Genomic DNA, 63,282 nt, shown 5'->3' with positions numbered 1-63,282 from the left:
CTGGAGCCATGATGGAAAGGCGAGCTCCTTATACGTGGGAGCGGCCACGTATGAGGGATTTCTGGATCAGTGTTGCCAGAGTGGAAATGTTAAACTATCGCACCAGAGGCTCAAAATTATCTTATGCCAGCCACAATCACAAAACAAACAGGATACATTTATAACTTAACAAGTATTTAAATACATTTTTGACACATTTAAAAATTTACCCATACCCACCGCCGTAGAGAGAGGCTATTTCTATGTCTACACGACTCCGCCCACAGCTGTCAGTTGTTGTTTTTTTCCCAGCATGCTGAGGTAGTATTGGCTGTGAGGAGATCATGTGAGAAGTGATGGGTAAACACAGATGTAGGAGCCAGAAAATGAGTTAAAATGAGACGTGCAAACTAAACCAAGTGGTTATTGTAAGTGTCACATTGGTCTAATTATCGAACATTACGGCAATTTTGGAATCATTGATCTTGCATCGTGCAGAGGGAAAATTATCGTACAAATATGATAATTATCGTACATCTGGCAACACTGTTCTGGATCGTAATATCTGCCACGGTTTCAGGACGCCCCTCTCCGCCATGTCTGCTTTGAGGTCTTGATAAATACTGGCATTTCATTGTTACTCTAAAACCTAATATTAATGTCTTTGTCTCGTATAAGATTTGAGAAGATCTCGGTCTCTTCCTCCGTCCACACAAATCCTGTTGCATTTTTCAGCATGTCATGTGACTCTTTGTAGTACATCGTGTGACATCAAGCAAATAAAGTGTTTCCATTGCAATTTGGCAAAATCTGTTTTTTTCCAGTCGCCTGAAATACCTGAAATAAAGGGAATTTACTAAATGTAATAATTATCATGAACACATATTTAAACATAATTATTATTATTCCATATTTAAATTTATGTTAAAAGGTATAATTTTCTTGTTTATTTATTTAGACTAATTTCCAAGTTACTTCCTTGTACTTTTTTTTTTTTTACTAATTTCTTGGTAATTTTTGTGTCATTTCTTCCTTTGTGGCTCGTGATTTTTTGAAAGAAATCAAGTCAATTTGCTAAGGTTTTTAAGGGAAACAGTGTTTAATACATAAAAATAAATTAAATATAAGAAGAAAAATGAAGAGGGGGAATAAAAAAAACAATTATTTTATTTTTTTAAAATGAGTAACCACTATGTGAAAGGGGAAAAACAAATCATTATTTAAGAATACTGAATCCTTAAGTTAAGGTGCCACTCAACCCTGACAGGGAGAGACCTGAAGGCAAAGTCCACGAGAAAGTGTGTGGGTTTGTACGGGTGTGCACACACACATATCTAAATGACATTTAGAAAGGTCCCATGATACCAGAGTGATGAAAAACAAGAAGTGAAAACCAGCGACATCACGCTATGACTGTGTGGAAGCCCCACAGGCCACGAGCCAAAAACCACAAAGTGCAAATCAGAAGTAAACGATCGTATTTGAACTGAGTTGGTGTGAAACGGGAACTTAAAAGTGCTCAGTCAGACAGGGATTTTACTCTCTAGACATTACATGAAAGTAAAATGACCCATGTGTAACAGGAAATGAATAAAAAGGGTTGGGATTAATCAGAATAAATGTTTATGAGTCAATGACAGATGAACGACAGCAGTTTCACCGACTGTGCTTCATTTGCGAGGCTCTCCAAAAGAGCAGCCGTCATTGTTGTGGAGATTTATGGCGCCTGTACCACTAATTCATCGCATTTCTTGATCATTACTGTTAAACACCAGAAAGATCAATGATTTATTCAGAGTGCTCAGGTTCAAACTGACATTACAAAATGCTCCACATGATAATATTTAATGATTGCTAACAAGGAGATCAATGTAAATTAAAATAATGATGAAATGTATCACTCTTTAATAATATAAAATTAACTCTATGAATGCACTTTTGATTGGTATTTTACAGAACCAAGGGTAAGCTACCAAACCCAAAAAACAAATCAGTGAAGGTGGCAGACAATCTTAATATGTGAAAAAGTCTTTAAAAAAAGGCGGGGCTGGGAGGAGGATAAGACACGCCCAGCCAGTTAGCGAGAGGGTGGTGAGAGGGCGGTCATTATAGATACTCATACACAATATGTACAATTTTAATACTTTGAGCTCAAACGTGAAGAGTTGGACCTAAATCAATCAACACTACTCGAGTTAAACAATTTTACTACTTACTACTTTAAAAACTACTTTTCCTCTCAAAAATGCTTGCAGTTTGGCATGCCCCAGGGAAACTGTCTTGGACCAGTACTTTTTTCGATATTTACCACTGTCACGCCTTCTGTCCTAAATAAGTGCAGCGCTACTTTATTTGAAGATGATACAACTAAATATTTTGGATCGACTAATATGACTGAATTAAGACACACTCTTTAGTCTGAACTGCAACTGTTATTTGACCGTGAATGTGAGAGTAGACTTGTTTTGAATGTGACAAAAAAACCAAAAGTACTGTGTACTGAGTCAGAATGCCACTTCTAATGATAATCAATTGTGCCTATCACTGAAGTATTCAGATACTGAACAGGCTCAAGAGGTGGATCTGCTTGTTGTCACACTGCTTTGCTTGGCTGTTAAAGGTCGAGGTCACTATGACCTTGCATCTGTCTAATTCTCACAAACACAACAGCTCAAAAAGGTCTCATGGAGATTTCTTCAAATTTGGCTCAAATAACCACTTTGAATTCAAAGCGAACTGTCAAAGGTCACGGTCACTGTGGCCTTATGTCCTTTTCTTTTTTATGAGAGCAATATCTCAAGGAGGTCTTGAGGGAATTTCTTTAAATTTCCCTCAAACATCCACTTGGACTTAACATCAAGCCGATTAGAATTTTGTTGTCAAAGGTCAAGGTCCCAATGACCCTATGTCCTTTTGTTTCTCAAAACACTATGTAAGGAAGGCCTTAAGGGATTTTCTACATATTTGGCACAAACGTACATTTGGACTTAAGAATGAACTTATTAGAATTTGGTGGTTAAAGGTCATGGTTACTGTGTCCCCATGTCTGTCTCTTTCTCATGAAAGCATTATCTCAAGAAGGACTGGAGACAGTTTCTTCTAATTTGACACAAACCTCCATTTTGACTGAAGAATGAACTGATTAGAATTTGGTGGCTGCAGGACAAAGGGTTAATGTTATTTGACCTAAATAAACATGTTTTGATCATAACTCAAGAATTCAAGATGTCTAACAGGACAAAATTATGACATTTTATGTCAAAAAGTTCAACTGTGAGGTGGTAGTACTAGCTATCCTAAACAAACCCATCTTCAACATTCAAATTTCTCACCTAAACACAGTGAATATAAGACATAACAAGCATACTGAGTGTATTTCTTCATAATTTAGTACTTCTCCTTACTTATTTACAAAACCTTTAGATGTCTGCTGATTGTCAGACTGATGGGCAGACGTTTGTGCAATATTCAGGGACAACCATCACCTGCAACAATCAACGGTTCTTCTTACATTATTCTACATAAAGCATCCAATGACACCTCTTACTGTACATACAGCCCCTGCACATTATTATTCTCCAGTAAGTTATATTTTAACTCGGTCACTACGCTCAACCTTCATTCAGACCATTTCTGAGTATAAACATAACTGTTGCAACAGCCTGCTGAACACTATCACCTTACATATCCTGAAATAAACGAGTACTTTGGAAAGAAACACACTGCTGTGTTACATGTGACATAGCAGCACTTTACAGAGGAGGTCTGACTAAAGCTCCACCTCTCACCTGACTCACCTGAGACAAACCAGGAAGTACTTTATTCCTCCTGACTGAAGACAGACAAACGGACTAAAAAACAGACCATCAGATTCACCTTCAGATCAAACTAACAGCTTCCTCTACAGGAGAGAAAGGTGGAAACTCCAACACTGCTGCTTCAACCTGCTGACTCTCCACACACTGAATGTGAGTTTGACCAAAAACACGACTCAAAGTGAAAGTAAACTTCAGTGAAGTTAGTGGAGGGGGACAGGAGCCATGACTGACTGTACTTTCTGTCTGCTGTGTTTTCAGCTTCACTCAGAGACTAAATGGCTTCCAGATCAGAGGAGGATCTCTGCTGTCCGGTCTGTCAGGACGTCTTCAGAGATCCTGTCCTTCTGTCATGTAGCCACAGCTTCTGTAAAGACTGTCTGAAGAGCTGGTGGACACAGAAACCAGCACAGGAGTGTCCAGTTTGTAAGAGAAGATCTTTGTTTGAACCACCTTGTAACCTGGTGTTAAAGCAGCTGTGTGAGTCCTTCTTACAGGAGAGAGATCAGAGAGCTTCAGAGGCTCTCTGCAGTCTGCACTCTGAGAAACTCAAACTCTTCTGTCTGGACCATCAGCAGCCGGTGTGTCTCATCTGCAGAGATTCAGAAAAACACAGCGACCACAGATTCAGACCCGTCGATGAAGCTGCACGACAACACAAGAAGAAACTTCAGGAGACTCTGGAGCCCTTAAAGGAGAAGTTAAAGGTTTTTAAACGAGTTAAAGTGAAGTCTGAACAAACAGCAGCTCACATGAAGGTCCAGGCCCGACGCACAGAGACGCAGATTAAGGAGCAGTTTAAGAAGCTTCACCAGTTTCTGGAGGAGGAAGAGGAGGCCAGGATGGCTGCACTGAGGGAGGAAGAGGAGCAGAAGAGTCAGAGGATGAAGGAGGAGCTGGAGGCTCTGAGCAGAGAGATAGCAGCTCTTTCAGACACGGTCAGAGACGCAGAGGACGAGCTGAGAGCCGAAGACGTCTCCTTCCTGCAGAGATACAAGGCTGCGGTGGACAGAGTCCAGCAGCGCCCCCTGCTGGAGGATCCACAGCTGCTCTCAGGAGCTCTGATAGACGAGGCCAAACACCTGGGCAACCTCACCTTCAACATCTGGAACAAGATGAAGGACATGGTCTCCTACAGTCCTCTGATCCTGGACCCAAACACTGCTCATCCAAACTACATCCTGTCTGATAATCTGACCAGTGTGAGACGAGGGGAGGAGAAACAGCAGCTTCCTGATAATCCAGAGAGATTTGCTTATTTCTGCTCTGTCCTGGGCTCTGAGGGCTTTAACTCAGGGATTCACAGATGGGATTTCAATGTTGGAGACAAAAAAGCCTGGGGACTGGGTGTGTTAGCAGAGTCTGTCCAGAGGAAGGGAGACATACAGTCTGGATTATGGGGAATGGCGTTCTATGCGGGTAAATACTTTTTACAGTCACCATCAAATCCAGCCACTGCTCTCGTAGTGCAGAAGAAGCTCCAGAGGATCAGAGTGAATCTGGACTGGGACAGAGGAAAACTGTCCTTCTCTGATGCTGATACTAACACACACATACACACCTTCACACACACTTTCACTGAGAGGATGTTTCCTTACATTAGCTCTATGGATGAAGTGAAGATTTTACCACTGAAGGTCTGTGTGAGAGTGAAACAGAGCAGGTAGAGAATAAGAGGATCATTATATTCATGCTCAGGGACAAATCATTGTATTTGAAAACTTAGACTCCTCTTACATTTAGGAACAAAAAATAACATCACAGTCTAAAAGTGGCGTATTTGCTCGAGACAGTGGCTGAGACAGAGAGCCTGAAGACTTTTAAGATGAAAGAATATTTTTCATGAGAGTTATAATCCTTTAGTTTTTTCCTAAACAAGTAATTACAAACCATCAAACTGAAACTTATTGTGACTTTTTTTCATACTGTGTAACTGCTGTTAACAGAGACAAAGATATACTTACTATAATGAAATGAAGAAAAGTGATGGCATGACTTTAGATTAAAAATTTCAGCAGATGAACTGTATCTGGAGTCTTTTTTAAGTCGTGCTTTTAGGAAGTTAATGGACTTTTTAGCTGCTGCTTTGTCGCCCTCTGCTGTTTATTGTGTGTTCAACTGAACAGGATAAAAATAATTAGATAAGTATTTTTACCACATTAAGGTTTTCTTCAATATTATTATTATTATTATTATTATGACTATTAATATCACATTGTGCTTAATAAAATTTAATTTGCATATAGTAATTCAGAGGGTTCCCACACATTTTCATGGACAAAATTTCTAAACTTTTCCATGACTTTTCATGGACCCATTATAAAATATCCAGTGAATTTTCCTTTCATATCAAACAGCAAAAAAGTTGGTTGCACTGATTTGCCTTTCCTGACATGGCGTGTTTTTAGATGCTGGAATGCTTTATCGTGCAGTTGGAGGTCGACAAATACTTGACATACGTTATGTGTTACTCACTAACTTACAGAAAATAAATTCACTGGTATGTTACAGTACGTGGAAGGTTATCCCTGAAAGACTGTCTGAAGATCTGACCAGCGTGAGAGCAAGAGGAGAGAAACAGCAGCTTCCTGATAATCCAGAGAGATTTGATAAACACTACTCTGTTCTCGGCTTTGAGGGCTTTAACTCGGGGACTCACAGCTGGGACGTCGAGGTTGGAGACACTGCAGGCTGGGTACTGGGTGTGTTAGCAGAGTCTGTCCAGAGGAAGGGGTTCATACAGTCTGGATTATGGAGAGTGTGGTTCTATGAAGGTAAATACTTTGCAGGGTCACCACCAGATCCAGCCACTGCTCTCAAAGTCAAGAAGAAGCTCCAGAGGATCAGAGTGAATCTGAACTGGAAAGGCAGAAAGCTGTCATTTTCTGATGCTGATACTAACACACACATACACACCTTCAGACACACTTTCACTGAGAGGATGTTTCCTTACATTACCACTTGGGATGAACTCAAAATATTACCACTGAAGGTCTGTGTGACAGTAAAACAGAGCAGTTAGAGAGAAAGACGATCATTATGTTCATGATGTTGGTCTTACTTAAAGGAGCTGAGGATGTCTGTGGACGGACATGTTTTTGGGTTATCTGTCCATCTTCAAATTTAGCACAAACATCCATGTGGACTCAACGATGAACTGATTAGATTTTGGTGGTTATTGTTCAAAGTTCAAGGTCACTGTGACCCCGTCTGTCTCATTCTTGTGAATGTGATGTCTGAAAACACCTTGAGGGGATTTCTTCAAATATGGCACAAACGTCCACTTTGTCTTAACTATGAACTGATTAGAATTCAGTGGTCAAAGGTCATTATGACCTTTTGTCCATCTCATTCTGGTGTATGCAATATCTGAAGAAGGCCTTGAGGGAGTTTCCCCAAATTTGGCACAAACATGCTTTCGGCCATTACTCAAGAATTCATATGCTAAAAGAAATGACTAACAGGATAAAATGATTAAGTGATGGCATTTATATTCAAGAGTTAAAAGGTCAACTATGACATCATAATATTCTGCAAAAACACTTTTTAGGCACTTAATTGGTGACAGTTTTTAATTTTTTTTACTATCTTTTTGTTATTATTTAGACAATTTGCCTTTTGTTTATATTGTTGACTTTTTTAATTTGTAAAATTATTTCACTAAGTTTCTCATCTTTTGGCTCCTTCAACCTTGTTTTTAATCTGTACTGTGGTCATTTATCAATAAGTGCAAGTTTGATCGGCCAATCATTGTTCAGATCCAACAAACTTTATTTTAAATTCTAGTCCAGATTATAAAGTTTCCAAACATTTTAATGTATATTCATAGTGACACAGGAGGTGCCGGATCCAATTAAATAGGCTACGGTCCAAATGTGGGAGGTGCCAGATCCTGTTCTAGCAGGATCTAGAAAATCTTTAATAGAGCCTCATATAATTATATATTATATATAATAAATTATATATTGTATGTACATTGTATATAATTTCATAATCAGGATGACTCTGGTATTATTATCAAACACAAGCTATTTGAGTCTTATCTTAGGTGCAAAGACAAAAAGGGGTTCTGCTTTACATAATTGCATGTAACGTTAAAGTGCTATTGTTGGTGTTCCTAGCTGGTTAACTTTCAAGGTCAAATTACTTTGATGTTGCAGTGCATGTAGACGCAGCAGCCAGTAACACCTCAAATCCTTGCTACTTTTTTGGTTATGTTTTTCTATTTTTTTTCAACTCTATGGCTCCTTCTGCTGAAGCATGACTTTTTCTATGATAGAGAAGCACTTATCAGTATCGGGAAAAGTTGTGTGGACTGAATGCAGCAGACCGCAAGACGATCCCCACCAATGGCCTATGCTGAGCGCCATTCAGACCATGGGGGAGAAACGAAACGGAAAGGTGCAGAGAGGGAAGAGAGCCAGCATCAGGGCGAGGCAGACCGACTTGGACCGAGAGCTGTTCCTCTACCAAGCCTTCTTCTGGCTAATGTCCGCTCGCAGGAGAATAATGTGATGAGATGTGATTGAGGATCGCTCAGCAACGCATCAGAAACTGCTCTGCGCACATCTTCAAAGGGACATGGTTAACCCCTAACATCCCGGATCAAGCTGTTGCACTTAATGGGCGGACCTTGTTCAGAGCCGACAGGACACAAGACTCCGATGTAAATTTTAAAAATGCAATGCAGGAATATATAATGCCATCAGCAGCAATATGCCCAAACAGCCGCATGGAATTTTAATAGTAGCAACTTTGTTTGAACTTTGTTTAAAAAATGGCTTATAAATCTGCCTTTTACTGGTGTCTACACCGGTGGAGACACTGGCGGAGACACCGGTTGAGACACTGTCGGACAGTGACAGCGGAGCGGACATGGCTGGAATGCGTTCTATGGATATTCTATGTACTACATCTCATATTTCAATGGAGGAAAAGTTATATTGCGATTGATAACGTTACCGTTTAATCGCCCAGCCCTACTGTAAACACAGTGTGACAGCTGGATGACGGTCGGCAGCTCTCGTCTCAGGATGGGTCAGGACAACATGTGGAGCACGTGAACAATTAAGCCAGTTTTACACCAAATATGAAAATTTTAGTCTCTATAAGAATCATTGTCGAAAAAAAACCCATCACACACTGGGCTCTGAACAGTTAGCTAAAGTTGTTATGAATAAGTTAACCAGACAAAAATACAAAGTATTAACATTTAATTTCTTACAAAATCAGCAATTATCCGAGACCTGAACGCAGAGCAAACTACAACACTGCTGCTGTGCCAGCAGACGGCGCTGTTGCAACTCTTTGCTAAAATTTAACCAACTATTTACTGTCACACACACACACACACACACGCACACACACACACATACACACACACACACCTATCTATCTCTATGTACCTACAGGTGAATCTAAAAAAACAGAATATTGTAAAAAAAAAAAAGAAGTATTTTCCATCAGTTATTTAAGAAAGTGACAATTTAATATATGTTAGACTTATAACTAAAAGTTTTCAAGCATTTTCATATTTTAATTTTTATATTTATAACCTACATTGAGAAAAATGTTCAAAATATTGGAAACATACGACCCAAAACTACAACCCTCCGTGCCACACTGATGCAGTAATTCGTAGTAAAAAAGCTCTGCCCAAGTACTGAGTATAGAAATTAACATACTTATAATTTTTTGAATGATCTTAGGAAATATTCAGATTATTTAAGATACTGGATTTCTGGATTTTATTTGCATATAATGAATATACAATAAATAAAAGTTTACCTTTTTAAAACAAATTACTAAGAATAATTAACTTTTTCACAATATTCTGTTTTTTTTAGATGCACCTGTATATCTAGATAGATAGACAGATGGATAGAAATCTTTTTTTAGACATAATATCTAGGTAAAACTGCATTTGAAGTATTTTTTAGTACAACACACCTCATAATTGTTTTTTTTTTTTACTAAAGTAGAGGTTTATTATCATTATCGTTATTATTATTATTATTATTATTGTTACTGTTATTATTATCATTAATAAATAAATAAAATAAATAATAATATTGTAGCTGTTGTGGTTATTATAAATTTTACTAGAAATATTATTATTATTGTTGTAGTTGTAGTTGTTATTACTATTAATGTTATTATTGTCATTATCATTATTACTTACGGTATTTGATAGGTTTAAAAATATTTTTTAGCAACATATATAACTTCTGTAGCTTAAGTAGGAGAAATGTGCAAAAAGCATTTTATTATGAGGAAACACAAACAGTCTTTAGCAACATAGTATATTATACTGTACAATGAGGACAGTGTGCATGTGTGTATGTGTTTGTGTGTGTGTGTGTGTGTGTGTGTGTGTGTGTGTGTGTGTGTGTGTGTGTGTCATTTCAGGAAAAGTAATTGAATTTCAGGTGTAAAAAAGATCATTTTGTTGGGTTCTCTCGGCTGTTAAACATAATAACAGGTCATTTTTGACCCCTAAAACAACAGGAAATTTGGGTTGCACATTCAGCTGGAAATACAAAGAAACAGCACGTCAACTGGGCAGTTTTTGGAACTGCCCAAATCCTCTTTCAAACTCAAAAAAAGCCAGAATCCAGCAACAAAAAGTGAACACTAAATCCTCCAAAACTTGGTAAAAAACATAAATTACCTTCTTCAGCTTGCTTCTTTTTCCCTTTGTCTCTTATTTTTCCCTCTTTCACAGCAGACAGCCTGACGCACAGGTGTGACTGATAACATAACCTGCACCCTAAAAACCCAACCAGCTAAATGGAATCCAGCCCTCATCAGTGTCAGTATTTACACCTGTGCCTCACCTGCTGTGACAAGTCAAAACATCCTGCGTGACAGAGGGCAGATCTCTCTCTCACCAGCAGGTGGCGCTGCAGTTCCACTGACTGACTGCTGCACTGTTTAACCCTTTGAAATCTGGATTATCATCAGTAGGTTTTTCTGTGTGTGTTTTGTTCAGATGCCTTGAACAAGCTGTCTGACCCCCTGAAACCTGAGAAAACAGATTTAATTCATTTCTAAAACACACAGACAAAGGCAATGGCCAGCGTGGCAACATTTTTTATTATTATATTATTATTATAATAAAAATAAATATATCAAATAATTAATTGATTTTTTTAAATTAAATGTTGCTGATTTTCATATAATTTTATTTTATAATGTTGCCATCTCTATGTTTTTGGAAAAAAATCTATAAATGACAATATGTAAATGTAAAATGTATATGTAAATGTGTAAATGACTATGACATGCTTTGGAACTTGAGCAAAGACATAGGCCAAAATTAAGCAAAACAAAAAATAAATAAAATAAAATAATAAAATAACAAATAATATTACTATTATTATTACCCTGCCCCCCATGTTAAGGGTTAACCCTAGGTTACTCATGAGAAAAATATGAACTCAAGTAGCAGATGAAAGCTGGTAGGAATTGTACTATGGCAGTAATAGTGGCCAATGTGACGGGCCAACATGTTCTCATCCCAAGTCGTCACATGTTGTCGCTTTGCAGGGGACTTCTGCGACTACATATTACGCTCTTGGTGTCCTTCTGCATCTGCTGTTTACGTTCCAGGATGCCGCTACCATGATGTCAACAAAAGCACATGGTGGGATCATGCTGCACATGGTTATGTTTAGATAATAAAAGCACATGGCAACCAACGCCAGGATGTCATCAAACACACATGCTGGCACCGATGGTTAAACATCACATTCAGACGGGAAGTGAAAACTGGACTCTGACATGCAAATCTGCGGTTTGTTGGATGCATCCACCGCCCCTCCTGCCTGCCCTTGCAGCATGATCCGCCGTCCTGTGGCGTATGATGCTGGCGTATCCGTCTGACCGTATAATGACACCAAGTATGTTTTTGTCGAATGACGTTCCCAGCTGATGCTGTCCAGCGGCGTGTTATGCAGACATGAAAGGTGGCTTTTGGCATCAGCATCTTGGTGGTTTATGTCTTTTTAAAAAAAAAAAATAATTTTTTTTTTTTACAAATTTTCAAGTAATTTTCTTGTAATTCCAACTCATTTCTTGACAATATTTTCAGTTAATCAATGCCTTCTTCTGATGTTTTTGAGAGGAATCAAACCACTTTTCTCCAGTTTCAGAGTACTCACGAGAAAAATATGAGCTCAGCAGCAGATAGAAGCTGGTAGAGATCGCACTATAGCGGCGGTAATGGCGACTGTGATAAGCTGTACATTAACGATGTAGTAAATGTACACGCAAAGGTTGAGCAACAGCACCGCATCTTTTTTTTTAAATTAAAAGTTCACTTAAGGTAGTAATAACGTGTTAATTAACAGTCCAACAGTTAACCTTGTGTAACTTTTAACCCCTGGAGAGTCGTTAAATATCTACGTGTGTAACAACAGAGCTGCAGTCTCGCCCTCAGACCCTGAATGTGAACACATGCAGCCAGATGTAAACCGCAGCCGGTCCTGCGTAACTCAACCCCGAAGTTTGCCAGAACAGATCCATCATCATTTACGCCCCGCTGAGCGCTGTTTGTCCCCGCCTGCTAAAGGTCACGGCATAAGAGACTGTTTAGTGGCTCTGAGGTGCGTATGAAAGGCCGGCCTTGACGGCCTCGGCGGCAGCAGGGAGGAAATGAGCGTGAAATGAATGTCACATTGAAATCAAAGGCGGGGAAGATAAATGAGAGAGGTGGTTGGAAATCACCTGGACCGGGGGCGAGGGAGACACAGAGAGAGCGATGGATGGAAGGATGGATGGAGGGAAGGATGGATGGAGGGAGGAGTAATTATTAGTGATTGAGCAGCTTCCCCCTCGTGTGTTTCATTAGGAGCGACCTGTTCACACACAATCTCTTCTCTGTTGGGCCGTGCCAGAGCCCGGCAACTCCCGTTTATTTGACCATCTGAAATCTTAACAGTTAATACCTGTATATTTCCAGCATAATATTGTCTCTGGCAGAGATTGCCAGAAAATGTATCCCCATGAAAATAAACGGTTGCATTCGCATGCCAGGTAACACAAGGGCCATGTGCTGAAAAAGGAGGGGGCAGATGGAGGAGGTGGAGGTCAGACAGGTGAGGAGCAGGAGCAGGAGCAGGAGCAGGAGCAGGAGCAGGAGTAGGAGTAGGAGCAGGAGCAGGAGCAGGAGCAGGAGCAGGAGCAGGAGCAGGAGCAGGAGTAGGAGCAGGAGCAGGAGCAGGAGCAGGGGTGTTTGTAGGTTTCAGGACATTAGGGGGTTAGCTCTGGCCTCTGTAGGGAAAAAACTGCCAACATTTTTTTAAAGAAAACATGCCTCATGAGTTTGGAAGGCATGTTTTCTTAAAATACATAAATAAATATATATATACTGTATATATATGGTGATTATATATATAAATAACTGAATTTTTCAAAAATGTTTTAAGCTTATTTTTTGGGCTTTTTTGCCTTTATTTATTTGATAGGACGGATGCCTGCTCAACCAGATGAGCTACTGAGTGCACCTTGGCATTTTTTTTTTTTAAATTTGTGGAGCTTTTTTTCTTTAAAAAATTGTATTTAATGTTTTTATTTCCTTTTTTTTGCATTTTTCTTTTTCTTCCTTTTTTTTGCATTTCTTTTCTAAAAAAATGCGTTGATTATTTAAAAAATTTTTTGGTGATTTTTAAAGTTTTCCTTTAACCCTTTGAAACCTGAAACCTGATGTTGAAATCAACATCAAATTTCTTGTACACATATATAAACCTTTATACTCAGAGCAAATTGGTTTGAATTCTTTGGAAAACATGGACAAAAAATGTTCTTCAATTTGCAAGAAATTCGTAGAAATAAGAAAATTACCTTTTAAGCTAGAGGAGAATTTCCAGAAAACAGCGTTAATAATAGTAATAACAATAAATTTTATTAATAAAGTGCTTTTAAAGGAACTCAAAGACACTGTACAAAGTAAAAAGCAGGACAGACATAATAACATAACTCACGAATTCACAGCAAACAAAACAACGACATACAAAAACCCCCCACTGAACAATCACACATTAAAAGCCTGTTTAAGAGTTTATTTTTTATTATTATAATTATTGTTATTCTATATGTGTTATATTATTAATATCTAATAGCTTTTTGTCTTGATTGTTTCTTGGTTGTTTTTTTGTGCAAATTTTCTTGTGCTTTTTAATAATATCTTGCTTTTTGTTTTATTTCTTCCTAAGTTGTTCATTGCCTTATCCCCAATTTATTTATTTATTTTTTAAAGAAATCAAGATAATTTGGTCAGGTTTCAAAGGGTTAAATGACAAGCTCAGCATTCATCACTAAGGCAAAAAGTAGCTGCGTGCTTCATTAGATCCGCCCTCACTTTTCCTCTGTGAAAACACAGAAACACCTGCACACACGCCGCCATTTCTCATCATCATGTTACCGAGCGCCGCCCGCCTGCAGCCGTTTCCACCTCCACACATTTCCACCGTGCGTCAAAGGAAAGGGGGGCTGTGGAAGGTGATAGGCTACAATCATCACCACCACCACCATCATCATAAAATACACACACACAGGGACATGTTTACACACACACACAGTTTATCAGGAGCCAGAGTGGGGTTTTTCTTTTCCCCCGGGCTGGAAGGCTCCGGGGAGGAGGAGGGCCAAAAGTCAACATTTCCAGGGTGAAGCTAAATGACGGAGCTGCAGCCGCTCAAACCACAGGCACGTTAAGCAAACACCTGTGGCTCAGGTGGAAAAGCAAGGCCTCTCCGGCCGAGAGAAGGAGCTCTTTCTCTCAGGATCAAGCCTCTCAGCGTATGGCCACTTGACACTACGGGAGCTTAAGAGTGAAAGCTGTAATTTTTATTGCAGAACGTGGGGACGGACTTTCAACCTTCTGCTGTCTAAACAAAAAATACATTAGGTGCAACAATCAACTGCAACACACTCTTTTATATTAAAAGGAGAGTTCAACCAAAAAATGAAAATTAAGTCATTATCAGACAAAGTTTCATACTTTACGTAGGCTACAAAACACTGCTGGAGGTTCACCGGAAAAAGGCATTCATCTCTGAAACAATTAAAACAAATGGTGACCAGGACTCAAATGTACATAATACAACTTCGAAATGTCTCCATACTGCTTATCTGTAGTAATCCAAGTGTCCTGAAGCCCTGATGAGCCAAGTTGTTTTGAAAAAAACATCACTGGCGTATTGTTTTAGCCTTTTTATCAAAGAAAATTAGTGTGGGGTTTGGACTGAATGCAGCAGACCGCAAGAGGATCCCAACCAACAGCATACGGCGAGCAGCCAGTCAGACCAGAGGGGAGAAACAAAACCAAAAGAGGACAAAGAGAGGGAGGAGAGCCGGCATCAGGGCGAGGCTGACCCGACTTGGACCAAGAGCTGTTCCTCTTCCAAGCCTTCATCTGGCCAATGTCCGCTCGCAGGAGAATAAAGTGGATGAGATGTGACTGAGACTCACTCAGCAACAGGACATCAGAGACTGCTCTGTGCACGTCTTCACAGAGACATGGTTAACCCATGGTTTTTAAATGTATTGTTTTCTTTTATGTATTTTTTTTTAAAAGCGTAATTTCTTTTTTACCTTTGGCGATTTTTTTCTCTAAAATTTTTGATGATTTTTTTAAAGTTTGGGCTTTTTTTTCCTTTTTGGTGATTTTTACATAACTATTCCTTTTTCTATTCCTTTAAAACCTGGATCATCAGAAGATTTCTTGTACATGTATTTAATTATTTTGACAGTGAAGCAATTCACTCAAGAAAGGCTTGTAGTTGTGATTTTATTCACACATTTCCTCAGAATTTTTCAGTCTTTTTATCTTTCTTTGCATCACATGTGCTTTTTGACTTTAGAACTTCCTAAAATATCTTAAAATAAACCTTGAAAATATCTTTGCGAATATGACCGCTGCTGTCAGTTGAAAGTTTTGGAAATGTCAGCGACCAAATAAACTCCCTCTGACACGCAACAACAACAACGTAGACATATTCCAGGAAACAAGTCAGTCACAATGTATATACAATAACCAACGTATTCCTTCATAACAACAACTAAATACTGTGACGTGAGTGCGGTCTGTCTGATTGTACGTTTGTTTCTCCCTCCGTGTTTTAGCTCGAACTCCCTTTTTCCAGCGCTGCCTGAGAAAAGTCACCATGTTCCACGCTCGCTGCAAAGGTCACCACGAAAGGTTTACAGTTCACCCAGCGTGTCCAAACTTGTCACAGTTTCCATGTTTGAGGCACCAGTTTGCTGCTCTCTCTCGCTCTGTGTCTCTCTGTCGTGTCAGAGGAGCTTTGGCCCTGAACTGGAGTTAACTCGTTCTCTACCTCCTCCTCGTCCACCCCGGGGAGCACTCTCTGTGAGCGATGAAGAAACTAATAAACAGACTCTCGCAGTGATCCGTGTCACATTGTTTGGCCCACCTGCAACCTGTAAACTCCTCACCGCGGACTGGATGTTCTCAATTTGTTCCACCAGGAGGCCCTGGCTTATATTAGCCTAAAGGGGGCACTGGAAGAGCATCTGGTCCGAGCAGCGCGCAGTAAATACAGCAGCACGCTCGCTGGCTCTGGGTTCAGTTTCAAGTCAATTACTGAGTTCCAGAAAACCACAAGACGGGGAGCAGAACTTCTGTCAGAGAACGGGGCAGATCGGGGCACAATGGAGGTTTTAAGAGCTCGAACGTTTCAAGTGCTCGAGTGAAAATCTAAAGGAGCCGTTTCCAAGAAGTGGGGGGCTCTGTTCATGTTAAATAACCGGTGAGAAACTGTGATAAGAACAGAAATAAACAGTAAAAACGTCATGTGTTGCTCGGAGAGCTCTCTGTATGTGTTCAAGTAAAACTACCAATACATGAACGTAAAAATACTCCATTACTAATTATCTGATTCTATATGACTTTATTAGATAGCTACTATTGATGCATCAAAATTAGAGCAGCATGCTACTGTTGTAGCTCCAGGTGTAGCTGATCTGAACCGTTCCGGTATGTAAGATTTAGAGGAATATATCAGCAGAGAAGGAATATAATTTGCAGTAAGTATAAAATCACCTGAAAATATGAATGGTTATTAAGAGTTTTTTGTCAGTTGGGTTGTTTTCTAAACATAAGTAATGTTGTTTAGATTAGCTGTTTACATCTACATAGGCACGGGGTCCTTGTATATGTTGATCATCATGTTGTCCCGCCATGTTTCTACAGTAGCCCAGAATGGACAAGCCAACATATTCTCATCCCAAGTCGTCACATGTTGCCGCCTTGTCAGACTTCCGCGTCTACATATTACGCTCCAGGAATTGCGGAACTGTGTCTGCTGCTGACATTGTGTTATGTTACACGGTTATGTTTAGACAACAAAAGCACATGGCAACCAACGCTGGGACGTCAGCGAAAGCACATTCTGAGGATTAGGCAGAGGAGGCACATGGTAAAGTGAAGAAAAAAACTTCACATTCAGCCAAGAAGTGAACGCCAACCTCCTGCATCAAAGTCACCGCTCCTGTCACCTGCCCGACGGGGACCATCATGCTCCTGATATCACGTCATTTCTGGCAGCGTGTGATAAAACTGCGAACATTTCTGTGCAGTCGCATTCTCAGTTAATGACATCCAGTGACGTATCATACAGACATGAAATGTTGCTTTTGGTGTCAGGATCTGACGTCGAAAGCACTGCAAAAGCAGCAGTATGTGACAACTTCAGAATGAGATGAGCTGGCTGGTGGTTTAAGATACGATGCGATACGATACGATACGATACGATACGATACGATACGATACGATACGATACGATACGATACGATAAGAATTAGCATGCAGTACCCTCCCGTGTCCGTACACCCCAAGAATATTTGGGGGGGCGGGGCATATATATGCACCCTCCCGAGGTATCCTCCAGTGACATGCATCGTGAATAGGCAAGTTTAATTATACAAAAACGCTCATGACGCAACTGGGATGCTGCCGGAGACACGTACATGAATGCAAGGTTTAACAGCAAGTATATCTTCAGTCTAACTTGTGCATTTGATACAGTGATGACCAGCAGGTAACAACCACCAATTTATCTTCTCAAACTCTCAATAATACAGCAAAACAGGGCACTAAAATATGTTTCTGCAAACGTTTCAGGAGAGAAATAAGCAGTGCAGGGGCATAACTTTGGTGTATTTTCAATGTACACTTCCTAGTTTTATCGTTTGATCAGAGTTTGGTCCACTCTTGTACTCTTTGTGTCCGTGATACAAAACTGGTTGAGAAATTGGCAAAGTATCCCTTTAAAAATCTAACAGTAAACTTCAATATAACTTGCAGATTTGTAAAACATTTTCCTGCAATTTCTTGTTTATGTGATGAATTTAACCACCTGGCAACGCACACGGTCACGCAATACTGTTCACACACAAACCAATCCCATCTCCTCCTGATTTGATCAAAGCAATGTTTAACGGTGTGACACCTGGTGAACGCACACAGGATTACACAAACACACACACATACATGCATGTACACAGTCTTAACTGAGAGCAGATGAGGCGGAGCTGAAGTCAGGAGGGGGGAGAGAAACAAGCAGGGACAATTATTCGGGTCCAAAAGGGACAATTCACCCAAACAAGCTGTAAACGAGCTGTAAACAAAGAAATCTGTTGGAAGTTTTCTTCTTTCAGCTGCTGATCCAAAACCTCCTGAAGGCGGATACAACCATGCCAGGACGGACAGACAGGAAACAAATGAAAAGCTTTATTTGACACACTATTTATTTTGTAAAAAACTGTCTGAGGTTTTTCTTTTATTTCACAATATCAAAGATTAGTAAAAGTCACAGTGTATCTGTTTGGGTCCGTGCGTCTTGGATAATGGAGGTTTTGAGAGCATTGGCAGTAAAGTTGAAGCGTACAGCCACACGTGTCTGAGGTTTTCACAAAGCTCGTCATTTATTACAAACGACACATTAGCCTCACGAAGCCCAGTGACATGCACACCAGTTTATCCTCTTTCTCCAAATATTAAAATATTAACAGCATATCCTATTTAAATCTGTAAAATCAGGCTGTTTTCTGACTTTTGCATTCCATGATTAAGTCATGTGGGATATGTCGGCATTATTTGGGCTTTAGGAGCATTATTTGGACATACGTACAGCCAATTTGGAATATGCATCTAAACGAATGGTTTTTACTGCAGTTTGCGACACATGGCCTCTCATCTGTTTACAGTCCACTCTGTGTGTTGTCATGGATACATTGTACACAAACCAACTCACCAACAGTTTGCAAAGTAGTTGGGTAGAGACGCATGCAAAAGAAAATCCCACATTTCAGGTCGGAAGGAGACACACACCTGCTTTTAAACTTTATGAAGGACTTGAATATAAGATAAGTTTAGATATGAGCTATTATCGCAGGAGAGACCTTTTCAAGAAGTCGAAGCGAGGAAAAAGAGTCCAGAACGGTGTTAAAAAAAGTCTGTCATGATGCAATGATATTTTGGTTATAATTATCCATCCATCCATCCATCCATTTTCTTCCGCTTATCCGGGGTCGGGTCGCGGGGGCAGGGCCTAAGCAGGGAAGCCCAGACTTCCCTCTCCCCGGCCACTTTGTCCATCTCTTTCCGGGGGATCCAGAGGCGTTCCCAGGCCAGCCGAGAGACATAGTCTCTCCAGCTGTCCTGGGTCTACCCCGGGGCCTCCTATCGGTGGGACGTGTCATGAACACCTCACCAGGGAGGCGTCCTGGAGGCATCCTAATTAGATGCCCGAGCCACCTCATCTGGCTCTTCTCAACGCGGAGGAGCAGCGGCTCTACTCCGAGCTCCTCCCGGATGACCGAGCTTCTCACAGCTCATTTCGGCCGCTTGTACCTGCGATGTTGTTCTTTCGGTCACTACCCAAAGCTCGTGACCATAGGTGAGGGTAGGAACGAAGATCGACCGGTAAATCGAGAGCTTTGCCTTTCGGCTCAGCTCCCTCTGCAGAGTCCACATTACTGCAGACGCTGCACCGATCCGCCTGCCGACCTCCCGCTCCATCCTTCCCTCACTCGTGAACAAGACCCCGAGGTACTTAAACTCCTCCACTTGGGGCAGGACCTTTTTCCGGCTGAGAACCATGGCTTCGGATTTTGAGGTGCTGATTTTCATACCGGCCGTTTCACACTCGGCTGCGAACACATCCAGTGAGAGCTGAAGGTCGCGGCTTGATGAAGCCAACAGGACCACATCATCTGCAAAAAGCAGAGACCCAATCCTGAGATCACAAAACCGGACCCCCTCAACACCCTGGCTGCGCCTAGAAATTCTGTCCATAAAAGTTATGAACAGAATCGGTGACAAACGGCAGCCCTGGCGGAGTCCAACCCTCACTGGAAACGAGTTCGACTTACTGCCGGCCATGCGGACTGAGCTCTGGCAGTGGTCATACAGGGAAAGGACGGCCCGTATCAGGGGGTCTGAAACCCCGTATTCCCGGAGAACCCCCCACAAGACTCCCCGAGGGACACGGTTGAATGCCTTCTCCAAGTCCACAAAGCACATGTGGACTGGTTGGGCAAACCGACATGCACTCTCAAGGATCCTGCCGAGGGTCCAGAGTTGGTCCACAGTTCCACGACCGGGGCAAAAACCGCATTGCTCCTCCTGAATCCGAGGTTCGACTGTCCGGCGGACCCTCCTCTCCAGTACCCCTGAATATACTTTACCAGGGAGGCTGAGGAGTGTGATCCCCCTATAGTTGGAACACACCCTCGGGTCCGGAGGGTTATGATTATTAATTCAATTATTGATCACAATTCCAAATTGATAGTTTCGTATTTTATGAGACTGATTTTTTGACGTGCTATTATTCATTCCTTAACAGGAACAGTGTATTTCACTGCATTTCCAGCTTTGTTTGTGGCGCTAAGTTTTCAGCGTTGTTGGTGCAACCACATGTAGGTAATTTTTAGTGACTTGTTTTTACATTTGTAGCTGCATTTGTACACCAAGCATGGTTTTATGAGCGAAAAAATCATAACCTAGTGGTTTTCTGCCCAAACTTAAGCACTTTAACTACAGCATTGTTAGAAACACAAAATGAGCATATCTGCTACACACAAATGTAGTGTATCCATGGTTTGCAGAAACGTACAATGCCAACATTTCTCCTGATGATTGGGCTGAAATTCAAACACATTAACGCCAGCTCAACACAGCTATTTTTGTAACTTTATAGTGGAACCATTTCAATTGTGGACAATATTGGCCCACCAACACGTCTGTCCAGCCAAACCATGAATATTCTATATTTCCTGCCATCTAAACAAACTTTTTTCCCCCTATGGTGTGATGTTTTATAAATACAGCAGCAGATTTCCACTGAGTCTCAGCGACAACAGGACGTGTCTCCAGGCATTGGCTCAGGGTGATGGAAGGAGGGCGGCTAGTAACAAATTGACTCTTTATTTTATTGGTCTAACCTCACGGCAGACGCTGTCTCGCTGTGCGGTTTTAGCAGCGTCACTCACCCCTGTCTGTCTAAATATCAGCAGTGCAGCCTACACACCCGTCTCCCTCACTAGGTTATTATTGTCGTTGCATGGCAAAGTGCGGGGGCGGACAGGAGAGCAGCACATTGACACAAAGGCTGCAGAAAACCTGGATGTTAACCATTTATCGCTCAGTAATGACACAGAATAAGGCAAAACTAATATTTATACAGAGTCAAAATTATGAGGAGGATGAGGATGTGTTTGTCACAGATTATAGTTTTAATTACACAAAGATTTCTTGGAAGACTAATTAAATGAATTTTTTGTTTTAGGGTAATTTTCTGCAACAATATTGGAATAAATAACAAAACAAGAAATTATGATGACTAAACTCAAACATTAATGCCAAATTGAAGCATTTATGTCAAAGTGTTCTTGAGATATCACGCTCATAGGAATGAGGCAGACGAGGTCGCACTGACCTTAAACTTTAACCTATGACCACCAAAATCTAACCAGTTCGTCCTTCAGTCCAACTGGACAGTCATGCTTTTCAAAATTAAACTGAAAAGCATCCTGAGCATTGAGTTTGCATTTTTCTTTCTTCAACCAAAAAATAATTGGCGAGCCAGCCAGGAGAAGACAGAAAAGACAAAGCAAGCTGTCCCTCTGGTGTGGGTTGACTGCGTCGTCTTTTTTATCTCTAACTGCTCTGTTCTGCCGTCACACAGACCTTCAGTGGTGATATCTTCAGTTCATCAGCAGAGCCAATTATTGGAATCATCTTCTCAGTGAAAGTGTGTGTGAAGGTGTGTATGTGTGTGTTAGTATCAGCATCAGAGAACGACAGTTTTCCTCTGTCCCAGTCCAGATTCACTCTGATCCTCTGAAACTTGTCCTGCACTACGAGATCAGTGAGTGGATCTGGTGGTGACTGTGTACAGTATTTACCTCCACAGAACCACACTCTCCATAATCCAGACTGTATGCGTCCCTTCCTCTGGACAGACTCTGCTAACACACCCAGAAACCAGCCTGCTCTGTCTCCAACCTGGACATCCCAGCTGTGAGTCCCTGAGTTAAAGCCCTCAGAGCCCAGGACAGACCAGTGGTCATCAAATCTCTCTGGATTATCAGGAAACTGCTGCTGTCTCCGTCCTCGTCTCACGCTGGTCAGATCTTCAGACAGGATGTAGTTTGGATGAACGGTGTTTGGGTCCAGAATCAGAGGACTGTAGGAGACCATGTCCTTCATCTTGTTCCAGATGTTGAAGGTGAGGTTGCCCAGGTGCCGAGGTGGCCTCGTCTATCAGAGCTCCTGAGAGCAGCTGTGGATCCTCCAGCAGGGGGCGCTGCTGGACTCTGTCCACCGCAGCCTTGTATCTCTGCAGGAAGGAGACGTCTTCGGCTCTCAGCTCGTCCTCTGCGTCTCTGACCGTGTCTGAAAGAGCTGCTATCTCTCTGCTCAGAGCCTCCAGCTCCTCCTTCATCCTCTGACTCTTCTGCTCCTCTTCCTCCCTCAGTGCAGCCATCCTGGCCTCCTCTTCCTCCTCCAGAAACTGGTGAAGCTTCTTAAACTGCTCCTTAATCTGCGTCTCTGTGCGTCGGGCCTGGACCTTCATGTGAGCTGCTGTTTGTTCAGACTTCACTTTAACTCGTTTAAAAACCTTTAACTTCTCCTTTAAGGGCTCCAGAGTCTCCTGAAGTTTCTTCTTGTGTTGTCGTGCAGCTTCATCGACGGGTCTGAATCTGTGGTCGCTGTGTTTTTCTGAATCTCTGCAGACGACACACACCGGCTGCTGATGGTCCAGACAGAAGAGTTTGAGTTTCTCAGAGTGCAGACTGCAGAGAGCCTCTGAAGCTCTCTGATCTCTCTCCTGTAAGAAGGACTCACACAGCTGCTTTAACACCAGGTTACAAGGTGGTTCAGACTTTGAAGATCTTCTCTTACAAACTGGACACTCCTGTGCTGGTTTCTGTGTCCACCAGCTCTTCAGACAGTCTTTACAGAAGCTGTGACTGCATCCACCACTGCAATTATCTGCATATTAAGTCTGTGCAGTATTTGGGCTCAGCCACAAATCAGAGGGCTGAGAGAAAAACACCAGTACGCGGTGTTAATGCAGCAGAGATGTGTTAGGCCGGTGGCGTATTTTACAATTAAAGCAAACATAAAGCTGTTACTGAGCCTGGTCTGCGCCGCAGCTACTTGGCCAGTCGCCGTTACTCACATCCTTTAGCTGTTTAGTTGAATTGACGGGATCAGGTTGATTTTATGTGTGATCCACGACAGCCTCGTATTATCCAATCACTTCAGTTCATCCATCAAGCCCCCATACTGAGCGCAGCGGTGAAAGACGCACATCGAGAGAGCGGGAAAGAAAGCTGAGAGAGACAGAGAGAGAAAGAGAAACACTGCACCAGAACACCGGCTCTCGTTACAAACCACCAGAGACCCTCCTCGACTGCCAAAAATCTCCAAATTTGAACCCAAGCTTTCTGGCTGCTAATTATTCCTCGAGCATGGTCTGAACTGAATTTATGACACTAAGCTGGCGCTCCTCATGGCATCATAAATTAAACTGGCAAAGAGTTTTAGAATCAAAACCAAGGCCCCCTGTCCTCCAACGAAAGGAAAATTAAAAAGTCATGAATGTAAATATGGATGTTCGCAGAGCAGACTCTGTGACCCGTCTCCCCATTTCTAAGCAGCCACTTTATTTTTTTTGTATGTTCTGAGTAATTTTGTTTTCTGAGGCTGAGCAGACGAAACCTTAAGTTTCGGAATATCTTCCCAAGAGAAATGTTGGCGTTGTATGTTTCTGCAAACCATGAATATAACCATTTGAGGGTTTCATCATAGCAGCAATTTTAATGCGATATACAATAGTATAAATGAGCTTACTTTGTCATCTGGAGGTGGAATAGAGTGTGTAATAGAAGTCGAAAGATTATCAGCCTGGCCGATTATTTGGGCTGATATTTGGCATTTTGCCAGTTATCTGTAGCTGCGTTTTATTTCAATGACTGCTGATAAAATTGATTTATTAAAAAGTGCACAGAAAGTGTCAGCATGGGAGGGATTTTTACTTTGTATAATCTTAGGGAGCAATTTTTATGTCTTCATTTTTCTGTTTAAATTTTCACCTGACTTTATAAAACAAAGTTGCTGGGAACTTGCTGTATATGATGTTGAAAGTTTCACTTTCAATGAAACATTTGTTGAAGACTTTTAAACAAAGTTTGGTGTTTGAGTTTGTTAAATTCCAAATTTTAAATATTGACGTAAAGATTTTCATTTTTAGGGTAAATGCATATCGGTTCCAGATATCAGTTATCCGTCTCATTAACTACTCATAGCCGCTATCGGCCCTGAAAAAGCGATATTGGCCGATCCCTCGTGTGTAACACCGTAATACAAATCTGCAGATTTTAATGTTATAATCCCACAATTGTAATAGCAACTGCCCACTACAAACATAATATGACATTTCCTGCAAATGTCCAGAAGAGAAATCTATGTGATGTCCAAAACAGACATCTATAGTACGTCCAGACTGGATGTAGTATAGATGTGCGTTTGCTGACATCACAGTAGTGCTTCCCGGGGTGTAAACAGCTGACGCAGACAGATACCTAAAAAGTCATAAGTAGACGCAGAAGTTCACCGACAGAGCGGCACCATGTGACCAGTTGGGATGAGAACTTGCTGGTATTTGGCAGCTTCAGAACGAACTGAATCAGCTTCAGGTTTTAACTCCAGAACATAAACTCCCCCTCGTTACTAAACCCCCCAAGTTTCCAAAAAGGACATAACATCAGTGGGCTAAATGGTCACTACAGCCCTGATAACCTGACAGGTTCTCATCCCAACTCGTCACATGTTGCCGCTCTGTCAGTGAACGTCTGCGTCTACTTATGACATCTGAGGTATCCTTCTGCGTTAACCGTTTACACTCCAGGATGCTGTTACCATGATGTCAACAAATGCACATGGTGGGATGATGTGCACGGTCCTTATGTTTACACAACAGCAGATGGCGACCAACGCTGACGGTCATGATGACTGGGATTAGGCAACAAAGTGACGGATGGTTAGGTTTAGGCAAAACAGACACATGAAAAATCCAGTCTCCTGCATGAAAGCCGTTTGGTTGTGGGACCTGTCCAAATGCGTCTTCATCTGATGCCGGATTCTGGTTGAACGTGGAAGGTACGTTTTGCCGTCAGGCTCGTACGCTGAAAGCGCTGACTGAGAGAACGTATTTGAAGAGTTTGGAGTGAGAACAGGCTGGATAACCATGGGTGATGATAATAACAATAAGAACAACTTACGTGTGTGTGTGTGTGTGTGTGAGACAGTGGGTTACCCTGACATCACCTGACAGCTCTCTCTCTCACCCCTTTGTTTGAACAAAGGGGAAGCCTAAAAAAAACTGCTCACTTAAAGTGACATAATGCAAAGTTTTTCTTTCTCCTTTTTCTTTTGGTGAGGGTGTGTGTATGCGTGTGTGTATGCGTGTATGAGCGTGTGTGTGTGTGTGTGTGTGTGTGTGTGTGTTGGGGGGGTCATTTTGTGTTACAGCTCGAGTGAGTCATTGGTGGAAAGAGGGGAGGAAGATTTGAGAAGAAATATTGCTGTTAAATGAGTTTGGACAGCATGACATCACGGGGTAATTAAAACAGCTTTCTGGAATTCCGTTTCCAATTCCTGCGCTCAGGTTTGTTGGAGGATTTTTTCGAGCACCTGCAGGTTGGTGTGTGAGTGAAATATTTTCACTGGACGGAGTTCAAACTTTGAAGGGAAAGAGAAAAAAATGGAGGCAGCGGCATTACGCCATTCTTGCCTCTCTTGGAAAAAAAAGTGGGATTTAAAGAAGTTTCTTACAAGATATCCAGCAGAATCGTGCCGTGGAGAGTTTAACGCAGGTTCCACCTCTGCTCAGCCTTTTTTTGGATTTCTGCACTTTTAACGGGATCTCTGCAGCACTATGGTTCTGACAGATGACGGATGGGAGAATAAGGGTTTGCAGGATGTTTTTCTCCAACTTATAAAACTCAGTTACAGTCCACATCTTTGCTTTTACGACTCTGCATATGTCTATAGGCTGTTTCAGAAGGGAGAAGCGCTTTTTATTCATTTCACCTCTGGCAGAGCGCAGAGAGGACTCAGAGGATGAAAGACTCGGACCAAACGGGACTGCTGCTTCTTTTTTTATTCAATTAATTCTGAACGCGCTGCGCTTTATTACGATGTCGGCCTGGCAAAAGGCTAAAGAGCTTTAGGATGAAAGTTTTGAAGCGTCTCTGTCTTCTGCTGAGCTGCTGGACTCTCATTCACCTGCATCCCGTCCTCGGTTCCCTCAGCCGGACCAGACCGACCGAGCACCACCAACACCGGCTTGGAGAGGCAGCGGATCGCGCGGCAGGCGGCGGCGGAGGAGAGCAAGCCCACGGGAGAACCGGCAGAGGAATCGGTGCGTCTTCACCAAGCGCGGGCAGGCAACCGGTGACGTGGAAACCCTCACCGGTGAGTCCGGCGAGGATTACGCGGATCCGCGCGGGCCCGCCGTTAATAAAAGGCGAAGCGACTGTTATTAAAAGCAAACTTGCGGCATCTGCGTCCTCGCCACAGCGCAGCGGGGCCGCGCCGGTGAACCGCGCACAGCCGCAGCAGCAACAACGCGACAGAGCGGTCAGCTTAGGGCGCAAAGAGGCCGTGCGCTCCTGGCCACCCGGCGGGAATGCTCACACTAAAGCTCCCGCGGCTCAAAGCGCGCATGCAGCAGGGAAAGGACTCGGGACTGCTGGAGGCGGCTCACCGGGGAAAAAAATAGCCAAAGTTGCCTCCAAGGCAACAGCTCCAGTACGCACCGGGCCCGCGCAAAGTGCCGCCGGCGCTCAAAAGCAGCAGAGCTCGACTCCGCAGGCGCAGCGGGGAGCCAGCGGCAAGGCGCAGAAACTGAGCGACCGGGAGGCGCATCACAAGCAGCCGCTGGTCACTCCTCACGACTACATGCTGTCGCTGTACTGGTCTCTTTCCACCGGGGACCTGAACAGCAGCGCGCTGCACGAGGCGGGGCTGGCCAACATCATCACCAGCTTCGTGGATAAAGGACAAGGTAAGGACAACCAGCTCTCCGCCAGCTTCTCTCGCTCTTCACGCTTCTGCTGACACATTTTCTTGTTGCTTGTTTCTGTGAGAAGTTTTCCTGAAGTTCTGCGAGTCTCTGAATCACACATTCTGTCACACAGACTTCCAGACAAGCAGCCTGTGGCTTTAAAATCACGTTTAATCCCCCAAACAGAGCAAACATTTATTTCGACTAAGCACAAAATGTGCCACAGTGTGTTTAGTCTTAAGTGAAAAAAAGTGATATTATATTATTATTATAATATTGTTTGCTGTAATATAGATACACAAACGCCAGGTATCAATATTTTTATTATTACATTTTTAAATACAAATTTAAGTTTTATTAGCCTCCTTTAATAATCAGATCAGTTGCTTGCATTATGTTTTTAGATGAAAAAAATTTAATATACTTCATGCTAAGTAGATTTATTTATTATTGATGATGACATCCTGGGATATGTCAGTGATCAGCAGCTACATTGACTGTGACAGGTCACCTAGTGGAAATAGCATGTATTTCCTCCATATGCCAAATATGGTCAAAATGACCTCATCAGGTGGAAAATAGTCAAAATGACAAATTCAGAGTCAAAAGTCCAGAATGACACCCAGAAATAATACAAGTCCTGTTTTTCTGCTTTGATGGCTGTGGGATCAAAAATGTCAGTTTGAATGGGTTTCAACTGAACAATTTTTACCTTAATTTTTTGACCTTAGTGTATTTTAGACTTATTGTAGGTGCTGAGCTGGAAATTCAAAGATTAAACGAAAATACACAATCTTGCCTAAATGTATGTCATATGCATGAACACAGCCAAAATTATCAAAAAAATGAAGAATGACAACTGTGTAGAATCTGCCAAACAGTCCCTAAGTGTTAAATATTTGGAATACTGCTGCATCCTTTCACACATAAACCTTGCATCACTTTTCCGCTGTCTCAGCATAAATGGAAGCCCATGTTACAGTCTTTGAGCTCATTTTGGCAGCATTACAGACTTGTGTGCAACTGTGAAGTAGTACATCACCTAATCTTTATTTCCCTCAGGTTTGAAATTAATTTTGGGAAGCGATGTAATCTGGAGTTTGACTCACTGTAGAGAAAAAGTGGTGCTGATTGCATTTATTACAAAAATTGGCAAAAGAAGTGACACAACAGGAGTTGGTGCAGGATGCAGGGTAAGAGGCGAGTTTTTCGGGACCAGGGGGGAGATGATGTGTGATTTCTGGGCTGGCAGATCAGAAGGAGCAGACTGGAGGTCAAACACCAGTTACTGCAGGTTACTAAAAGAGGGAGGTGCAGGAAACGGGACTGTGATTGTCTAAATGTGGACATGTCTGTGTTCGGGGTCCATGAGGTAAGAGAGCATCTGGAGGGGAGTCAGGAGGGTCAGCTGCTGAAATACACACACACAGAGGGGATGACGGGAACCGAGATGATGCTGTTATTCGTAACTGTGCTGCATCTGATTTCAAAGCTGCAGGAGGCGAATCGCACATCTACTTGTCACTCCAGTGTGCGAGAAGATTGATGCTAATCTGTGCGTTAAATATGTAGCTGTGCAGCCCGTTCTCACTCCAAAGTCGTCAAATACCGCCGCTTTTACAGTGATTTCGGCAAGTTCCTGACACCAAAAGCCACCGTTGAGTCTGCATGATAAACTAAAAGCAATGTCAGACAGAAAAGCATGTTCTGTTCCCAAGTCGTCACATGTTGCCGCTTTGTCAGTGGACTTCTGCGTCTACATATTACACTGTTGGTATCCTTCTGCGGCTGCTGTTGACGTTCTGGGATGCAGCTACCGTGATGTCAACACATAAACATGGTGGGACGGTGCTGCATGTGGTTTTGTTTAGGTAACAAAAGCACACGGCAACCAACACCAGGACGTCAACAAACACACATACTTAATTAGCCGATCAACATCGCTAATTGGTGAGTATCCAATGTTTAACCACAAGGTGGCTGTTCTGCATAGAGCTATTTATGATCTTTTGGTACTTAAACTTTGCAGATAGGGCAGTGAACGCAAACACAATTAATCAAACCAACGTCCACACGTCACTCCAGATTGATGCTGATCTGTACACTAAATATGTAGCTGGAGATATAGATGAAATGCTGTGGCTGTCAAACACTCAGCTGTTCGAGAGTCAAAGTCCTTCAATGCATTTGGTTCTCCGCGGGCTATTCTTACTATCATTGATTGTCCGTGTTGTCCGTCAAAACATGGTTGGAATGCATTCTATCGACATTCTATCAACATTCTATCGACGTGTCATATTTCAATCGAGGAAAAGTTATTTCACTACTGATATCGTTATTGTTTTATCGCCCAGCCCAGCATGTTGATAAAGACTGTTTCCAAAATCATAAAATGCATTCAAAATTACTTTTTAACTACTTTCTTATACTTTCTTAGTCTATATAAGTAATATATCTTGCTAAAAATATGTTTACACTTTTGCAGTACCTTTAGCAATAATAATAATAAACCCCTAAGTAAAGAAAACAATTACGACAAGTGTGTTGTAATTAAAATTACTGGATTTACACTAATTGAATGCAGTCTTTCTGCACTGTGAAGAAGGAAAACATCAATACTCACAAAGTTTGTGATGAATGGCAGGTTGTTTCTGAATACAAAATAGATTTAAAATTCAATCAAGCTGCTTTATTTTAGGGCTTTAGTGAAGGCGGGTCATTTTGATCCTTAGGACAAGTGGTGAATACAAAAAGTTAAGACAACACGAACATTAAAGCTGCCATATAAAAAAGATTATTATTATTATTATTGTTATTATTCTAATTAAAGTGACAGAGACCACTGCAGAGGGTATAAAGGGCATCATGTGGGTCTGAAGCCGCAGGTTGAACACCCCTGACTTTGCAAACACTCATCCAGGGCTTGGGTGCCTGTAGATATTTAAGGGACGGTGGCCTACCTGTTTCCTCGCCGTCCTGGTTGATGTGTCGTCCGTCTCTCGGTCAGCTCACTCTCCGTTGTGTCCACTCCCCATTGCCAGTTTATTTGCAGACATTAAACTCTTGGACAATAACTGGAAAAAGTGGACACTCCACCATCTGTCCTTCTCACAGCTCTTGCAGACATCTCACATCAGCTGTGGTCTCACACCTGGTCCCAATTGTCTCTCTTAATTACTGCGGCACGCCCCTTGTTCTGACTACAACAGGCTCTATAAGCTCAGCAGCACAGCTAATCACCGCGTGGCGTGCTGAGTCTACTGCAGCTTCTAAATAATCTAAATAAAAGATCCGCCCACAGACGCTGTGGTAGATCTGTGAGCGTCTCACTGTGTTTTTGTTTGATAATCCAGGGTGCTTCAGGGGTATTCCAGAAAGCACGTTATGTGTAAACTCTGGTGGTTTTCACGCACAATAATCCAGTTCTTGTCAGACTGACCAAGAGGAGCAAACACGAGGTTTCGCTGGCTGACAGGTGACTGCTGATTGGACAGTTTTTGCGTTCGTCCTCCTGCGTCATCAGGACTCACGAGGAGAAATCTGATGATGTGACGGACAGAAGCTCATGCAGCGCTTTCATGCTTACAGAGAGTTTATATTTCTGTTCTTTGGTGTCAAAGAGCTCATAAAGAAATGATCAAACTGACTGTGAGCGTTATTAGGCAGCTTTTCTTTCGACCGCACATCGATCACGTGTTATCAGGCCCGCTGTGGGTGCGTGATCATAATCGCTTCGTTTTTATGCTCATACATTATAAAAGAAAAATCACAAAACTTTATAAACTCTGCATATATGTTCCACTACAGAAGAACTATAAAACAGCAGCTGCTGGAGGCTCTACAGAGACGCGCTACAGAGACACACTACTGAGACACACTACAGAGACACGCTACAGAGACACGCTACAGAGACACGCTACAGAGACACGCTACAGAGACACACTACAGAGACACACTACAGAGGCACGCTACTGAGACACACTACTGAGACACACTACAGAGACACGCTACAGAGACACACTACTGAGACACGCTACAGAGACACACTACTGAGACACACTACAGAGACACGCTACAGAGACACGCTACAGAGACACACTACAGAGACACACTACAGAGGCACGCTACTGAGACACGCTACAGAGACACACTACAGAGACACACTACAGAGACACGCTACAGAGACACGCTACAGAGACACACTACAGAGACACACTACAGAGGCACGCTACTGAGACACGCTACAGAGACGCAGTGCAGAGGCACGCTACAGAGACACACTACACAGACATGCTACAGAGACACGCTACAGAGACACACTATAGAGACACACTACACAGACATGCTAGAGAGACACACTACAGAGACACATGTCTGCGTCACCTGCTGAGGTCGTTACTCGGGTCTTTATATGGCGGTTTCTGAGCGAGCTCTGCAGTGACTCTGATGACACAGAGGACAGTTAGAGACAGACGTTCCTGTCCTGTTGTTTTAATAAACTTCACTTTTGAAAAACGTCGCTCAGCAAAAGCATCTGACTGTTTTAACAGCTGACAATAACGTAAAAGCGTGCTGCTGTGCTGCTGCTCGACCCTTCATCAGGATCAACTATGAGATGGCGGAAATACGTCACATTTCTCCTGTTATAAAGTTCGGTGGCCGGTTTGTCCTCATTCGCACAAGCACAAGCAAACCGAGGCCCCCTGTTTTCAAGCGGACCAGAATTCGCTTGTTTGGTCCACACCAGAGTTCAAATGAGCTTTCACACCATCCCAAACGAACCGGACTATCCGAGGAAACGAACCAGGGTCTGTTAAAGCGGATCAAACAGCTCAGGTGTGAATGCATCCTCTGAGTATGTTAACCTTGAGATGAGGGAAACTCTGGGTTATCCGTTCCAGAAAGAGCGTTTCGTCAAACTGTGAGTCAGTCACCATGGCAACTGACTCTGAGTCAGTCACCATGGCAACTGACTCTGTGAACATGACCTTCACTGGCAGGTTTTCGATAAGAAACCCCCGAGTGTCTACCTGTCTCCTCCCACATGAAGCAAGCTGTCAGACACAGATTGTCCGTATTTTTGCAATCCGATGGATATCGATGCAGAAGTATTACGCAGTACCTTACGCCCGGAGAGGATTTTCTGTTTTTTTTTGTCTCACACATCGCCCTTCTGTTGAGTACAACTCAAATGTCTTTTTATAATTATAAGAATTTGATAGTTTTCATGTACACATAATTACGTTGTAATCTCAACGAATCTCCCAAAACACTGATGGAAAAAGTTATTTTTGACTGTCTGAAAATATGAAATTGAAACTTATTTTCTCTTGAACTTCATTTTTGGATTGCTTCTTATTGAGTCATGAATATTTTCTTATTAGAGAGAAATATCTTGATTTTATTTCATTTTAATAAATTTGATTTATTTGAAAAAAAGGAACAGAAGAAAAGGAATAGAGAAATTATTATGAAAAAACAGGCAGACAAAAAAATGACAATGAAAAACATACAGCAAAACAAATGGTCAAAGACATAATGACTCGATTTACATATTTAAAAAAGGAGTGAGAAGAAGTTAAAAACTTATTTAATCCCACTTTTTCTCCAGAAGTCATTGAATTATCATTAACTAACTTCCTTATTTATCAAAACCTATACTATAATTAATTTAATATATACGTACACCCACATTCTCAATATTAAAAATCAGCGATTTTTCATTATTATTTATAGAAAAAAGAGGAAAATAAAGTTGGAATAAATGAATATTAAATAGCCAAATAAATACACAGAAACCCCTGTCAACACCCAGTGAGTTTCAAACCTCCTCTTTAACCCTGCTCCTCCTGAAAATGATGTTTTCATACATAATTTCAAAGTAGTTTATGTCATTGCTTTGGTTTCACATTAGTACTCTAATATAGTTAAACTCCACAGATTGATAAGGAAAAACGTTTTCTGGTGCGAAACCTTTAAGATTTGAAATAAATTTTGCACCTTAAATTGTCACTGAGCACTGAACTGCACTGAACAGAAGGATTTGAAACCAACCACCTACACACACGTGCACGTGCATGTGTGTGTAGGTGGTTGGTGTGTGCATTCATACTTGTGTATTTACATTTGTGTGCAGTTGCATTTTGCTTTCTGTAAGTGTGTGTGTGTGTTTAGCCATCTGGTCGCTGGCTGGCAGCGCTGCAGCTCTCAGTGATATACGGCCTCAGGAGGGTAAATAAACACTCCGTGCAGCCACAAGTAGGGTGGCCCCCCTGTGTAATGTTATCTTTACGGTGTAAAACTGTTTAAAACAATGTTTAAATGAGCAGCGCTGAATATTTCTAGCCCTGCTAAAGGTTTACATTTCAAGCGCTTAATGTACTTTTAATTTGGGCTTTATTTGTTTAGTGTGTCCTCAGCAAATCGCTGGTGACCTCCTGCACATGTGGAGAGGGCGAGCGGAGGTGTAACTGATGGCCTGACACAACTCTTCCCCCTCACATGTTCACGTTAACTCCCTTGCCCTGTTCTTTCTTTCTTTTTGGCCTTTCCTTTATTTTGCCACATGTTGCTTATATGATTTTCACATCAGTTTAAGAAGGAAAAAAAACCAGAAGATACAAAGATGAAAGGCGTAAAAAAAGAAAGTATACGAAGATGAAATATGATTGTACAGCTGAATCCAACACTTTTTCATCCCAGCTTGCCGTCTGGTCAGTGCCGTTCACGTCTACATGTGACGCAATTGGTGTCAGTTTTTGCCTGTTAAATGAAATGTGTCTTTTCAAAATACACTTTCTGACATTTTCTGCTGGTTAGATGCAGTCTTTTTCAAAATAAACAGGCTCGTAAACGTCCTGAATTTAGATTTGGTTTGTGTTTATGTTTAGGCAACATAAGCACATGGTTAAGTTTAGAAGAAAAGCATCATGGTTTGGCTGAGCACAGAAGTGAATACGGATTTGTGGGTGAAAATCTGAGGTTTGTTCTGCTCGTTCTTATCCCAAATCATCACATATCGCCGCTGTGCAGTGGACTTTTGCGTCAACATATTACGCTCAAGGCATTCTTCTGCGTCTACTGTTGAGGCTCCGGGATACCGCTACAGTGATGTCGACAAAAGCACGTGGTGGGATGACGTTTCAGGTGGTTATGTTCAGGCAACGAAAGCACAACTGGGATGTCAACAAAAGCACATGCTGGCACGGATGGTTAGGGTTGGGAAAAAGAGGCAAATGGTAAGGTGTAGACAAAAAACATCACATTCAGACAGGAAGCGAACACCGACCTACTGGGTCAAAGTTTGGGGTTTGTTGGATCCCGCCTGCCTTAGACCTCCGTGCTTCTTATATTACGTCATCGCTGGTGGCATTTCAACCTGACACTGTTCAGTGGCATATCATAACAACGTTTTAACCAGCTGCATTCTCAGCTGATACCGTCCAGCGGTGCATCATGGAGATGCAAAAGGAGGCTTTTGGTATCTGGATCGTGCGTCAAAATGACTGCAAAAGCAGCAGCGTTTAATGACTACTGAGTCAAGACGGGCTGGTTTTTGTTGGACTCCTATAGGGAGCATTTAACTCCTCATTTTATGTTGTTACTGGCAGTGTTTCAGCCTGACCAGTGCCTCTTCCCATATCATAATCTCGCCAAAGGAGCTGTCATACAGTGACTCCACCTGGCGGCATATCATACTGCCATAATAGTTGCCTTTATGCATCAGTGTTTGACCAGGAAAATCACTGACTAAGCGGTGATATCTGACCAGTTCAGAATGAGAACGGGCTGTTGAATCAACATCTCTATCAAACTTTTTCAACTGTCAGCATGCTGTCAGTATCAACGGCTTCATCGTGATGTTATTAAGGTCTGTGCATTACGCCTTTTTTTTGCTTGTTTTGTTGAATGTTGTTGGATGAATCACTTTATCTCGTCAATATAGACTTTCAATCTGTTTTGAATTGCAAAATAATGGAATCGAAAACATGGTATTAAAAAATGCAGTTAATCGCGATTAACTATAGACATTTGGAAAATGAAACGAGCGCCGGGGCAATTCCTCTCTAAGACTTTTTGACCTACTGTGGCATGGACTGAACCTCACCTGTGCATCACTTTGTACAACAGCATCTGCCAAATGAATGCAAGCTAATGTAAATGTAAATTAACCTTCAAGGCGGATGGATTTACTGCAGGACAACTCTCTCAACCTTCCTGTTTTAAAAGTACGTGACAGTTTATAAAATCAAATTCCTCTCAGTTTGAGCTTTAATCAGATCTTCCACAGAGAGGTGCCAGGATGTGTGTGTGTGTGTGTGTGTGTGTGTGTGTGTGTCGTCGACGGTTTGTTTCCTCTACAGCAGATGCTGGTTAACTGTCTATCGGCAGTTAAATAGCTGCAGGTCTGTAATAACAGGCCTGTTTACAGGCTGATGTGGTCGCCCTGTCTGGTTCTAATGTACTTTTCAATGCATGCTTAAGTCCTGGATAGGAAGGAGGGGAATGACGTGAGAAGAAATGAGCAGAGTGGAGGGATCTGCTGCTGCTGCTGCTGGAGTGTGTGTGTGTGTGTGTGTGTGTGTGTGTGCTTTAGTGGATTTCATTGCTGGATTTCATTTGAACATGGAAGTTCACTGGTTTCCCTCACTGACAACAAAAGAAAACATTACACACCACACCATTCAGCTCATTCTGCCTGATGTTTTTGTGCCTCTGTGTGTGTGTGTGTGTGTGTGTGTGTGTGTGTGTGTGCGTGCAAGTTAGTGCCTACCTCCAAAAGAGATATTACACTGTTAAATCTGATCAGTTGATTTTACTTTAAAAAAAAAGTCCAAGAAATCCATAAAGGCGAGTAAATTTAACTGTTCTTACATTATGTTTACTATACATCTATTTGTAAGTTTGACTTAAACTTTTGTGTTCTTTATTTAATTTTGTGAATTCAACAGAAAAATCAAATGAAATCAAAGATTCAAAGATAACTTTATGGAACCAAGTTAATCTGACTAAATTAAACTATTGTATTTAATCGGTAGTATTTAGGAAACTGATTCAGTTTGATGAACAAAGTAAGCACAACAAAGAATGATCAGTTTGCAGGATTATTTTTATTTGAACAAAATGTAATTGTGAGCATCTTTAGATAAGACCAGGGTTTGTGGAAACCAACAAAATCATATAATCACAACAAATTCACCTTTAAGCCGCATAAAAATAAAAATATTCAGATCTTTATTTTTCACTTACGACTTCAACTTCAACAGGATATGTCATTTCCTTGTTTATTTGTTGTTTTTTTTTTGTTTGTTTTTTTTTACTTTTCAGGTATTTTTTTTATTATTATATATATAGTATATATAGATTATATTCATCATTAACTGATGAATGTAATCTTTGCAGAACTGGTGTGTTTGCATGTTTCCATGCCTCTGTTCATGTCTGTGCAGCCATACGTGCGTACGTGTGTACTTACCTCCATTTGTGCCTTTAAACATGCTGTCCCTCCTCGCTGTGGCGGTTTGCACCTGCACTTTTTATTTCTACACTTCCCATGTGTGTGTGTTTGCGTCTCTGGCAGTTGGAGCTGATATTTGTGTCTCTGTGTCTCTGTCCTCCCTGGCAGATGAGCGAGGGCCCCAGCTGAGGCGGCAGAGGTATCACTTCAACGTCAGCTCTCTGGAACGAGACGGGCTCCTGGGGGCAGAGCTGCGCATCCTGAGGAAGCGCCTGTCTGACCCCCGCAGGGCCTCGACGGGATCCACAGCCGCTGACGGAGGGGGTGGAGGAGTCTCGTCCCCGTGCCTGAAGCTGTACACCTGCGCTTCAGGGAAACAACAGGCCGTCCTGCTCCAGACGAAGACCGTGGAGGATCCGCTCGGTGGATTTGGCAGCAAATGGGAAGTGTTTGACGTATGGAGAGTCTTCAGGGGCTCCAAAACCCAGCAGAACCAGCACTCCCAGCAGCTGTGCTTTGAACTGGAGGCCCTGGAGCACAGAGGCGGTCGCCCCATGGATCTGCGCGCTCTGGGGTTCGCCCGACCCGGCAGGACCAACAAGGAAAAGGCGTTCTTGCTTGCGTTTGGCAAAAGCAAAAAGCGCGACCTTTTCTATAACGAGATCAAAGCGCGTTCAGGCCATGACAACAAAACCGTCTATGAGTACTTGTTCACCCAGCGGCGAATGCGCCGAGCTCCAGCTGCAAGGGGGGCTAAAAAACCGCTGCAGCAGCAGCAGCAGCAGCCGCCGCTGCAGCCGCAGACCCTCCCCCAACATCAGGTGGTGAAGACACAGACGAGGCCGCGGTGTCACCGGAGACGACTGCATGTGAACTTCAAGGAGATGGGCTGGGACGACTGGATCATCGCGCCGCTGGAGTACGAGGCGTTCCACTGCGACGGCGTCTGCGACTTCCCTATCCGCTCGCACCTTGAGCCGACAAACCACGCTATCATACAGACTCTGATGAACTCCATGGACCCAGAATCGACGCCTCCTACCTGCTGCGTCCCGACGCGCCTCAGCCCAATCAGCATTCTCTACATCGACTCGGCCAATAACGTCGTCTACAAGCAGTACGAGGACATGGTGGTGGAGTCGTGCGGCTGCAGGTAGCAAAGAAAGACGGGACAAAGATGGACAAAGAAAGACACTTTTTCTGTCCTTCCCTCTGAGAGACAGATGTGTCTGATCAAACCAAAAATGGGAAGATCAACAGAGAGCAGCACAGCTCTTGGGCTGACTGTGACCGAACTCACTGCTTTGCAACGAACATTAATCTTCACACTCAAGTGGACTCTCAGACTGCATACCAGAGACGGTTAGACACTGTTAAAGACTAAACAGAGACGGACAAACTCACGGAGGTGATGCTCTTAAACACCCACTCACTGAAACTTGTGTTGATGTTGGTGGCGATGAGCAAGACGCATCTGAGAGACAAACAACCAGAGACACGTTTGGATTAAAGCTCATATTAAACCAATTTTTACTGCTTTTGTTTTCAGATTCGTATCTGATTGGTGTAAAAAGTTTGTAACAGAAATACTATTGAAACATTAGTGAATTATACTCAAACATGCCCTTTTTTGCAGCACTTATCAGCCTTTGTGCCTTTCAGATGTACAATGAAGAGTAATTTGTGTGCCTTATCCAGGACCTTTTTATGAAGCATGTAAAGAATTTCTCATGTATAAATACAGGCCAGTGATGAAGTACTAATCTGACCTGCTCCGAGTGTGGGAAAGTTGCATAAACTACTCTTCAATAAAAAATGTCTAATTGACCGAGCTCCAAACTCCTATCAGTCTGAACCTCTGCCCCCCCAGACTCTGCAGACTAAACTATCAGAGGAATTCAGAAGATTTTCAGATGCCAAATCACAATTTAACCAGAGAATGACTGAGTTTGATTTGGTTTAACCTTTTGAAAACAGAGAAATTTGATTTAAATTATTTCAAAAACATGGGGAGAAGGAATCAAGCAACTCAAAAAGACATGGCCCAAAAATTAGCAAAAAAAATGGTAAAAAAGTTAATAAAATAAAATAACCTAAAAATAAGCTAAAAAAAGGAAAAGAAAATTACCAAAAATAAAATTACTAAAAATATAGGATAAAATGATTTAAAAAATATTTTAAATATTTGTAAACGACATATTTTTATATTTTAAATATAGTTATTATAATTATAATTGACATTTTTCCCAGTTTTAATGATAATTTTCTAATGTTATTACCCTCTTTTTTTAAATTTTCTTATCAACTTTTCTAATTTCTTGCAATTTTCAGGACATTTTCTGCAAAATTGGTCATTTTCACTTTCTTTTGGAAAGAAAAACCTATTTGCTCAAGTTTCAAAGGGTCATACATCTCGTAGAAGACATCTGAATGAAAGAAAACTGATAACGATGCAGGTTTTACAGGCTTAAAGTGTTTTTATAGTCAGCTTTACAAACTGCTGCAAGTTTGGTTGAAAGTTACCAAAAGTTAGGTGATTTATAATGTTTTCCTCATGTGATCATCATCTTCCATCTCTATCAAACATTCCCTGCAAGATCGAACTTCATAGTTTCATCTTCTCAGAGCACACTGGTCGGCTTTGGTCAGCTTGAATGTTTCCCAAAGTGTTTATGGAAACTTCACAACCACTCCTGCAGCATATTAGATGTGCCTGTTGTCCATTTATATGCTAATTTTCTCCCAAAACACAAATGTTTTTGCCAAAATGCAGTGTTTTCCTTTTCAATCCTCACGCTTGAAAATGGATTAATTTGGTCCTCCACTGGTAAGATCAAGTGGCTGAATTTTCAATAGCTTGTTTCCAGTCGTGATTGTTATTATTATGATATTGATTGCAGGAAAGGATAATTACAGTCGGATATTGAGGAAAGTGATGAAATTAAAAAGTTGGACGAACCTGCAGGTATAGACAGAAAAATAAAACTTATGTTGCAGATCACAACCCCCAGCAAAATGACTTATTTCAGGGATTTCTCAGGATTTGATCCATTTGTTCTGATAACATTTGGAAACACAATTAAATGACTTCACAGCCGTTTGGCCGCACTATGCAGCTCTCGGACGCTGTAAGTCTTTAGTGCACATGCTCTATTTGTTGCAACACATTCTCATCCCAAGTCATCACAACTTGCTATTTTGTCAATGGACTTTAGCATCTTCATATTACGCTCAAGGTACCGTTCGGTATCTTCTGTTGACGTTCCAAGATGCCACGAGCGTGATGTCAACACAAGCACATGGTGGGATGATGCTGCACGTGGTTATGTTTACGCAATAAAAGCACAAGGAAACCAACACCAGGATGTCAACAAACGCACACGCTGACAGGGTTAGGCAAAAGAGGCACTTTGGTAAGGTGAATAAATAAAACCCCATCACATTCAGATGGGAAGAGAACATCAGACTCCCGCATGAAAGTCCGGGGTGTGTTGGATCCATCCATCGCCCCTCACACCTGGCCTATAGGGACCTTTGTGCTCCTTGTATTACGGTGGCATGTCATAACAATGGGAACAGTTCTGTCTGGCTGTTTTTCACCGGACGCCACCCAGGAGTGCATCATACAGACGCGAAAAGTGGCTTTTGGTGTCAGAATCTTATGCTGAAATCACTGCAAAAGCGGCAATATTTTACAACTTTAGAATGAGAATAGGCCGGTCGCACTTTGCAGAAGTAGTGCTGATAATTGTCGGATCATCTTGATCATTTTATAAGCAGTCGTTTAAAACCACAAATCAAGTCTGCACACTAGATAATGCCCTTCTTCAGACATGACCGAAACACATCACACGTGTGGAGGTAATAAAATTCATGACAGCATTATCTAGTGTGCAGACTTTATTTATATTTTTGCACCTTTTTTGCGTCCTGTCCAGCAGCTAGTCTTTACTACTTTTGGATGTGCACGTGGCTAGAGTTTAACCATTTGGCTTCTTTTCGCCACAGAGCAACTCTCATAGGAATGAACACGACGCCACATTCAGTGCTGTATCCAGTTCTCTTAACACATCATGATGTATGAATAAACGGCTTATTCTGAGGTGACGAAAACAAAACAATTCTTATTTTCAGGTGATTAAACTCTAAAGAAAACACAGTTGAAGTGTCCCAGTAGATGGCCACTTTGTTGAGTTTTTTTTTTTTTTTAACCTTTTACAGCCCGGAAAGCTAACAGTAAATTTTATTTTGCCCCTCTGTGTAAAACACACCACCAGACTCCACCAGACAAAACCTAATGGCCTGTTTTCTACAGACAACCACGGCTTTATTGTTGCTACGTAACAAAAAAGCAGCAACAGTTTTCTCTCTGTGTTTCATTCAGTCTGCAGCGAGCGCACCTGCCTGCCTGCCCCTCGTAAAGCTTCCCAACCATTGGATGGAGCCATCTGCACCGAGCGAATGGCTTGTTTCTCTTGGAGACGGAGTGATGTAAGCATTTCCTTTAATCAAAGCTGAGGCATGCCAGTGGTATTACCCCCTCGCTCAAAACCCGAAACCGACAAGGCGAAGGTGGGGAGAGGCTGAGCAGGACCGCACTTCAGCTGCTTTAAAGACTATAGCTGCTCGCTCCAAAACAGGAATTTTGGATTGAAAATTAAAAGAGCCTGTGAGGAAATGTTACAGTTAGCGTCTGGAGAGATGTATTCAGACTGACTCTGAAGACAGGAGTTTGGGAATATCACCACAGTTGTAATACGAGAGCAGCTCATTTGTCCTCACAACACGAACCTCTTCTATTATCATTAACATCATGAAAAATGTATATTTGAAGTCACAGTGCCGCAGCAGAGATGTAGAGCTTCAGATTTATATTTTGAATTAAATGAAACATTTGTCCAAAGGCAGTGATTTATAACGCTTTTGATTTGTGTGCTGTTTAACAATCAGCTCATTCTTTTCAGGAAGGAGCCCATTCACTCTGACTCGACAGTCCTAAATTTAGCTGTGTTCAACAAATGCCAGTCACAGATAAGAAGTTTTCCTTTTTAATTTTTCTCAGACCCACTTCTAGAATTTAAGGTCAATCCTGACATGAATGTCTGTAAAAATGTTGCTGCTCTCAGTATGTTACAAAAAAATAACTTTTTGGGGCGCCACAGTAGCTCACTGGGAAGAGCATGAACCGTTGAGATTGAGGTTTGAGTTCAAGTCTGGCCCAGGTTCTTTGCTGCGTCTCATCACTTGTCTTGTCTCTCTTTCCAATAAAGCAGAAATGACAAAAAAAGGTCTTTAAAAATAAATAAATAGATAAATAAATAATTAAACACACTGGTACATTTCAAGTCCTTGTGAAAATCGAGACGGAACAGATCTTTAACAAACATATTAACTTTACTTTAGTATTTACCTGAATCAATACATCCAGGTGAGTTTATTAACCATTACGTTCACATGCGCAAAGTATTCTGAAAAAGATAATATTCCTACTACATGGTTAATGAAAATGATTATCTCCTAAAACCCCTGTTTACTGTGTTTAACCTGCCCAAACATGTTGCTTGATACGCCACTGGTTGATCAGACAGCATCTGGTGCGGCAGTATCATACTCGTATGCAGCCATACAGAACCTGTCACGTCTGCATGATACGCCAATGGATGGCATCAAGTTGAAATGCTGAGAACGACATAATATTAGGAGCACAGAGGTCCCTATAGGCGGGTGGTGGCATTCTCAAGTGATGCCGCCCTTGTGCGTGTATTGTGCAGATGCAGGAGGTGGCGTATGGCCGTCCACTTTCATCAGTTCTGTACAGCTGCAATCTCACCTGATGGCGTTTCATGCACACACAAAAGGTGCCTTTTGGTGTCAAGCACTTATGCCAAAAGCACTGTCAAAGCGGCGCTGTTGTTCTAGTTTGGAATGAGAACGTGCATGCTTATCACGTCGTACCAACACGTTCTCATATCAGCTCGTCACATAGCGCTGCTCTCTCAGTGACCTTCTGTGTCTACTTATGATGTTTTAGGTAATCTCTGCATCAGCTGTTTACACTCTGGGATGCCATTTCTGTGATGTCAACAAATGCACATGGTGGCACATCGTTTACACAACAGCAAATGGCAACCAGCGCCAAGGTTGGTTAGGCTGAGGCAAAAGGGATACGTGGTAAGATAAAACACATCCACACAGGAAGCAAACTCCAGACTCCCACATGAAAGTCAGTTGTTTTTGGACCAATCAACCTACCTACCCACATTATAAATAGTTACTGGCAGTGTTATCACCTGACGGCATTCTTCAGCATGTCTTGCAAACATTACTGAGTCCATCCATCTGCGTTCTCAAGTGACACTGCCTGTGTGCGTTGCATATTGACGCACCTGGTGCCATCTGGCCAGTCTTTCATAACGTCACATTCATACGCCAAAAGCACTGACAGAGCGGCGCTATTTGACATGTTCGGATTGAGAACGGGCTGGTTGTGATGCCATAAGAAACTTTAAATGTTTCTTTCTGCAAACATCTTTAAGATCATCATGAATTTCACTCACTAAAAGTAGAAAAACAAAACATAATTGGCGCATTTAAAAAATCTTCAAAGAGCCGTCAAACTTTTGGTCAAAGTGAACCTGAAGTCACCGTCATGTCAAAGTGTTCATCTGCACTACTGCAGCTCTGTGAGCAGAGTAAGAAGCTGGAGGAGGTATTGAGTGTTGTTAAATGCACATTGGGAAACAGTATTCCCCACAGAGAGAGCGCCTGGCTTTAATTATCACACATTTCCACACATTAGCCCATCTGAGATACAGGCACCGGATTATACAAACAGCTGATTTAAATCTCCACGTATGATTTATGGTGACTGATATTTGCTATGATTTATGACGGTGTAAAAGTGTGCTGGCTCGACAGGAAATGAAACATAATTGGGAAATTGACTTCACGGTATGCTTTCTGCTGTGTTTTTTCCTCCTATCATGGAATGTGATTGTTTAAGGAGGAACACAATGGCTTGAAGCTTGGCTTTTGTTGGGTGAAATATTACAGCTCTGGTGGGAAAAAACTCATATATTCAGTTTGACATTTTTCTAACTAAACCAATCTTTTGCTCACATAAGAAAACCTTCTCAGGCAGTTTTGTTTCTTAAATTAGCAATGCCATGATAAACGATGATAAAAAAAAAGATAATGTATGGCACAAAAGTCAACTTGAAGAGATGCTATCCTCTTGTCATGGCAACTTGATATTAAATACAAATTTAAGCATTTTCTTCTGCTTGTAGTTAAAGTTTGCTTATATTGAGTCACAAAAACAGTCACTAATCCAAATGCAAAAATCCGGAGCAGAAATTCAAAGGACACGAGGCAGGCCAAAAAAAAACAAAAAACACAGGGAACGAAGAGGGGAAAACGGGGGAAGGCTGGGCACGGCAGGGCTGAGGCTGGAGTGGCAAAGAAGGCGAGGAGGAGAGAGGCAAAAAAAGAGAGACAAGTGGCCAGGAACAGGCAAAAACAGTTTCCAAAATTTCCAAGATAAACTAAGCAAGAGCAAAGCCGGCCGTGTTGAGTTACCACCGAAGTAGAGGAATGAACTGTCGACGAGGTGAAGGTTTGACCAGGCTTAAGTATGGCAGCAGGCGGAGCGCAGCTTGATTGGGATGAACTGCAGGTGTGAGAGTTCAAAGTGGGTCGGCCACGCCCAGCCTGCGAACACAGACAACACACACAGGGGAGGGAAAACAGCAGGAAAACAAGGGGAAAACTGCAGCAACAGGTTGGGTTCGGGACAAATAACAAATCACTGTTGGACCAGCCCACTCTCATTCAGAAAGTCACCAAATACCGTTGTTTTTGAGAAAAAAAAACAAACTTCTGTCTGTATAACACGCCGCTGCATGTTGTCAGCTGAGAAATAGCAGAGCAACGTTCTCATCCCAACTCACCACACAGTGCCGCTCTGTCAGCGAATGTCTGCGTCTACTCATGACCTCATGACATCTTAAGTATCATTCTGCATCAGCTGTTTACGCTCAGGGATGCCGTTTCTGTGATATCAACAATCGCACATGGCGGGATGACGCAGCACGTCATTATGTTTAAGACTGTGGACCGTCAGGATGGTTAGGATTAGGCAGCAAAGTCACAGATAGTTAGGTTTAGGCAAAAGAAGCACATGGTCAGATGCAGAAAAAAAGTATCACATTTAAATGGGAAGCAAACTTTAGACTTCTGCATGATAATTGGTGGTTTTGGGGACCCATCCACCACCCCTTACGCCTGCAGGGACCTTTGTGCTTCTTGTATTACTGTGGCATGTCATAACATTGGGAACGGTTCTGTCTGGCTGTTTTCTCACCCGACGCCACCCAGCAGTGTATCATACAACGTGGCTTTTGGCGTCAGAATCATATGTCTGCCTGCCCTATAAGCACACTTGCGCTCCTTATATTACATTGTCATCAGAAGCGTTAATATCTGACTCCGTCTACATTGCATGCTCACGAGTTTCCCTCCAGCCACATTCTCAAGTAAAGCTGCCCGAATGTGTTGCATGTGGACTCGTGTGGTGCCATCTGTCTGTCTGTTGGGGTATAATAACAAAACCACTGGTGCTCCCAATCATTGGATGGACAGCTGGATGGATCCAGCAAACCCAGGACTTTCATGCGGAAGTGTTCACTTCGCGTCTCAATGTGATGTTTTTTTTTCACACCATACCATGTTCCCCTTTTGCCATCCGTGCCAGCATATGCTCTTGTTGACGTTCCAGCATTAGTTGCCACGAGCTTATGTTGCCTAAATATAACCTTGTGCAGCATCATCTCATCATTTGCTTGTGTTGACATCATGGTAGAAGCAGATATATACCTAAAACACAACACTGAGACGCAGAAGTCCACTGAAAACCAGAAATATGTCATGATTTAGGATGACAATGTGTTGTTGTATTGCTTTTCTTGAACTATATTAAATTACTATAATATTACTCATATTTTTGTTAGTATGAGTTATCCAAACTCCTTTGTTAATATGTGACTTTAATACAGTAAAAACATCTGGTTTTATATTGCTTTCCTATTGCAGAGCCCACCATGCTGTATCTACAGTATCCCAGAATGGATAAATCAAACACTGGCTGTAGATAGTGTGCCTTCATGTTTTCAACTACCGTATTTATCCTTAGGAAAAGTTGGTTTCAACCTGAAACATCACCACTAAATCCCACACACTAGACCTTTAAAGTCATAATTCCTTCAGTTGCTTGTTTTTGGTCATTTGCTGAAACGTCTGATGTCGATCTTTCTTTCACCAGGAATCACCAGAAAAACTGATCTCTGCCTTGCAACAAGTACACTGGATGAACAGAGATCCAACAGAAACATCTGAAACAGGCGTAATCTTTCCCAGAGTTCAACAATCATGTCTTTTGTGTCTGTTTTGTCCACACAGTCTTTCAGCTAAATCAACCTCCTTCCTGTTTGAACAGCTAAGAATCAGGAATTAAAACAGACTGAAGAGCATAAAGGTTGAGAACAGTTGAATCAGCCATGACAATAAAAACAGTCGTACCTTGAAGACATTGTTTGGATTAATGGTTTTTGAGGCAATGAATGATAAACCTAAAGTACTTTTCTTCTCAGAATGGACATTATGGAAACGGACTCCTCATATTATTCCATAATTCAGTCCCACTGGCTCTGTGCCACGGCCGTCCCCGCCCGGCCTTTGGCCCGCGGTGCCCATAATCAGATTACATTGTAGTGAACTCTGCGGTTCCCCTTCTCAAGCCCAGAAATCTGTAGTAAAGCAGAAACATGGATTGTTTACAGGTTTCGGGTTTCCTTGTCGCTGTTTGTGGCCGGGACTTGTGGCAAAGTGTCAGGCCGAATCCAAGTGAACAGGATCAAGAGCCCGGCTGAAGAGGGCTATTGTGTTTCCCCGCTGCGATGTAATCAGAAACATATGCCCTCCATCTTCAACGCTGAAAAGGCAGGCTTGTTTAACAGGGCTTAACTTCATTGAACACAACTTTAATGGTCGCCCCTATTACACGATTTAACAATGATGTTTCGGGAAGGCTCGCAAAAGCATTTGTGTGTGTGTGTGTGTGTGTGTGTGTGTGTGTGTGTGTGTGTGTGTGTGTGTGTCCCATGAGAAGACCATACACACCCGGAAGGCTTGTTTTCCAGCTGAGAGCTCCAGACCTGAACAACCTTGTCCAAGGTTAGTGTTCCACATCTCCATCACACACACACACACACACACACACACACACACACACACACACACGCATCAATTTTATGGAGTGGAATTTTATGGAATCACATATTTTCTCCCACTTTATCTGTAATCTGATTATTTGTCAAGTTTGCAGCAACAATGAGTGGAATTATCATCTTTCTAATCAAGTTTTAAGTCAAAGACAAAGTGCTGAGAAAAACAGTTAATTTCACTCTGAGGTCACATTTACATTTTTTAAATTTTAAGTGTCTTCGACTTAATAAAATCACACTCGAAGTTAAGTTTAATCGAGAGGACTTTCCATATGTTTCATTCATTCACTATTTCCTCTATCTAACATGTTCTCATCCCAACTCTTCACATGGTGTGGATCTGTCAGTGACCCTCTGCATCAGCTGTTTACGCTACGAGATGCTGTTACCGTGACGACAACAAATGCACATGGTGGGATGACACAGCACGTCCTCCTGTTTACACAACATGAGCACATGGCAACCAACACAGACCAAAAGTCAGTTGTTTGTGGGAACCAGCCATTGTCGCACCCTATGACCACACTCCTTACATAGCATCATCACCAGCAGCGCCATTCGCCGACGCTGTCCCTCATTATCAGGTGATGCTGCCTATGCATGCTGCACGTGGACAATGCGCCCATTGATGTCCAGCCACTCGCTGGCGTATAGTGACAACACCATCGGCTCTGTCTAAGCACATTCTCATCAGATGCTGGCTTTTGGTGTCACGTTCGTACGACGAACTTACAGAGTGGACGTTTTTTACATGTTCCGAGTAAGAACGTGCTGCTGTATCTCACCCCCCTGCTTCCTCCAATAAGCTCATTATGCAACTCGTCCTCATCGCAGGTCGTGCAGTAGACTTCTGCATCCACATATTACGCTCTAGGTGTCCTTCTGTGTCTGCTGTTGATGTTCTGGGATGCAGTTACCACTGTCATGTAGCATGAGCACATGGCAACCAACGCCAGGACGTCAACAAAAGCACATGTTGGTACGGATGATTAGATTAGGGAAATAAACAGTAGGCAGGAGATGAACACCAGAACCTGCATGAATGTCCAGAGTTTGTCGGACCCATCCACCGCCCCTCCGGTCTGTCCTATAAGGACTTTCATGCTGCAAATCTTATAATATTGCCAGCGTTTCAACTTGACGCCATGCAGCGCTGTGTCATGCAGGTTTGACAGGTTCTGTCTGGCTGCGATATCATCTGACTCTGCAGTATGTGTATCTCGTGCCGTGTCAGGTGCCGTTGTCCAACCGGTGGCGCATCATAACGCTGCGGATGGTTCCACCTGGCCACATTACACACTGAAATCCCTGAAAAAGCAGCAGTAACGGAACATGCTGGTTGGCTATCAAAGCTCTTCCAATAGGAAAAGATTACATTTTAGCCACTGCAAATGCAGTGATGTCTCGGTAACATTCAACCACTTATGTCTCACTATTCCCAGTGGAAACACAGCTACGTGTTGCTTAAAAAAAACATATTTGGTGACTACAAAACTGCTGGAAACACAGTGAAGGATCGTTAAATCAACCGATTTTGTTATTTGTGGATCTTCAACAGTGGTCTGCAACTCGTCCCTTCTCAGTATCGCATCATTCAACACCCCCTCACCACAAAGTCATCTCATATTGCATCACTCTAGAAACTTGACAGGTATGAAAAGTACAAATGTAACATATTTGTTGTTTGCAGAAATGTACAGTGGCAACATTTTCAATGGTTAAAGTAAATGGGTAAAGTTTCCCATGCGACTGACTTGCAGGTGATCATGTCATCACGACAGTCGTGAGATGACAGAAGATTAAAAATACTGCTCATTATATAACACAATACCACACCCAAAAACACCTTGAGCATTAAGAATTTTTATCTAATTGCTTTTGATTTCACTCAGTGCAGCTGATCACCAGATGATTAACCACAACAATCCCATCCAACGTGTCTGTCTACCCTGCGACCTCTGGATTCGTACCTCTGCCCCGCCGTGTTTTTCACCACATCTCCTTCCAAAGCTCTTTCGCTGGGTTTTTATTGCTATCAGATCTGGCTTGGCCGAGCTGACCGGTGTTTTAACTTTTTAAGTAAATGCGGTCGTGGTTTTCCTTGACAGATGTTAGGGAGGAATTTTATCATGTGGCCACGCCAAAAGCTGCTCAAAGAAAAACAGGGCCGTTTTATCTGGCACGGCGTGTATGACACCTACGTTCACAGCTGTGTATGTCTTTCCCAGCATGCATGTGGGTGTGTATCAGTGTGTGTGTGTGTGTGCATGTGTGTGTAAATGGTTTTTATTTGCATATTGACTGTGAACTTGTACATGCGTTTTCTCTTTGTAAAAGTGTAAGATTTGCTTACACTCACATTTTTTTGTATGTTAAGTGTGTGTGTGTGTGTGTGTGTGTGTGTGTGTGCGCATGTGTGTGTGCGCATGTGTGCGTGCATGTGTGCACTTGAACAGGGTGGATTTTTTAAAGCACACAGACCAGGTTACAGTCTAAATGTACAGCTCAGAAGGGGGGTATTTTTCTTCAGAGTTCAACCTCTCCGAGCCTTGGCAGAAGAGCAGCTGAGTACATTTTCAGTCCAGTTTTAACCTCCAACTTTTTTATCATGAGTTAGTGCCTCGCTGCTGCTGCTGCTGCTTCGCCCTCCTCCTCCAGGAATCACTCAAAAAAAAAAGCCCCAATTTCTGTTCTGCTGTGAAAACATAGCTCTCTTTTCAGCGCGAAGCCCGGCCTGGAAAGCATTTGATTGAGGCGTACATGTTTCGTGTTAAGATACAGTAGGTCCATTCATCTCTATTCACTTGTTGAGTGTAAGAGCAGAAGCGCGTTACCTTTGAGGAAGAGGCTTGTTTCCATGGCAGTGTCAACAGCTGCATCTTGATCCGTTTTCCTCATTGTTTGAGTTTCTTCTTTAGTGGTGAGACACTGGATTTGGTAACACTTTCTATGAAGCCCATGTTTATAATGCATCATAACATATGATGAATATACTTATAATGCATTATAATGCTGTAAAATCATAGCACTCATGGTTATCTATAATGCTTTATAAAAATAATCATAACTCATAATGATGCCAATGTCTATAATGAATTATGAACATACTTATAATGTGTTATAGTGCACATATACTTATAAGCATTTATAAATATTAAAAATGCTTTGTAACTTTCCCCACGAAGGGATTTGCACAACAAAGCTGTTCAGAGTGATAGAATACTACTGGAGTACTGGTTGTGAAGAAACCACAGATATGGCCATCTGATTCATGACTTATGAAAGTACGACATACATGAGTGTCATTAATATATAGTTACAAGCATATTTATAAATGCCTATATATAAGTATATGCACACTATAACACATTGTAAGTATGTTCATAATTCATTGTAGACATTGGCGTCATTATGAATACGAATATTTTTGTATAACTTTAGAACTATGATTATACAGCACTATAGAGGCAATGTAATGCATTATGTACATATATATAGACAAATTATCGGCTGTGAGCAAGTGAGTAAAACACAAGACGAGATGAACCTTTATTGATGCCAGATGGCAGAATTCAGTATAAACTTTCCCCTTTTCCATCTCAAGCACTTTTAGCTGAGAAACTTAATGTAACGTTACAAGTAAAAAATCTGCAGGACTTTATTTTCAATGAATTTTAAAATTCGCTTTGTTTCACTTACAGTAAGTAAGGGATATGATGTTCTTTTTTCCGTCTCTGCTCTTTATGTTTTATGAGCCAATAAACTAAACTTTAACCATAAACAGATCATTTCTCTATCAGCGAAGAACGGGAGGAGTTTCTCTCTTTCACCCCTCTGTCTCCTTCACTCTCACCCTCTCATACATGACCACACACAGAGCCTGACAGATACTGGACACACACACACACACACACACACACACACACACACACACACACACACTGAGCCATTATCATTACCAGGTGTTGAAAAGAAGAGATATCTTTGCTAGTGATTCATCCATCAGCACAACTCCCCTCGTATGCACCTCCAGTTGCCAGAAGTTCATTTTTTTAAAAGATGTAAAACATTTTGACCACCTGTGCTCTTCAGCTCAGTGCAGCCAAAACTAATTTTTCACTTTTCCAAAAAATGTCAGGAAAAAGATGAATATAAGGATATGAGTTTTTGTCGCAGCCATAGAGGGAAGTGTTGCACCTGAGACAGTGTCCTGCAAAGAGACAAACAGCATTTTCTTTTCAGCTTTTTAGTATCAAAGGTCACATCAAAACTTGTGATGAGATGTAAATCTGTAGATTCTGTTCTTAAGTGTGAAAGTCATTATTTTGTCAGGGTTGCAGCTATTTATTATTTTCACATTTGAGCTTTGAGGTCCAAGTTGACTCAAAACACGTTCACACCATCAGCCACATTTGCAGCAGTTAATTCAAAAGTTGGCACATCTGGACAAAAGAAAAACTTCTGCATCTTCGTATCTGCTGAACAATGTGAGTCAGATTTTTGAGAATTATGACGTTTACTCCTTCTAATAGAGCACAGCATTACACTTGAGGAAAAACAACGTCCTTTTTTACAACTTGAAGGATTTAAAGAACAAAATTAGGTTTTTCCTTTTCTTACCATTCCTTTATTTGCCCATCTGTAGTAGTCAGTAACTAAGATACTTAGGGTATAAAGTATACATCGTATTTAGGAAAAGTGAAAGTTGACAGAATTATAAAAGCTCAACTAAAGCACAGATATGAAAAAAAACAAAAAACAGACAAAGTATCATTACTTTATAACATCACACCACTGTCATGTAACCTGAAGTAGGTTCAGGAGACGACCATATTAAGGTTACGTAACATTTTATAGGTGAGAGGAAACAGATTCTGACTTCTGATACCCAGAGGTTAGATATGATGGGAAAAAAGAAAAAGGTTGGTCCGTACAAGCAAGGCGCCAAAGCCACCTTCTGCAGCATCAGATGAGCATGCGCTTGGACAGAACCAGTGGTGTCGTCATCATAGTCTGGCGGACAGGAATCTGAAATTGCACATGGGCATTGAGAATTTCTTTAGGCAGAGACTGACGAAGCCCTCCGTCTAATTCACCCGCTGCCTGTGTCCGTTTTGTATAAAAATACTTCATAAATAACTTGCTCCTTCTTCTGGTGGTGGAGTCAATGAGTAAAAACACTCACACCGCCACTCTGTCATTGCAACCCACGCTGTGGTCAAAAGTGGAATTGCAGCTTGAATGGCAGAAATAAAGCACTATTTTTTCATTCTTTTCAGGATTATTTTTAAGCCTGTTTATTTGCATTTTTGGAAAAGTCTGCACCAACATATAGGTCTGTAGTCTCACACTGTTTGGATGCTCACATTACCTGAAGTGCACGTAGTTGCGGTGCACATTTCCCCAATTATGGACTAGTTGAAAATGATTTTGTAAATATAGATGATGCACGAAGACTAAAGTTAGATGTTAAGATGTATTAAATTGGGTTTTTTTTTGGAAGAAAAATCAGGATAAACCTTTGGTCTGTAGCAGCTCTTTCCAACATGCAGCTCATTTGAAATTTGTCGTCCTTTTTTTTACGCTTATTTTTGCTAGATAGCGCCTTCTTTTAATCTCATATGGGATGGACCGAATGTTTGGCATTAAACTGAAACAAAAGCAAACTGTTCCACATGCTCTGCTTTCCTGGTGACACCTTCAGTGCTCAGCTCTTTCTGCTGTGGCGTCTCTGCGCTGCCAAAGACAAGCTGTTAATCAATCAGTGGGCTGTAAACCACAATTCAATTCGGAAACACAGAGAGGCAAAAACAGACGTTTATTTATATGAAAATGTTACAGATAATTACTTATGCCACTTCCCCACCGTGTCTGTCTGTTACACTCTGCCGGGCTACGGTTGACTGGTCTATTTATCATAGTCAGCATATAGAGAAAAAGGAACCCAGACTCCACTGCAGCCAGGTTTCATGCTGCTGAGTGCACGCACACGCACACACACACACACACACACACACACACACACACGCATATGCACACACATATGCACACACAAGCTGTTTTCATTCAGAAAGTTAGCATGTCGAGCCCCCTCTACGAGGACGAGGGCAGAGAGAAAACACGGGTGGTACGAATTCTTTAACAGTCTCCAGTCGCAGCTTTTGGCCGACGCTCTTCTGCATCAAGGCATTCCAGGAGAGACAGATAATTTGTCTGTTTCCTCCTATTTGCATCCACACTGCTGCTCGGTGTGTGTGTGTGTGTGTGTGTGTGTGTGTGTGTCTTTGTGAAAGAAAGTCAGACAGAGAGTGTGTGTGTGTAATGATGGTGTGAAAGTGAAAGTGTGATTTTGTGCTGGAGTCCAGGCTCAAGACATAAAGTGTGAGCATTACATGTGCAAGTGGAGCAAATATGTGAGGGCAAATTCACCTCTTTTGTGTGTATGTGTGTGTGTGTGTGTGTGTGTGTGTGTGTGTGTGTGTGTGAGAGAGAGAGAGAGAGACAGAGAGAGGGTAACTCAGTGCTCACTCTGTCACAGCCAGATACATTAGTGGAGATGTTTCAGACTTTGCTATCTGGGATTCCCATCTGAGTGGAGCAACAAGGTGGACTATGTGTGGTGCGTGTGTGTGTGTGTGTGTGTGTGTGTGTGTGTGTGAACAGTAACTTTGCGTGTTTAAATACTCAAATTCTCCTCCCACCTATCTCTACATTTGTGTTTTTTGTGTCTCCATACATCTATAATTACATGCTTAGATTTTTACATGCACAACAGTGTCTGTGTGTGTGTGTGTGTGTGTGTGTGTGTGCGTGTTTGTGTGTATGTTTGTGAGTCAGAACAGCAACTTTCCATATAGAAATGCTCAAATTATTTTCCCATGTATCCTGGCATTTGTGTTTTTTGTATGTTTCCATGCAAGTACACACTAAGATGTTTCTGCACAACAATATCTGTGTGTGCATATGTGTGTGTTTGTGTGTGTGTGTGAACAGCAACTTGGCGTAAACAAGTGCTCAAATTCTCTTCTCATAAATCCCTACATTTAAGTTTTTTATGTGTTTCCATACATCTATAAGTAAACGCAAAGATACATTTCTGTACTCAACAGTATGTGTGTGTGTGTGTGTGTGTGTGTGTCTTCGTGACTGTGTGTGTCTTTGTGTGTATGTGTAAACAACAACTTGTATACGTGCTCAAATTCTCTTCCAATGTATCCCTACATGTGTGTTTTTTTTAATGTTTCCATGCATGTGTAAGTACAGGCTGAGATATGTTTCTGTGGACAACAGAATATGTGTGAGTCTGTGTGTGTGTGTATGTGTGTGTGTGTGTGTGTGTGTGTGTGTCTCACAGCATCGTCTGGCTCTTGTAAGTGTGTCCATGCGTGTGGGAGAGAGGGCTATTTAAGCAGCATTACTCTGTTCGTGAGCTGCCAAGTACCTGTCGCCTCGACTTCGCCTTCCCTCTTTGTCTTCTCTTTCTCAATATGGCCAGCACCTGCAGAAACAGTACAGACACACACTTATACACACATATAAAATGAATACACACACATATGAGTACATACACACACCCACTAAAGATGCACAAAGAAACACACTCTCAAGTGTCGTCTACACCGGATACGACGCGCCCACATTTTGAGAGGTTCTGTCATTTTATCCATCACACTTTCTAACTCGTCTCCACTCGGTCTGTCTGGTGTCTTTTTACACTTCATATCCTGGTTTTTCTCATTATGCATTTACGCAGTCACATGCATAAATGTACTTCTTTTGATTTCTGGCTGTCTGATTAGCCCTGGACAGTCACTATGTTTACATGTGCAATATATTCCCAAAAAGACAATATTCCTACTAAGCTGTTTGAACTGATAAAGAAAATGAAAAGTCCACTAATACTCCTGCTCACATGCAGCGGCGCATACTCAGCTGAATAATTTTATTCAGAAAGGAAGCAAACATCAGACTCCTGCATGAAAGTCCTGGGATTTGTTGGAATCATCCACAAACCCCTAGGCACCCTCGCAGTCATCATATTACATCAACAGCTTTCTAACCTGAGGCCCTCCTGTCATGTATCATGCTGACACGGCAGGTGCCGTCCGGCTGTCTGTTGAAGTGTAATAACTCTGTGGCCGGACAGAACTGGTCTCACCAAGGTTCTTTCCTGATGCCGTCCTGAGTCGATTAAAATCAGCAGCTACTACGAAAAGTCCATCTGGTTGCTTGTTGTTGCTGCTGATGGTGTCATAAAATTCTTGCAGTGCATGTTTTGAATTTGCATCAGAGTCTTGTGTCCTGACGGCTCTGAACGAGGTCTGTCCATCCAGTGTAACAGCTGTGACGACTTGGGATGAGAACATATTGTCTAATTTTTCCTCAATTTTATTGGACAACTATAGAATCTGGTCCTAATGATATCTAACAACCAAGATCTTTCAGGCGGAGGTACCTGAAGTGAAATTTTATCAAATAGGGATCCATTACCTTAATGTGTATCAATTTAGGGGAAAAATGAACTACTACTTAAATGAATATTTGTATCAGCAGTACTTTGTATCAACTACAGTGTGTGTGCTCATGGTAAAGAAGGAACAATCACCCAGTGCAACAAAATGACTCACTGAAAAGAAGATCCCACACGCTGCTGTTGCTCTGCATCACAATTTATTGGTTCTACTTATGTTTCAGTCCCTCTGGACCTCCGTCAAGAGTCAGATACTCTTGACTAAAGTTCAGAGGGACCGAAATGCTAGTATAACCAATAAATTGTGATGCAGAGCAACAGCGGTTTGCAGGATCTTCTTTTCAAGACTCAAGTGATACTTTCCAACGCACCTGCATCTGAGATGATTGGATGTATAAATATTACCTTTAAACATCAGTTTTTGGACAACAAAGGAGCGTGATGGCACAGAGGAAGAAGATATCAGGCTTTGATACACACACAATGCAAGGATTCATTGTTGGTTTGGGGATTGTTGAATATCAACATATTTCCTTTTTCCATAGAAAATCCGGTAATTCTGTCCTAGATCCAAAAAAATGTGAAAATCTATGCTGTACTCTGGGACACTCCACCCTCATGCAACTGAGAGTAGTACAAGAAATACTTCACTTGTAGAAATACTACCACTACGTATTTGCTTGTAGTTCAGTGTTATTGTGTTTGCAAATGTACATCCTGCCTGTCATTCTCAGCCGAGTTAAGTTAAGCTGACAGCGTTTGAAGGCATTATATGAATTTGTGAAAGTTGCTCGTACAAGGGCTGAAGTTGCCCTTTGTGTTTCCATCTGTAAATGTAGAGATTATAAGTTTTTGTGGTGTGTCCTGCTAACACGTTTTCATCCCAAGTTGTCACATGTTGCCGCTTTCAAGTGGACTTCCATGTCTACATTTTAGGTTCTGGATATCCTTCTGAGTCTGCTGTTGACGTTTCAGGATTTTAACAAAAGCACATGGTGGGATTAACTGGTTATGATTAGGCAACAAAAGCACATTGCAACCAAAGCTTTTCTGTTTTCAACAAAAGCACATGCTTGGGATTAGGCAAAAGATGCACATGGTAAGGTGTAGAAAAAAAACATGTCACATTCAGAAGGGGGACACTCGACTCCCGCAGGTCGCAGTCCAGGGTTTGTTGGATCTATCCACCATCCCACCCACCCTATAGTGACCATTGTGCTCCTTGTATGTCATTACTGGCAGCATTTCAACCAGCGTATCATGCTACTGCAACAGGTGCTAGCTAAGCATGTCCTTGGCTTCAAAGTCAGCTCCACCCTCTTGCCCAAATATGGCCACTTCTGGCTCCAAAATAAACAAGATGGCAAATTGCTGAATTCCAGGCTTCACAACTGTAGTCTACAAACCAACGGCTGACGTCACAATACTACAACGACAGCACATGTAGATGCAGCAGCCTGTAACTCCTCCAATCCTTGCTACTTTTTTGCTATATTTTTCAATTTTTTGGAGACCATGGCCCCTCTTGCTGAAGCACGACTTTCCTCGGATAGAGAATCACTTATCAACATCAAGAAAAGTTATGTGAGGTTTGGACTGAATGCAGCAGACTGCCGGAGGATCTTCACCAACGGCATATGCTGATCGGCCAGTCAGACCAGAGGGGAGAAACGAAACCGAAAGCGCCGGACGAAGAGAGGGAGGAGAGCCGGCATCAGGGTGAGGCTGACCCGTCTTCAACCGAGAGCTGTTCCTCTACCAAGTCTTCTTCTGGCTAATGTCCGCTTGCAGGAGAATAAAGTGGATGAGATGTGATTGAGACACCCTTAGCAACGAATCAGAGACTGCTCTGCACACATCTTCACAGAGACATGGTGAACCCCTAACATCCTGGATCCTGGATAGATGGACCTTGTTTGGAGCTTTAAGGACAAAAGATTCTGATGCACATTCAAAAGATGCACTACAGGAATTGAATGATACTACCAGCAGCAACATCTCCAGAATCAGACGGTATTTTCATAGAAGTTGCTGATTTTAATCAACTCATCCTTCAACTCCAAAGATGTAGCAGGATCAACCACAAATGAAATCAGTTTTTAAAACTTTGTTTAAAAAATGATTAATAAATCTACCCTCTACCTTCTTCTTTGACCTTCTACAATAGCTACGTGCATTGTTTTTTTTCAGTTTATGTTTTTCTGCTGGCATTAAGACAACATGCACAGAAAATTCAACTAAGCTTTGTCTGTTGTTTACATGTTAAAAACCGCTCAATAAACGTCAGGATGCTCCTGTCCGTCTCTCTCTGTCAGATATCCCACCAAAGCAGTTCTGCACAGCAGCCGATCCGGACACCGTCGGTGTCGGACTTTCTCACCAGCAAAACGCACAATTAGATACACAAACACAGACTGCTGACACCCACACAGAGCCAGCTCCGGACAAAAGTGAACGCCTCTCTCCCACTCTTAACTTCTTCATAAACACTGTTACTCCAACGTTAAGCCGCGGCGAGCTGGCGCGCAACGATAAACGCAATATAACCACATAAATGGCTAAATAAATATCGCCACAGGGTGGCCTGCAAATGTTATTAGAAACTGGTTTTCTCTGAAAAAGGAAAAGGAAAGTGTGTGTGTGTGTGTGTGTGTGTGTGTGTGTGTGTGTGTGTTTAAGTGTGTCCACAGGTCTGTCCACATGTTTTTTTATATTCTTGTTCTTTCATTCATCAGGTCATTGACTTGTTTTTATTTTCTTAGACAAATCAAACGAACTTGTTTTTTAGTCTCCAGTCTTTACTCTCAGCTAACTGTCATCTGGCTGTGCTTCTAATATTTATATCTAGTTCTCAAAATGTGGAACTGTTTCTGCAAGTAAATGACTGCACGACACGCAGCAAACATTTCAAAGCTCAGACGGCTGACGTCCGTGACACGCACCATAACCTGCTGAGTCACAGGGAGACTCCCAATCATGGTCTTATTTAAAGGTGGATAATCACACCCATAATTTTCACTTTTCGTGTATTTTCAGGCCTCTCCAGCCATCTGGAGTGTGGGCCGCCGTGTCACAGTCCTGCACTGCGCCACAGTTTATTTCAGACTTTTCCTTGTTTAAGCTGAGCACTGACGTGTGCAGACAGATCAAAAGGCCGTGTCCAGTATCCTGTGGCTTCTATATACAGGTTCGGATTAGACCACTTCCCTGCAGGCACACGTCTTCATACACATATACAAATAAATACATGAACACACATCACTGTTTTTACCTCTTTGAAATCTGAGCATATTGGCTTGATTTCTTTCAAAAACAAGGAGAGAAGATAATAAGTAGTAAAGTAAAAAAGTACTCAAAAAATTACAAGAAATTAATGAAAATTATAAGAAAAAAAGAAAGGTAAAAAAAAAATGCAAAAAAAAAAATTAAAAGGAAAAAAAAAAACTAAAATGATTTTGAATGTAAAGTTAAAATAATTATAAATATAGTTGTTTTTTTGTTTTTGTTTTTTTTTACTTTTCCCCCAGTTTTTAAAATTTTTTTAGTAATTCTCTCTGGCTGTCTCTTCCACTCTTTCTCTTTTTTTGTCTGAGTTATTTATTTATGCAATTTTTGGTCATTTTCTTGCAAGTTTTTGCTACTTCCTAAATTTCCATTCCTTGCCTAGTTGCTAATTGCCTTTTTTCTCAATTTTTTTGAAAGAAATCAAACCAATTTGCCCAAGTTAAAAAGGTTGTATTACTTGTGAAAGGCAAGTAAGGCAGCAAGTAAGTACACTGTTGACATTCCAGGTTTTAAACGGTTAAATGTACAACTGCACATATTTCATCACAGTTCAAAATGCTATGAAATATAAAACAAAATATATAAGAATTAAAAGTTATTCTCTAACTTCTGAGGACAGCCTTATCTTTCCAGCGGCGTGAGGGCCTCATGCAAGAATATTTACGTTTTTTTTTTTTAAATCTCTTTGTTTAGTGAGATTTTCTCTTTTTCTCTCAAGACAGATTCACCAAACTGTCTTTACTGCACGAACTTGCTGCAGTTTGCTCGTTAGAGGCTGATGAACGTCACCTGTGCAGGTGCAGGTCCACGGTCGACAAGACAACCTGTGTCACTCTGCAAGGGAACTGGTGAGGAGCATCACAGTCATGGGAAGAGCAAGGCGTCATTGGATCATGATGCACTATTGCGCTCATCTATTTCCTTATTTAAATGACTGTGTGGAAATATGGAGCAACACTTACAAAAGCACCCTGCATGCATTATGTATTCTCCAACAAAAAAGGTCATAAGGATAGTTAATAATGTCTGTGAACACACTAACTCAGTCCTTAGTAACACAGATAAAGCAAGACATAATTTACTACCAGACTGTACATATATATATATATATATATATATAGATATATATACTTCTTTGACGGTGTGGTTATCATTTCAGAGGGATACTTAAAGAAACTTTATGCTCGTATAATCATGAAGTGTGAGTGTATTTTAATCTGTGGAGAAAAATTGTGTTGGATGAGGAACTCAAGCGATGCATAAACATTACTTGTTTTAAGAAGATGCACAAAAGCACTATTTTACAGAGGTGTATGACTGAGGACTTTAAAGACAGGCATGTCTGTCTATGACACCCGTGTGGTGTGCACAACTTGAATTACTGTTTATAAACTGCATGTTGTGTGCTTGGTTGTGTGCAGGTGCATACAAGCGAACTGCAGCAAATTCATGCAGAAAAGACAGTTTGATGAATCCGACTTGAAACACGGGATTCTATCTAAGATCTGTTTAAGTTCTTGAGTGTTTTTTCCCTCATTTTTTCTCCTCACACATTTTCTCTAATTTCTTGCAGTTTTTGGAACATGTGATACGAAGTTACTTATTGACTTTTCACCCATGTTTCTGACAGAAATCCCACACATTTGCTCTGAGTTCAAAGGTTTAAATACTCGTGAAAAAGCGCCCCCTGAAAGCAGCACTGGAAAAGTGATGGTGCTCCAGGTTTCAAAGGGTTAAAAAACATTTACTTTATGAAAATGTGATATATTAACAAAAACTATATATATTTGTCTCATGTTTATAGAGAATGTCACCCAAACTTTAAAAAGAACAATCTGATAACAAAAGAAAACTTGCAGCTGAAAACATTGCTAAAACATGACTAAAACATTTTGTTGGTTGATTTTGTACCATTCTCAGAACATTTTTAGAACCAAAATTGCTCGCTGGAATAGCTCTCCACGGTATCATGTCGACCTGAACCCAAAAAAGGGTAACGTGGCCTACATCGTGATGTCTTAGGTTTGTTTGAACGCTTCTTTCATGAAGCACATTTAGTTCTTATAAGGTTGATGTGACTCAAACACACATTCAGAGACTCCGGATGGCATTTTTTTGTTCCCAGACTCCAGTTTTGTCCTGGTTTCGTAACCCGAGTCGCTGATGAAGAAATGAAACACAGTGTTCTGGTTCCAGCGTCCCACATGCACTCTTCGTTAGCCGGCCTTTAGCCTCATTAGAGGCTCCCATCTCTGGTTTGTGTAACCGAACCGCAGCTCTTTTGTCTCTCTCAGCTGAAATGTGACCGTTTCATGATATTATAATTTCATAATAATGTTTTCCAGCTTTTCTTTTTTTCAGCTGTATTGTGCGCTTCTTCTTCACTCATTACTCCCAATCCTCAAAATCAGCCAACATAAAGTTGTACAACATCAAATGCGTTTGGGCGTCAGCATGAAAAAAAGAAAATAAACCAGGACACAGACGAAGTCACTTAATGCATCATGTGGTTTGTGAGAATGCTGTTAATTAACTACTGTGTGTGTGTGTGTGTGTGTGTGTGTGTGTGTGTGTGTGTGTGTGTGTGTGAGACGACAGCAGCATCACTGTGAGGGAGGAGAATTAGCCCTTTAAAACATCCGTCTTCTAACATTTAAACCGTTGAAATGTGAGCAAATCTGAAAGCAGCACTGGAAAAACATGTTGTATTATAATAATTTAAGGAAAAAAAATCCACAAAGCATGATGTGGAAAAAAATTATTTTTGTTTTCTTTTTTTTTTTTCATCTAAAATCATAGTGGCATGACAACAAAAACCTAGCATTTAAAGGGTTGACATTGTGAAAATTAATGAATATTTGACACTTATGAGTAGAACTGATGCTGGTCAAAATCAATGAAATTAGAAAATCATATTATTGTATTATCTTTTAAAAATAATTATGATTACAACCGATGTTAATTTAGAAACATAAACTCAATGAAAGTAGAAAATAATATTAATGTATAATATTTTAAGCTTGATTATGCACAGAGTGATACAAGTTTGTGTAATATTAAAGGGTTAATAACGTATGAATTAATCACCATAAAGGTATTCTGATTGTAAACTGCTATGAATTGTGGAAATGGGGTGAAATGTAAAAAAGTTTTGAAAATGAGTTGGTAAAATGCGGGGAACCCTGTAAAATCAATAGTCGGTCTTATGTCTTTTATAACATACGGAGGACAATCCACACTGTCCTCTGCAGCACGCACAACATCAGTAACATTTCATTTCATGGATCTGATTTAAAATGAAATATTTGGCAGTAGATATTTCGTTCATATCACTTTTAATGGATCTAAATTCTCTTTTCACCTCCATAATATGTCACTGGGGATCGCTCTCAGTGCCGGCACGGGGGGCAATATTAAACCTGAGCCCGCTGTGGCACCAACACCATAACTTCCTGTATTTCATCGAGGAGAGAGAGCAACAAAAAAAAAAAAACAACTTCCTCTGGGAGCGTTTGCAGCCGTATCAGCTGTCAAATGAACTCCAGCGCCGCTCATACTGGGACTTAAACAGAATACAAGAATGTTTTGTTAAATTTTATTGCACGCGGGGGCTTGCGTGAAACCTTAGCCCGGTGGGTAAACACACAGTTATGCCATTTTCAACAATGCCCTCCCGTTACCGGCTGAATAACGGCCGAGGTCCATGTACACAATTATGTCACTTCCTGCATTAAATGTGACTTCGTGCCCCCGAGCCTCACAGTTCAGCTCAGTCAACGAAATATTGATGAACGTCCAAGAGTTTAACGTCTCGTACAGTGGCAGCAGATCTTTTCCTGGCTTTAAAAAACTCTTAATGTCAAGAGCTGAAGGCTAAAAGTTCAACACTGCAAAAGAAACTACAGACACACACACACACACACACACACACACACACACACACACACACACACACTCAGAGCAGAACCAATCGAGCAACAATAACTCAGATTTGAGTGAATGATGTTTCAACTGAATGAACTGCGGCTTCGGGAAAACACCAGAAAGATGGTGGATTGTGGGAAAAGCTTTTTAAAAGTCAAGAAAAAAAAACGTCTTCCTGATAGTTATGAATGAGTTTGTGCGAGCGTAAATCGACCGACTTGTCTCGAGTGAACCGACACAAACCAACATGTTATTTAAAGAGAGACTATCTGATTTATGGATTCAAGTGTTTTGAAAAACATTGAGAGGAAAGTGGGAAAAAGTACGAGTTAAGACATCCAGTGCTGGTGTAATAAAGAGCTGACACACACACACACACACACACACACACACACACACACACAGACAGGCACCAGTGAAGCCTTCAGTATCATTTGTTTGGCATTGTCATTTGGACTTTTGGGGACAG

The 63,282-nt window shown here is 41.6% G+C and overlaps 2 protein-coding genes and 1 pseudogene across 4 annotated transcripts; 2 read left to right on the top strand and 1 right to left on the bottom strand.

The window, feature by feature from the left end:
• The first annotated feature begins 3,755 nt into the window (after positions 1-3,755).
• Positions 3,756-9,789, top strand: LOC121949791 (nuclear factor 7, ovary-like). Of its 3 annotated transcripts, XM_088070966.1 has the most exons (4): positions 3,756-3,947; positions 4,056-4,994; positions 6,227-6,232; positions 6,359-9,789. In XM_088070966.1, the coding sequence occupies exons 2-4, from the start codon at positions 4,073-4,075 to the stop codon at positions 6,814-6,816; spliced, it is 1,386 nt and encodes a 461-aa protein (XP_087927092.1). In that variant the 5' UTR covers positions 3,756-3,947; positions 4,056-4,072; the 3' UTR covers positions 6,817-9,789. The 3 variants fall into 3 exon arrangements, with proteins under 3 accessions (XP_087927092.1, XP_087927083.1, XP_087927094.1); XM_088070968.1 differs by lacking the exons at positions 3,756-3,947; positions 6,227-6,232 and having other exon boundaries at positions 4,005-4,148; positions 4,268-4,977; positions 6,330-9,789; XM_088070957.1 differs by lacking the exons at positions 6,227-6,232; positions 6,359-9,789 and having other exon boundaries at positions 3,760-3,947; positions 4,056-6,044.
• Positions 9,790-21,978: 12,189 nt separating this feature from the next.
• LOC121948930 (nuclear factor 7, ovary pseudogene) lies at positions 21,979-23,293 on the bottom strand (annotated as a pseudogene).
• Positions 23,294-25,928: 2,635 nt separating this feature from the next.
• gdf5 (growth differentiation factor 5) lies at positions 25,929-38,681 on the top strand. Its single transcript, XM_042498075.2, has 2 exons — positions 25,929-27,397; positions 37,023-38,681. The coding sequence occupies exons 1-2, from the start codon at positions 26,563-26,565 to the stop codon at positions 38,009-38,011; spliced, it is 1,824 nt and encodes a 607-aa protein (XP_042354009.2). The 5' UTR covers positions 25,929-26,562; the 3' UTR covers positions 38,012-38,681.
• The last annotated feature ends 24,601 nt before the right edge of the window (positions 38,682-63,282 follow it).

This window comes from Plectropomus leopardus, chromosome 2, assembly GCF_026936395.1.
Source record: "Plectropomus leopardus strain MGB_pleo_1.0 chromosome 2, ASM2693639v1, whole genome shotgun sequence".
NCBI classification, from domain to species: domain Eukaryota; kingdom Metazoa; phylum Chordata; class Actinopteri; order Perciformes; family Serranidae; genus Plectropomus; species Plectropomus leopardus.
Note: the sequence above shows the minus strand (reverse complement) of the source record. Positions and strands in the feature narration are given on the sequence as shown.

Coding starts and splice junctions, on each gene's coding strand:
- LOC121949791 (XM_088070957.1), top strand. CDS start 4,073: ATGGCTTCCAGATCAGAGGAGGATCTCTGCTGTCCGGTCTGTCAGGAC.
- gdf5 (XM_042498075.2), top strand. CDS start 26,563: ATGAAAGTTTTGAAGCGTCTCTGTCTTCTGCTGAGCTGCTGGACTCTC. Junction 27,398..37,022: donor CTTCGTGGATAAAGGACAAG/GTAAGGACAACC, acceptor CCTCCCTGGCAG/ATGAGCGAGGGCCCCAGCTG.